The sequence below is a fragment of the Alternaria novae-zelandiae genome, assembly GCF_023758075.1.
Source record: "Alternaria novae-zelandiae strain BMP 2774 chromosome Unknown scaffold_35, whole genome shotgun sequence".
Classification (NCBI taxonomy): Eukaryota; Fungi; Ascomycota; class Dothideomycetes; order Pleosporales; family Pleosporaceae; genus Alternaria; species Alternaria novae-zelandiae.
Window position 1 is genome coordinate 144,180 of NW_026056995.1, and position 54,964 is coordinate 199,143.

The window sequence follows — 54,964 nt, forward strand, 5'->3', positions numbered from 1 at the left end:
TGGCGCGCATGGGACGGCAATACTTTGAGACCGCCTGAGATGCAGGAGGCCCTGTACCGTGACTGTCATACCCACTATTATTGCAACATTACCAGACTACTTGTCGAATGGGCATCGAGAAACATGCCACAATCTCTCACCACATGTCAGAAGCGCACGCCTGGGCTCTCCCTACCGCTATCGAATTCCGGTGTTGCAAAACCGTCCCTTGCCCTCAATCTGCCCGAGTGACGCCATAGATCTACGCAATGCCATCCAACAGAATCCCAAGCCATACCCTTATCGTTCAGGGTCCGGCACATTTACGCAGAAGCGCAGTGTACCGTGCCGCTAGAGTTGCAGTGGACGTTTGAGTAGTGTAGGGGGCGAAGTACACACTACCTTGTCTCTTCGGTATAAAACTCTGGGTATCTGCGCGCAAACCAACCAGCAACCCACCTCCACAAATCCACATACCCACATACCCACAGTTCTCTCCGCTTCCTTTGAGGGGTTTTCTGGAGACATTACCTATCTATCGGGCTCGCAAACTATAAAGGCTGTTGGACATCCAGCGTTTTCAACCTTGCTCAGACCACAACTGTACAACTTCCTGCAACAAACACACGTTGCAAACTTCCTCGAACCCAAACACCACACACTCCATCATCATGTCGGCACCTTCTCTAGCAGCCCCTTCAACGGGCATGCGTCGCCTCTCTGCCAGTGAGGCTACCAGCGAGAACATCAAGATGGGCCCAACGGTCGTCGTCCCCCCACAACATCTCATGGCCCCTTCGTCAAAAGCATCAGAGATCGCCAGTGCCTTCGAGACCGCCAGACATCACCTTGACGCTGCCAACACTCCTGGATCTCCTGGCTACACCCCCCCAGAGACATCAGTTACGGACAAATACGCCTTCGCTTTTGGTATGTTAGTCACCATGGGAAAGCAAGTCTTTTCTAACGCATCCTAGATATCGATGGTGTCCTCATCCGAGGTGGACGACCCATCCCTGAAGCCGTTGAAGCCATGAAGATGCTCAACGGTGAGAACGAGTACGGCATTGTTGTACCATACATCTTCGTTACAAACGGTGGTGGCAAGACTGAAGCCGAGCGATGCGTGCAACTCAGCAAGCAAATGGAGATGGAAGTATCACCTGGACAATTCATCTGCGGCCACACACCCATGAGGGAGATGGCAGAGAAGTACAACACCGTCCTCGTCGTTGGAGGCGAGGGTGAGAAGTGTCGCATTGTCGCTGAGGGCTACGGCTTCAAGGATGTGTAAGTCGGTCCGTCACTTCTGTTCATGACATCGACTGACATTGCTCCAGCGTTACTCCAGGAGACATCATTAAAGACAACCAAGATACTACACCCTTCCGCAAGCTCACTGAGGAAGAATACAAGAACTCGCGAGTCCGCAACTTCGCTGAGGTCGACATTGACGCCATTTTCGTGTTCGCCGATTCTCGCGATTGGGCATCGGATCAGCAGATCATCCTCGACCTGCTGATGTCGAAGAACGGTCGTCTCGGAACCCGATCTGCCAACTTTGACGAAGGCCCACCAGTCTTCTTCTCCCACAACGATGTCGTCTGGAGTGCTTCGCATGACCTTACCCGTATTGGTATGGGCGCTCTCCGTGTTTCACTCGAGGCCATGTTCAAGGCTGTCACTGGCCGCGAGCTCAAGACAACCGCATTTGGCAAGCCTCAGATTGGCACTTTCGAATTTGCTACCCGCCTTCTTGCCGAGTGGCGTCGCGACACCCACGGCATCAACTCGGCTCCTTCAACCGTCTACTTTGTAGGTGACACACCCGAGTCCGATGTGAGGGGTACCAACGAGTATAACGAGCACACCGACTCCGCAAACTGGTACTCTATCTTAGTCGAGACTGGTGTCTACCAGCGCGGCACCACACCTCGCTTTGAGCCCAAGGCTATTGTGAAGAACGTCCTCGACGCCGTCAGGCATGGTATGGAGCGCGAGTACAAGAAGGCTCTGCGGGAGAGCATGATGGAGACTGGTGTGCTTGAGGAGTAGAGGTTTTCGATCCTCCTTTCTCTTTCTCTTCTTTGCTTTCCTTTCTGCATAGCACGGTGTTTGGGTAGTACCTCATTTGATTTCGGCACGAGTCACTGCAGCAGTCGCTATAGATGATAGACATAGCTAGATCGCGCAATAGTAGACACAAACACAATTCATACAAGGCAGGCACAAATTGCCTCGTCACTTCAATCAGCCAATCTCTCTATTGCACATCCTCGCTTTGATCTCTAATCAAGAGCATCGCGTGTTTCAAACCAAATGACCATCTACATGAACCAACTACCGACGTCTGCATTCGCAAGCAAGTCGATCCGGCCTTATTCATCCCATCACCTCGCCTACAAATGCCTCAACGATAGATCCTACCAAAAGGCAGCGAGCGAGTGTCGGCGGCAACTTCCGATTCGATCACTTCCACCCGGAATGACGAGGAGCGCAACGCCGCGTTACCCGGCACTTTCCACACGGCGCTCAACACCGCGAAGCTTGTATTGCGAACCGCCTGAGTCGGGCCGAGGTGGCTCGTAGTCGCCGGTTAGTGCGACCAGCGACCACTTGCATTACGACGGCCTCCATGATATCAGCCCACGTCACCAACGAGAAACGGCCGAGAACAGCCTTGCCGATGGGATCGCGATGGGAGAGAGATGTGGAGTGAGATTGTAGGAAGTTAATTGTGGGTGTTGTGGGCTGGAAGGATTGTGAGAGAGTCGATTGCGTGACTGTTAATGGCGGAACGTGTTCCGCAACTGTAAGAGGAAGTTGCGAAGACACGGTTAGGTCCCTCGTCGCGATTTCGTATCTGGCTCCACTACTACGAGATACTGATACGACGGCATGTGACATGCATAGGTGGACCATGTCCTCGGCACGGATAACACATCTTCCAACGGCCGTGGTGTACCGTATGTAGAGCACAGCACAGCAGCTCGGACATGTTTCGAATCGATCGACGAGGCGACGTTGCAACATGGGCCACATGTGGACCCCCCTCATTGCGAGGGGCATACGGACGAACCATCCTCATCCCACTTTCGCGCAATCTTATCGTTTCGCCAACGGGTGGATGAGGGACGACCGGCGGAAGAGTGTTACAAACAATTCTGAGACAAACATACGGCTATACTCTAAACTCTCGAGATGAGCCCGACACGACACTGACAGTCTGAGTTCGCGCCTTGACTCATGGCCCTGGACCCCGCGACTCGTTTGACAACAGCCGGCCGCTGACGATCTGGGGTGGCCTTGCGGGCAATGCTGGACGTCAAATAACGAGGAATTACCTTGTGCGTTCTTTCAAGGCTGAAGCATGTAGAGGTTCGGGGGGTAGCTGGTCAAACGTGAGACCAGTGATCCTGATTGACAGCCAATCTGACACTGAAGATCCCGTCTGTCTCATTTTCCCCTTCTGGCAAGTGAGCAGATTTTACCGTCTCCCCGCTGGCTGAGGCGTTTTGGTTCTCGTCGGTCCGTAATGAAGCCTTGCGGCAGGCTGTTCGACCTGCGCTGATAGGTATGCTGGACCCTGCAGCTGAGGGTTGCAGATAAGCGGTCGCTAATGCAAATGGCCGATGGTCCGCTCGGCAGTCAACGTGTACGCTCTTGTACAGAGTTCCATGTGATGTGGTACGTTGGGCTGGGAAATTATTGTCGTGCGTGAAGATGGTACTGCGTGAATCACTAGTCAAGGCCAAGATGTTGGTGAAGGTTTGGCTGAATGGTAGGTTTCTTGCGCTACTCGAATCCGATTGGCGAGCCGGCGTGTAGAGGACTCAACGAAAACAGAGACCACATTCCATACACGTGTGCATCGGTGGATTGTTTTGTCACGCGTCAGATGTTTAGTTTCAAACATCACTCCACTGTGGAGATCTCGGTGCCACGGAAGATGAGAGAGATGGATGGTATTGGTATATACGGAGGGAGAAGAATAGACAACGAGAAGGGCTTGGCGATATGTAACCATGTCCCCTCACTCAGAGCGCTCTTCGTAGGCATTGAGACTGTAGAACCAGTCCAGCTTGTCTCGTATAGCCTCTTCAGTGTAGTCCGCGTCGTCAACGTTCTTCGGTCGGAACTTAGGCTCCATGGGGTCAATGAACATGGTCGAGTTGTCGTAGCCCCATTTCTCAAGGTTAGTGACATTGAATGCCACCATCATGCTACGTGTTGTTAGTATGAAACTTCGTGACTACCGTATCCGACAAAACTTACTCGTGGTCTTCATGGACGAGGTTGTGACAATGGAACATGTAAACACCTGCCCACGGTGCGTAGCGAGCCACAACCCTGACAACTTCACCAGGAGCGATCCACACAACGTCCTTCGTACCCGCTGCTTCATATGGCATCACCTCGTTACGATTTCCCGTACGAGACAGCACCTGGAAGTCGACAAGGTGGATGTGAACAGGGTGCGAAGCATTTCCGCCTCCGTGTCTCAACTCCCAGATCTCGTCCTCGCCCAGGACAGGTCTTGTCAAGATGCGGTTCTCGATGTCTTCCCAGCCTACACCGTTGACGAGCCACTCGCCGTCGATTCGCGAGAATTTGAAACTCTTCGTGACGTTGGTTTCCGGAGGCGGAGGGATGTAGCGTAGGTCGGATGGGATGGGATCGTTATTGGTGCAATCGGTCACGGTGTCGCCAACTACAAATCGCATAATGCGATCAGTTGCGGCGAAGTCGAGGTTCCCGACCATTCCGCGCTCGTTGAGCATTGTGATGTTCTTGCCTTGGAAGTCGGCGAAGTCGACGACGATCTCATAGCGTTCACCTTCGGAGATAGCGAAGCTCGATGTATTGACTGGGTGGGAGAACAGTCCTCCATCGGAAGCGATCATGGTGAAGTCCACGGTCTCTTCAGTTGCATCGTCTTGCAAATATAGAACGAAGGCTAAATGCTGTTAGTAAAGTTGCAACCGGAGGTTTTGTAGGGTGACTTACAACGGCTGATAGTACCATCAAGGATGCGGAAGCGATATTTGCGTGGCTCAACATTCATGTACGGCCATGGTTGACCATTTCTGTTTCTGGGTCAGCTCAAAAAACAACTATCCTGAGTAATGTGCGCATACACATGAATCACATCGCCCCACAGTCCAGTATTGTTGTTCGTATCGAAAAGTAGCGAGCCGTCAGGACTGTATGTCTTCGCGCTCAAGGATAATGGGATATCATGGTCACCAGTTGGCAAACCGAGGGCTTTTTCGTCTTCGTCCGTTATGATGTAAAAGCCGGAGAGACCTCTATATACATTTTCGCCGGTCTGGCGCTCGGTATGGTCCTGTCAAGAGTCAATATGCGGGCAACAATATGAAGGGCGATCAAGAACGACTGACATGGTACCAGATCGTTCGAGCGTTCTGTGCGTTCGGATAGTAGTAGTCTTTGTATTGACCAGGGAATGCGTAGTCTGCAGCCCAGCCATCGAACGGAGCACGGTTGTACTGGCCGTGAACATGGACTGATGAGTTTGTTGGACTGGTATTTGTATATCGCACTACTGCCTCTGATAACTGAATCAGCTTTGACTTCATAGACAGAATGAAGCCGAGACCTACCTCGCCCTTTTCGCATCATAAATGTCGGTCCCGGTGACGACCCATCATATGTGTATAGAGTAGTGGCTGGTAGATTGGGGTATATTTGTTGGGTGCCAGCCTTGACTTCTACCTCGTAGTAGTCGATAGCGGCACCTGTAGTCTCATTGGTGTAGGTACTACCCACTGTCAGCGTTGGGCCATTTCCAAAACGATAAGTACTCACAATTTGGGCTCCTTCACAGCAGGTATTGGTAGGGGATATTGGAAGATCCAAGTGTATTCTGGACTGTCCCATCTCTCGGTCTTGTTGTTTGAGGGTATCGTGTCATATGGTGGTACACCGGTCGGGCTAGGAATTGGGATATGTGAAGGCAGAGTTACGTTTGCTAAAGGAGTGGCACGTATGCTGTGTATCAAACAGCCGACGAAAAGAAATGAACGAGTGACAAAGGGAGAATGCATCTTGGGAAGGAAACTCGACCAGCCTGCTGCCGCGGATGACGAGGCATCTCGAAAGCTTTAAGGAGAGAGCGATCAAACATTGTTGTTGACGTATGAGAACAGAACCGATCGTTTGATGAGGCATGGGCCATGTGATAGATCCTGCGTATCTCGCAAAACGAAGGACAGGCGCAGGGACTGTTGTGGCTGACTCCCAAGCATGCGGATCAGTATGTAGTGACTCCTCTAATCGAGCCAGGATCCACCATCTTGGGAAAGGAAGTTAAGGAGAGTTGGGCCATCGAAGATTGCACGTTGAGTTGAGTTGAGAAAAGCTAAGAAAAAGAAAGTCAAGGGGGATCTACGGCGGTACGCCACGAGGTTGTAGTCAGTGTAGTCGGCATCATTAGATCTGGACACGAGAAGAGCGCTATACTGTTCTCCATCACTCAATACTTGAGCCGAGTATGGGATTACAGCGTGGCGCACGAGTTGATGTCGTGAACAAGGAGCTGCGATGATCTGTGGACCCTTCCCGCGTGCAGGTGATGTCTAGGCTTAAAGCGGTAACGCTAATGCTTTCTTTGGCTGCTCTTCCTCCTGACACTGCGGTCTTCTCGCATTGTAACTGCACGCAACACCAACGCTTGCGCAAGACCCTGACACTACCTTAACATGCGTTCTCTTATCTCTGATCGCCAGTCACGAAGCTTATAGTTGCGTGTCAGTCCCTCCCTCGTGCTCCTCTTACCTTTGATCAACACTTCGCCAGATGCTGTAGCTCGGCCAAGCAACGCCTCACGGTCTCCGCATCTCTCAATCTTGACAAAAAGCACCTCGATGTCTATTCTTGCTGTATAGCCGAGCACTAGCACGATAACGAGGCTGAACGCGAGGCCCCGAGTTATTGGCATGTCGCACCTGCCACACTACCACCGTGCTTGTTGCCATGATCGGCACCACGGCTTCGAATACCGCATTTTGTGTGGTGGCACGGCACGGCACGCTCTATACATGTGGTTCGGGAGATTGCCACCGTTGACGCGGTAGGGCCATGAAGCGGCAATCGATAATCGATAATCGAAATGGGGAATGCACGCCCTCCAGAAATCGATATTGCCCGGTTGGAATATGTGCACCGGTATCTCACGGCTGATTGTTGTTTTGACGATGGAACCAAGTCATGCGTTGATGCATTAAGAGACCCGGTTGCATAGCGTGAGAAAGTACTCGAAGTTGCGACTTTGCAAAGACTATCGTTCGGCCGAATGCGCTGCAAATAACAGCAGTCGAAATATTTCCACATCCTCACGAATCCAGTCAGGTTAGCAGCTCACGTACTGAAAGTGCTCTTGGACAGATATCACCGTTGAGTGGTAGCATTCTTGATCGGAAACTATTTCTGCAAAGCAACCCTGCGTGGGGGAGAAACAGCAAGTTGGAGAGATTACTGCTAGACAACAACGTCGTATCAAACTGAAGCAGTCATTCGAATTTCGGCATACAGCACTCATCGCCTTCGGGCGCTAGAGCTTTTTGAGATACCTAGTAAAACCCATAGCCTCCAAAACCTCCGCCATAACCACCGTATCCTCCGCCATATCCTCCACCATATCCCCCTCCGTATCCGTCATCGTACCCACCACCGTAATCACCGTATCCATCATCGTACCCGCCATAACCATCGTATCCATCATATCCGCCATCGTATCCTCCGTATCCACCGTCAAACCCTCCCCCATGTCCACCGTAACTTTCATCATATCCACCGTATCCGCCATACCCATCGAACTCTCCATCATCATCATCAAAATATCCACCAGGAGCATAGTCCTCATACCCATTATCATACCCAAACATTCCTCCAACGGGCATTCCCCGTTGAAACCCCCTCGCATAAGCTTGCCCATCCATTTCCACATCATCGTATGCATCATGAAAACCCTGGAAATGTCCCATGGGGAATCCTTCTCTCATACCACGTTGATCCCAGCCGGACTTCTCAGCCCGCTCACGGCCTGCTTTGTATCCTTTTTTGGGGTGCCGTGGCATGTCGCCCGTTGGTGGATCCTGCCCTGGCAGCCAGTACTGTGCTGTGGATGTACGCCCATTGTCGTCCTCATAATGGTGTGTCCATGGACCTTCTGAAGTAGCATGGGGGCTGGCTGCGAAGGCGCCGTCTAATATGTGTTGCCGGCTTGGTGCCTTCTTCGATTTCTTCGCCATTGTTAATGAAGTTGGATAGTAGTTTGTTGATGTGACGTGAGTGTTGCTACTTTGCGAAGTTGGAATGTGTGTTGAGGAGAAGAGAAAGTACCAAAGAGCAGAATATATATCAGCTAACGACCTGTCGATGACGACGCGGTGACTCGAGACTGCGCTGGCAATATGTTAATGAAGAAAGACAATGTGGTCAAAGTGCGACTTGGCTACGACATCATGATGTGGTGCGCTGTGTGCTCGATCTGTCAAGTGTCCGTGAATTCTGGATTTCCTCCTGTTAGTCCCCATCATAATTCCTGTTTAAGTTGTCTCCATACGAGCCTGCCGCCAGTAAAAGACAGCAGTCACATATTACAGTACTACCATGTTGGGCTTTGAATGATTTAGTCAAGCTTAGATTATATAACACTGATGATCGGAATGCAGTTCTCATATTGCGGTCGTAAGCCTACGGTATATTTGATAGACACATTGGACACTATACTACTCGGGCAGAACCTTAGTAGTAGTCATATCCACCATGACCACCATGACCACCATAGTCCCCATAACCACCATAACCGCCAAACGCTCCATAATCGTCGTACCCATCATACCCTCCACCATAGTCATCATACCCCCCGTAGCCATACCCTTCATACCCCCCATATCCGCCGTGGAAGTCGTCATACCCACCATACCCACCCATGCCACCACCAGTGAAGTCATCATAGCCCCCATAACGATTATACATGTCACCGTGAAAAGCACCTTGCTGATACATGTTGTCGTATCCATAGTCGGCACCCTCTTGATATCCATCGTACATTTCATCATAGTTCCCCTTCCTAAATCCGTATTGTCCACCTTGGACGTAGCCGCGGCCGTACCTAGTAAGATGTATAAGTCAGCATGGCGAGAAGGAATGCGAAAGAAGAATCAAGTCTACGTACCCAGCCGCCCTTCCACCCATGTGGTTCTCATAAGCCGCGTGAGCATAGCCCATTTGACCGGCTTCGTCGTAGGTCGGCTGCCGTTCGCCGTGACGACCACGGCGTGGTGCATCGATGTGGCCTGAAGAGTAGTCATGGGTTCCGTCGTCGTGTGTGGTGTGACTCATTACATAGTCGCGGGGGTCGTTCGGGTCGTAGCCTGCGAAGGGGTCGGGGTGGTCTTCTGTGCGGCGGGATCTGCGAGAGCTTTTTCGGGCCATGGTTGTTGATCTGTGTGATTGATGGTTCTGGAGGTCGCTTGAGAGGTTGTGATGAAGAAAATAGTAGCTGTGGGAATGGAGAGAAGAGAGAGTAGGCTCGACTTTAGAATATAGACGATTTATATGCGCATTGCTACGACGTGTTCGCTGACGGCGATGTTGAGATCCTCTCGAGTGCGAATTATCGCCAATTCAACAACTAGTGACGGCGTTGACATATTGGAGAAGTGACTGACGCAAGGTGTTCCAGCGGGTAAAGACGAACATGCTGGTGATGGCGCGCTTGTTGTACAGTATAGAGCTGTACCTGGCCAGGGTGTTGAGCAGACGAAATCATAGTGCTCGTCGCCAGGTGAGGCCGCTGAAGCACTCGCTGAGTAGAGTTCTGTGAAGCACACACGTTGCTACCATTTGTTCGCAATGGCGGACACACCAAATCGACTTGAATGCAAAACACTCCAACACAGTTTTTGTCACAACCGCCTCACCCGACCAGAATCTCATCGAAGTCCTTCGCCACCGCAACAGTACCCATACGCGGCTCGCTCGTCTGCTCTTGAAGCCTCACAATTGTTTCACTCCTCCACATATGTCGTCTCCATATGTATCCATCAATATGGAGACCTCACCTCACCATTGAGCAGCGATTACCCGGCCAACAAGCGAGCTTGCCGCAAACCAACGCGCGTCGCCATAAACCTGTGTCCTGCCACCATCGAGGACCCCACGCAACCGTTGCAGCAAGCAAAGCGGGCATGCCCGACGGCCTGATCACCCAGAGGAAACTAATCCCGAGTCGCGTAGAAATTTGAGACGCTTGATCCCACGCGTGGTTGCCGCAAAGATATCCATGTCCCGTTCGTGCATGGCGGGTCCTATACGGTCCGATAACAAAGGCCCGACGCGGCTGATCTATGCTGGCGATCGCGATCGTGGAGGAGCGGTACATGTGACTGTAGGAATACTGCGATCGAAGATTGCTGATGGATCTTTGTTGGGCTGTGGTTGGGTTTCTTAACTGTAGTCGTAAGCAAGGCTGTTAGTGCTGGTCAGGTTACTTTGACAACCTCCACCTGGTGGACGAGATACCTTGTCGGTTGCTCCAAATTCTTGGGTCAACATCCCACGCTGACGTTCTCGACGCCTGTCTCTTCATAATCCATGACGGAACAGTCTCCTGCGTGAGTTCATGCTATTGATGGGAGACCTGGCGCAGTTGCATATTGCACGTCTCCCCGCCATGCCATGCCTAGACGAGAAAGGTTTCCGTGCATGTAGTGCTTGACCGCATCTAGGATGGACTCTTGAGCATGCTCCATGTATCTTTTTCCATGCAATCCTTGTACCGTTAATGGGAAGCCAGCGGTGAAGTGGTCCGCGCCCACCTAGGGAAAAAACGGTGTTCAGTGATTGTGCTTGTCCGCCTCTTGATGTCAACAATGACGCATAGGTACAGATGAAGATGACGATGCAATCTGACCTTAACCTTCTGGATCAATCGTTGCATAAGTTGACTACGCACTGCGAGCCGACGGGTTGGTAAGATGAGAAGTCGGTGAGAGGATCTGACCACACCCTCCGCAAAAGCCCACGCGGCATTGCGGGGTCGCAGATGATGCGGCTCTCAAGTGGGGTTGTGGAAGATACTTGTTGATGTGCGCACTGCATTTCCGTGGTCGTTATGATGTGGAGAAAGTTCAGCTGTGAGGCGGCTCAAGGGAGACTCCCGATGCATCGTCAAGATGACTTCGAGATTGTGTGGAGCGCCGCATCATCGAAGTGTATGTCCGGACCATCGCGATGGTAAGATTGTTGATGTTTACATGCTCTTGCATCTTGAGGTATCCTTCATCCAAAGGAGCAGCGGAGAGCGGAGGGGGTCTAACTGCATGAGGACTAGCCTTGTTTGCGCATCCCAGATCCCAGCGCGACCGCCGCTGACGTAGTTTTATTCAATCGTCATTTTGACTTTTCGATCCCCAGTGCCTTCCACATGCGAAATGATTGGCGTTCCTGAAACACATCCCCATCGCTCCCGGACGTTCCTGAATTATGTTCGACTTACAAATCGCGCAGACTGTGGAGTAAGATGTGGACCTGACTCTTTGCGACAATCGAGTCGACATTTTCCCAGACGAGGGTCCGACGACGACCCGATTCTTGGGCCTTCGATTCGTGTGTCGTCATATCATCCTGAAATAACACTAGCTACGGTTCGAACCAAATTTCGCAAGATTATGGCGTGAGAGGCGCAATGGGAGAGCAAGCGGTGAAAGAGCGGCAAACGTACGGCCACGTGCGTCGTACTTGGTATGCTAACAACTGACAGAGTTCAGCGAGTTGACTTGGGCAGCGTACGCTAATGCCTCTCGCGCCTCGTGAAGTGGAGGCAGAGTCGATACGAAATACCTATCGTGTGCCGTCTTGTGGAGTTTGAAAAATACCACCGGTTACTCATCATTACCTGGACGTACTACTGCACCAATCATGCTCTAACTCATTGTATAGTAACCGAACCCAAGGCATTGGACGATAGAGCAGCGACTTGCGACAAATGACGAGTAGCAGGCGCGGCTCTAATCTACCCTGGAGTACGAGCGATTGGCTCGAATGCAACTACTGCAATGTCGACTCAAGACGGACGACCAAGCGAGTAGTATCTTCGAGTTGATTTCCCTGATCTTCATGGACGCACGCACGTGATCTGCAATCATCTCGGCGGTCCACGAGTAAGAGGCTACAATCGCACCACTTCCTCTATCTCGAGGTTTCCCTGGCTCTCCCAGCATATACACGCGTCTCTCGCTGCATCACTTCCTTCATCACGCGTCATCAAGGTGCCACGACCGTTGCACACCACATATTTACTGACAACAGCATCGATGCCCGGGAGCTCGCAAACAACCGATGCCGAATCCCTGCATAACTCTTGACCCACACACATGGCATTTACTCGGCATCTTAGATCCGTGAAGGAAGGCGCACGGGGCACAAGCCTACCACACCACACCAACCAACGGCTTTCGTATCAAAAGACGCAGGGAAGCCGGCCCCAAAACGAAAAAACACGGCGATAAGAAAGACCCTGTTTTTCTGTAGCATTCCTTTGCGATCTTGAGCGGGCTGTGCAAAAATAGCATGTGCTGGCAAACTAAACGCAGTCCAACTTTAATCTCTAGTGCAGCTTGCGTTGGGTAGATGTGGGTTTAGGACAACAAAGAGAAGGAGATTACCAGCACATTTGTTGTACAGCAAGGCCCTAAGCTCAACAACACAAACAATATGCGCAATACATGCATATTCCCGCAAAAACAACCGCCCATGCGCAACATGCAACACATCAATCACGGTTCCCCTCGAAAGCATCACGTCCAAACCCCTTCCGGGCCAAGATCCTCCACCCGGCACACTTCACCCCAAGTAGCAATCCACCATGAAGATCCTTCACAGCACTGCGGGGCACCTTGCGCTTGGCAAATCTCACATCCCCCATCACCCATTCAGAATAGAAGGATGATCTTTAGTTAGACCATCTTCCTTTGTTCGCAAACACATGCAGGTTTACGCGAACGGCGATGGCGGACCACGCCAATGTCGCCGTCGAATGATCAACATGAACAGCGATATCTCAGCTGATATATGGCCATGTGTTGGCGATGATCGAAACATGTGGTCAACGGGCCGTCTAAACCTGCTTTTCGACTATCCCTTTCCCTTGATTTTTCGAAATCACGATTGACCCGAAGATATGGTGGGAAGTGCCGCTGGATGCGAAGCGAGAGTGCAACTGCAACCACAGCGGTAGCGGACCTTGGTCACATAGTAGTAGCCCATGATTAAAACTGCCAATGCAAAGCCGGATTGGATGCAGACAGTAGATTAGGAAATTTCCAAACTGCAAAGAAAGAATCAGGGTCCGCTCGCACGGGTCTAGTCGACGCTACGATGCGTTGGCTTGCAACTCTAGTAACTATGGAGTGATGTGGGGAATATTCTGCATTTCTCATTGCCGTGGTTGATTACATTAGGAAAGTGCAGGGAATCACGTTAGCGGTGGTAACAGCGACTCAGTACACGTCTGTACACACGTCCGCTGGTTTCGGCGGCTAGCAGCTGATCGCGTGTTTCAGAGAGGCGAATGTGGCCGGCGCGCGCTGCATGCTGGGTGAAAGGATACGGGGTGGGCAAAGTGGAGGGGCGTGAATTTTTAATGGGGGCGAAAGAATGGGGAAGGGAGGACATGAGTCGGGTAGGTCGGCATGTTCGGGTTGTACCTCTGGATATGGCGGAGAAGGAGGGAGGAGGTGGCAGTGTCTGTTGGGTGAGTGAGATGTGAGATTGTAGATCAAGGCATTGTTGGCATGCATCACGGAGGCGAAAAAATGATATGATGAATGGAATAGAGTTGAATTGTCATTGCTAGCTACATGAAGAAACAAAAGAAGACCCGTCATCTGCCCAGCTCGACACCAACTGGTGGAGCGCTTACAGTGAAGCTATGGACAGGCGAGATGCATGCATGCGGCACGTTTGTATACTCCGAGGATGAAAAACGCATAGTTGGGTATTTGAGAAAAAAGCGATCGAGTTGCCACGCTCCAGCACTTGGAGTGTGTGGTTGAAGAAGAAGAATGTTGCGAGTCCGTGTTTGCTAGAACGAGCCGTTCCATCCGTTCTCCGTCTATTGTTTGTGTACGATTCGTGTGCTGGTTTTTTATGTTTGTTTGTAATGGTGATGAGGATGATGAACGCCGTTGATGCTCCGTGCCGTAGGTGATATAACTCCGAAATTGCTTGACAAATAGAAAGGCGTAGAGCGGCTAGTTGTTTCGGTGCCGTGTCCGAGTGCCAGTGCTTGAGTGGTGGTGTTGTGTTTGTTTTTGCTGGTGGCGGGATAGTCAATGGCCACCAACAGAGGTTGCACGGCCAGGAGAGTACTCTCCCCTTCGACGAGCCTCCTCGCGGATGTACTTCTCAACGTGCTGGTCGGCTTCGGCACGGCTCACACCAGCGGTAAGGTAACCGCCGGCATCTTCTTCGAGTTCCAAGGGAGTGACTACCCCAGGGCTGGCGAGTGGCTCCAGACGCGGGCTGGTTGGCTTCGGTCCAAAGCCCCTGTGTTGACGGCTGGTGTTGGCGAGGAGTTGTTGTTGGTAGAGGTACATCTGTCTCTGGACCTCGTACTGCCTGTTGGATGATCGAGGCGAAGCGGGCGAGTTGGGGCTGTCAGGACCGGCAGTAGGTGTGTTTGCATGGCTTGAGCCTTGGGAGGAAGCGTAGTTTGCTGGGTGGAAGCGGGGCAGAGAAGGGAGCCTCAGGTGTGCAGCAGGGCCGGTGTTGCTGGATTGCCGTGGGTTCATGGCTGGTCGACGTCGAGCCTGGGAAGGGATGTCGAGAGGCTGTGATCTGGACGAGAGAGGCGAGCTGATGGCAGGCATGCTGCGGTCGGCAGTTCGAGAAGACATGTTCTGGTGAGAGGTATCGGATCTGAAGATGACTCGCGAAAGGGAAGGCGACGTTGGCGGAGATCGCATATGACGTGTGGCGAGTATATCTCGCGTTCACCTGGAGGAAGGAAGGGTGCGGCTCCGGTGAGTTGTTATATCAACTTCTCCTGAATGACAGCGAGGAGAGGGATAATCGAAAGATGGAGTACCGTGCTTGCAGGCAACAAAGCACAGAGCAGCGGCGGTGTCTAATATATCTAGCAGCGGGAGGGTCCAGCAGAGGCTTGGGACTTGGTGGCAGGGCTCGGGGATGGTAGCCGATCTTATTGGAAAGGTACAGTGTTGATCTTCCGCTTGAAGGCGCACCGTCGTGCGGTAATCGTTCCTGAGAGGGTAACGAGCCTGATGCACGGCTCAAGTGGACCCCGTTTCAATGTGGTGGAAGCACAGGCGCCTGCTACTGGCAGCACACCAAGCCGGTGTCTATCAGTTGCAACAGGTGGCTGCGGGCCGGTTATGGCGGAGTACAGATGGCGCGTGTGTTTTCCCGAAACCTGGGTCCACAATCAAAGTAAGATGGAGTGCAGTGCGTCTGCTAGGAGGGTTGAAAGCTAATCTAACAGTGAATAGGATAACTGGTACACAGCGGCCTTTACATAGCTAGTACCGACGGAGGACAAGGCCGCTACAGCGAGGCGCGCCATGATAGCAGGCGCTATAATCTCGTCATTTCACCTCGCAGGCCTTGGTTTCGCGGTTTGGGCGGGGCGCTGAATTCCTGCCTCGCTAGCCATGCGAATCGTCCAACACGCCTAAGCAGCTTGTGCAGCTTGTCCGTTATGACGCAGTGCAGCATGCCCGGCTCATGATTAAGACCGAACACGTGCCCGCCTTAGAATGCCCGGCGCTAAACGCGTGGTGCGAAGAAGCATCGCAAACTGCCCTCCATTGCCCTGCAGCGCCGTGGTGGGTGTGATAGGGTACCGTTGCATCTGCAGCAGAGCCCTGCGCCAGGTTGCAGCAACGTCTTTTTTCTTTCACGTCCGCGCGCGTGCTCTCCAAAGTACGGTCTGATGAGACCAAACGGTAGCGCCTTCAAGACATGACACCACCACACTGTGGCCGCAACGCCAAGCGCATTCCACCTGTGCAGCACAACTGCGACATTCTTCGCAAAAGGGTATGCACATAGTGGCTGGATGTAACGACGTGAACCGATCGTGATCCATCATGCGCCTTTTTCTCTGTCTATCCCGAATTTCACCCTAACATCGCCGAAGAATATACGTGCGATATTATTTGGAGGGAGAGCCGCTCGCACGGTACAAACAACGCTGCACAATCCCATATTACCCAACATGCGGAAATACCGCCTGAAAGGACTGCCGCCGAAGCCGCTCCTACACACAATTCTTCCATCGTCTACTGAGCGCTGACCGATGACGCCAGCGCACGAACTTTAATGTATGTGATGTTCTTCTAGAGAGGGTTCGGCTTTGCTCGCCGCGATGCGATGCCGTCACGTAGTCTGGCTTGGGCACCGGAGGACAGAGCTTAGCGCGGCAATCAGAGCAGTTGCTTGGGCATCCCGTCAATGCGTCAACTTGCGATGGAGAAGTTGTACTGTTGTACAGCTTGGTAGATCTCCCGCGTGCGGCTCAGGTAGATGAAGCCATGCAGCCGCCGGAGGAGCTCGGCCACATTGAGTCGGCGCACGCATTAGCATGGGAACAGGCAAAAGCAATGGAGATTGAGGCTGCTTATGGAACACCGAGGTAAATCGCGGCAAACAAGACCGCTTTCAGAAGGTGTGACAGGTAGTAAATCACCAGCGACATGTCTCGGGTCACTCATACTATTCGCGGTACGCAGGTCGTGTCGTGAAATATTTAGATTTGTTGGTTGATGTATGTCGCTGCATGCTTTCCCTAGTATCATCTCGCGCCCAGCTTCTCCAGTGCCTTTGCGCCCTGTTCCTCCCACTCTGCCTTTGATATCCACATGTTCTCTTTGTCGGCCATGATGTGCGCGAGCACAGCTCCACCGAGGAACACCATGTGCCTTCGCCGTGGCGGGTCTTCGATGCGAACCTTGAATTTCTGTGTCTGTGTTAGCAGAGTTTAGCCGGCATAGTAGGTGTGTACCCACGTTGAGTCGCTCCGGGTTTCCGCCCAAGACCTTGGTGAGCCACAGCTGCTTGAGCTCCTTCTCCAGCCGACTTGGCAGACCCGGGTACATGCTGCTACCGCCACTGAGCACGATGGCCTGGTATAAACTGCTCCTGACATCGACGTCGGCCGCTTGGATAGTGTTGAATAGGAACTCGGCGATACCGGGCTGCTCAACGTCCACAAGATGCGGCTGGAACAGACATTCGGGAGCCTCGAAGCGCTCGCTGCCAACCCGGATGACACGACCATCAGGTAGAGTGTAGGATTCCACCAGCACGGTTGTGTCTTCGCTAAGGCGCTGGTCCAACTCAAGGTCGTATGAGACGTAGCAGAGCTTCTCCTTGATTTGACGGACGGTTTCGAAGTCGGCGGTTCGGTTGAGAGCGTATCCTCTCCGTAGCAGGAGGGCGATGAGGTTGCGGGTCACATCGCGTCCGGCGACATCGAGACGGCGTGTGAGGTGGTTGAGGACAGTACTTTCGTATACGGGAACAATATGCGTGACACCATCTCCCGAGTCGACGACCACACCAGATGACAATCCCTGCGCGTACAGAGCTAAGACAGCCTGGATCGCCACGTATACACCTCCAAATCCGTAGCGCTCGAACATGACTTCGCACATGGTCTCGCGGTTCTTGAGCGGGTTCATCGGCGGTTCAGTGAGGAGGATCTTGCGGCCTGTAGTGTCGAGCTTCATCTTGTCGTGGAAAGTGTAGTCCCAGACGTGTTGCATGTCATCCCAGCGCTTGACGATACCATTCTCCATCTACGGACAAGACAGCGTTAGCTCCAAGGTAGCTTGAGAGATCTCGACGATGAACATACAGGGTACGTGATCTGAAGCATTGAGCGCGCTGCCGCTGCTTCGTCACCGCACATTATGTCTTTGAGCTGGATGTCACCGCCATCTCGCTCTTCGGTTCGGAGGATGGGTCGGCCGACTATCGAGGGAAACTGGTGGTCGGGGAAGTTCTAAAAAGGGACCTGTTAGCTTTTGCCATGACCTGTCTGCCGCGTTGTATAGAACATACCTGTCCGGCGTAACCCGCCTTGAGGAAACCGGTACCGCCATCGAGGACTAATTGGAGGGTAAGTAGAGCTTCACATGTAGCTGAGGCAGCTGCGCATACCAATGGGAGCTTCAGCCATCCTGTGCAAAGCTCGAAAGGGTTGTTGGGGCTGAAGGAGTGGATGTTGGAAGCTGGCCGTAGCTCGGGGCTGCCTGCCTCGAGGTTGACGACGTTGGCGGGGCGCATGGTTGGCCAGGGGTCCGTGAGCACTCAAACGGGCAACACGATGCTCACAACTTGAAATACAGGCACCTGATATCTTCAAGATTATAAAATCACAGTATGCCAGTGATACCAGGAGAACAAAAGCGATGCACACCATGTATGGTGTGCTGCACATCGCATGGCGCTGCAGGTCTGGTGTACCAGAGGTTTCTTCCTCAATAGCCCATACATACGATCATTGACATCACTACACTCGAAGACTATTCATAATCCAAAGATACTAACATCTCTCTGCAGTTATAGTTCAGGACCAACATTATAAGATGCTCAGATGTGGTCACCCACCTCATGCTAGTCGCATGGTCACCCACCTGGGAACTTGGGGAAGTCGCGACTTGCGCATCGCTTAAGACATGGTCCGAGCGCCTCCTGCCCACTTCAATATCGTCGTTCTGCAACACCGAACTTTCTCTTCAGCCAGTTCAACTAACAGCAGGTCAAGATGCCTTTCGTAAGTACGCCCTGAATTGCGCCCGCAATGCACCCCTCCATTCCATTGCCATACGGCAACCCCGCTTCGACGAAAGTCGAGTGGAGTCTTTGCGAGATGCTTCGAATGCGGGTTTGAAGCGCCAATCGCTGACTCTGTCAAAAGTCCAAGCTCCAGAAGAACGATGCCTACTTCTCGCGGTACCAAGTCAAGTACAAGCGCCGCAGGCAGGGAAAGAGTACGTATTGATCTAACTGTTCAAATCGCGACTTCTCTAACAATGTGCAGCCGACTACTACGCCCGTAAGCGGTTGATCACCCAGGCCAAGAACAAGTACAATGCGCCCAAGTACCGCCTCGTCGTCCGTTTCACCAACAAGGACATCATCTGCCAAGTCGTCCACTCCGAGATTGGCGGTGACAAGGTCTTCATGGCTGCTTAGTACGTCCCCGCGACTTCGCTTTGCCAGACACACCACTAACAAAATCCAGTGCCCACGAGCTCAAGGCTTACGGCATCACCCACGGTCTTACCAACTGGTCCGCCGCCTACGCCACCGGTCTTCTCCTTGCCCGCCGTGTCCTCAAGAAGCTCGAGCTCGACGAGGACTTCGTTGGTGTAGAGGAGGCTGACGGTGAGTTCACCCTCACCGAGGCCGCCGAGGTTGACGGCGAGGAGCGCCGCCCATTCAAGGTCTTCTTGGATGTCGGTCTCACCCGCACCTCCACCGGTGCCCGTGTCTTCGGCGCCATGAAGGGCTGCTCCGACGGTGGTGTCTTCGTTCCCCACTCCGAGAACCGCTTCCCCGGATACGACATGGAAGGCAAGGAGCTCGACGCTGAGACCCTCCGCAAGTACATCTTCGGTGGTCACGTCGCTGAGTACATGGAGACTCTCGCCGACGACGACGAGGAGCGCTACAAGTCTCAGTTCAGCGGCTACATCGATGACGACATCGAGGCTGACGGTCTTGAGGAGCTGTACCAGGACGCACACAAGCAGATCCGTGAGGACCCCTGGAAGAAGGAGGAGGGCGAGGCCCCCAAGAAGTCCAAGGACGAGTGGAAGGCCGAGTCGCAGAAGTACAGGAGCAAGAAGCTCACCAAGGCCGAGAAGGAGGAGCGCGTCAAGGCCAAGATCGCCGAGATCACTGCTTAAGCTGTTCCTTTCTCTTGTTCCTACTTTGTTCTATCATGACAAAAGCACGGCTCTGGCGTCTGGGGATGACATGGAAAGGATGCCTGCCTTTGCAGGATACATCTACTGTACTTAGCCTCACGACCTCAATGAGATGACGAGACGGCAAGCCGCCATTGGCTACCACAACAAGATACCCCCCAAACAATGTGCCCCTCCTGTTCAGCGTGTGTGAAGTGTTCTGAAATAGCAACATGTGACACGCGCGTGTGGTCGGTAGTGGCCGACACCACATGGCGTGCTGTCGCGGGTTTGACCATGTGGAAAGACAAGCACGGGTTGCTGTTTTTGTGCGGCCATGACGGTCAGGTGTTTCAGCGGCACTGAGGGGACAGTCGGTAGTCAACGCTTTACTCCTCCGCGGAGGCATCAGCCAGCAGCAGAGTGAGGCATGTGGATATGTTGCGATTAGGTTCGTTTCAAGGAAGAGGGTGGACGGGTATATAGTCCATCCTCGCAGTCGATCATGATGTTCGGCAGGATTGAGTGCGCGATAGAGCTTGGTGTGGAGAGGAGAAGGAGACCCGAAGCGCAATCAGCCGACACCTTTCGTCATCGGCCGGCTCCCACAGCTTGCAGTGCACGTTCGCCATAACATCGCATCGGCCGAACTCGCACAGAGCAGCTCCCAGAAATCACGCAGCCGTCAGCCTTGAGTGCAGCGAGTCGTTGAAGTCGCACGGAACACGTTATCTGGAGAGTTTGCAGCATTTCCAATCGGCGGATTCTCGTGGAAGCAGAAACCCCGCTGACTTCCGTCCGCCTCACCGAGGCCGTCTGCAACCCTGACGCATGGCGAGAGGCCTATATACGCAATGACAGCCGTACAAACGCCCGGCGATACCGCGTCCGCCATGGAAGACATTCACGGTGTTGATGTATCATGGCTGCATCACTCGACTAGAGGTACGTGAGGCCCGCTTACCCTGCTGGGTGGAGACGTCTCGGCTTTGCGGCGCAACCCTGAGCTTGAGAGGCTACTAACATGTTGCGCCTGAGCAGACCATCACCATCGCCAGCAGGCGCCCTCGTCGCCCGGCCTGACCAGAGATGCGCCGCCCAAGACATCGTCGCATGGTGGCCTACCCGCCAGACCCCGCCACGACGAGCAGCAAAATAATGAGCCGACACCGGCGCCCACGAGACCCGCATCGCCGCCGCGACCGCCCCCAGCTGCTGCCGCTGGCCCAACTCCTCCACAAAAGATACCGAAGCGTCCAGCGCTGCTTGGCCGCGGCAGTACCGACAAGAATGGTAGCGGCACGACGCCACCCGACGCGAAGAACAGCTCGCGACGCAACTCGTGGATGAACAGCATCAGCTCCAAGTTCTCGTCGCAAAACTCGCCCGCCGCAACAACACACACCCAAGCCCAGGGCTCCCCCGCTGCTGCTAATGGCACAGCGAACGCGTCACCCTCAGCCAACGGCGCCCTGAATGGCATACAGGCAGCTTCGGGAGGCACTAATGGCGCGCCTGAGCCCTACATACCGCAGCAGCCTAAGAGCTCGTTCGTGGGGAACGTGTTGCGACGCCTGTCATCCGGGACCCAGGTCGGCACTGCTGGCAAGGTCTACCCGAACGGCGGCATGTGCCCGCGCAAGATCATGAACGTCGACCCCAACCGAGAGCGATGTCTAGTTCCGGAGTTGGATCAGAGCAAGTTGCGCAAGGTTGCATTCTGCGTGGACGTTGAGATTGCTGGTGGACCCAAGTACAAGGATGACGTCGAGACAGACGACAAGACCAAGCGCAAGGAAAAGAAGCTCAAAGAGCGCGGCGAGGGCGAGGCACTCAAAAACCCGGATGCCGTGGCGGAGGAAAAGGACAAAGACGGTGTCGTCTCCATCGCCCAAGAAGTCGTCGGCAACGATTCCGAGTCGAACCCAGAGGGAACAGTCGTGCACGAGGACAAGCAGGAGCCGAGCCGGAAGAAGGAGAAGAAGAAGCGATCTGAGGCTGAGCGCAAAGAGCGGAAAGAGAAGAAACGCAAGAAGGCCGAGGAGAATGGCACAATCCCCATGGAGCTTACTAGAGACGACGACAGCGCCAGCGCTGAAGGCGTACCTGCTGCGACTGGAGCGCCGACCCCTCGCGCTCAAGACCGCCCGACGATCGACCCGCTGCGTATCTACCGAAGATGTTGCCAGCTCCGCGAATCCCCCATTCTCAAACGCATCAGCGACCAGCTTGCGGCACCACGCGCGTGCTCCGTTGTTCAGCCTGGAGTTGTCACCTGTCTGGACCTGACAGGGTCTAGGTTGCAGCTGGCCGACGTTTTGACGCTATCGGACTGGCTCGCCATCGTACCTGTGAAGAAATTGTTTTTGGAAGACGCGGATCTGAATGACGAGAAGATACGGGTCATACTCGCCGGTCTCCTGGCTGCCAAGGTTCCTGAGCCGCCGAAGCGACGTGATCTATCCAACGACGGAACACAGGACGGGCTGTGCCAGCAAGGCTCATGCGCAGTCAAGAAGCTGGTTCTCAAGAACAACCCAAAGATCACCGCTGAAGGCTGGAAACACATCGCTCTGTTCCTATACATGTGCAAGTCCATCATGGCGGTCGACGTGTCGATGATACCGTTTCCCAAGTCTCGCCCGCAGGTGGCTTCCTCGCCCACGAACAGCACACAGGCGCCGTCGCCCATCAAGGAAGCCAGATCGGCAGATGTAGCCGAAATATTCTCCAAGGCCATTTCGGAACGACTGGGCGGCTCCGAACTTCAAGAGCTAGCCATGGCTGAATGCAACCTCACTTCGTCAAGCATCCGGAAAATCATCGACGGCTGCGTCATCAGCGGTATTACACGTCTTAGTCTGGCGACGAACGACATCGACGCCGAAGGGCTGGAACACGTCCTACACTACTTGCGCTCTGGTGTTTGTCAGGGTATTGACATTGGGGGGAACGACCTGAGATCATTGATGGACAAGATTTGCGAAAGTATCAAGGCCTGCCCGAACAGCCCACTCTGGGCGCTGTGCCTACAGGATACTAATCTCACTCCGGACGCTCTCAAGACCCTTATTCCGACTCTCATCAATCTACCTTCCTTCAGATTCCTGGATCTCTCGCACAACAGAGGCCTCTTCCTGGGCCAGACATCCCTGTCTCTCCTGAGGAAGTACATGCCTCAATTCAAGGAGCTGAAACGCATACATCTCATGAATGTCGACATGAAGCCAGAAGATGCGATCGCTATTGCGGAGATTCTGCCGGACTGTCCACATATCGCACACATCAACATTCTCGAGAACCCTGAGATAACACGCGTCGCTAGTTCTACCGACGAGGAGACACAAGAAGAAGCTGCTGCGCTATATGCATCACTCACTCTAGCGGCCAAGCTGTCCAAATCGCTCATTTGTGTCGATGTCGATATCCCAGCTCCAGAACAAGGCGAAGTCATCAAAGCTCTCGCCAAACAAGTCGTCGCATACTGCTTGCGCAACATTGAATCCATCAATGAAGTACCCGAGCTTCGAGCAGCACCTAAGGAAGTTGAGGTTCCAGACATCCTGCTGCATTTTGTCGGTACGGAAGACAATTACAAGGGTACTGACGACGTGTCAAATGCTGCAGATAATGACTACATTGTGGGAGGCACAGGAATCGCGAAGGCGCTTAGCTACTGTCTTTCACACAAAGAAAACGATCTCCGAAGGGTGTCTGTCCCAGCAAGTGGTACCTCTACTCCTAGAAGCAGGAACAGGGTACCAGTGCTTGAAGAGCCGAGCAAGGCCAGAGCCATGTCCAAAGATCTTCTCGAGACTGCGCGAAACACACGGTCAAGAATTCAGCCTGCACTTATCAGAGAGGCGAAGAGTGACAATGACCTGAACTACCGTAAGCTTCACCACCTTTCCATCACGTTGATATGCTAACATCCCGATAGGCCGTTTACTTTTCCTAGATACCACACTCCAAGGCATGATCCAACGCTTTGAAGACGAATACCCAGAGACGCGTCTCCAACCATCCGACGCTGCTTCCACTACGAGCTCCAAACTCAGCAGCTCACCACCTACCTCCTTCGTACCGACACTCGAAAACAGTGTCTCGACAGACTTCACAGCCGATCAATCCGACGAAGACGAACCCTCCACCCTACGCTCGCGACATAACTCCGACGTCTCCCTCGCATCCCGGCACATGTCCCTCGAAGAAGGACGTCTTCATCGCTTCGGCCACCGCGTCCGCACCGGTCTCTTCAACCCGTCCCGCCCCACCACCCCCGACGTCTCCGAAAACCACGTCTCCTTCATCTCCGGTACGGCAGATGACCAAGGTCTTCCCGAACACCTTCGCACCCTACGCGCATACTTCCAGAACTATAGCGGCGACGAGATGAGGCATATGATTGAGGGCAAAGGCTGGGAACAGGCTTTCAACAGCGTCGTGGAGAACGCCGAAGAGCTGAGGAATTTGGAGAAGGAGGACCCGGAGCAGTTTAAATTGTTCAAGGAGAGTCAGATTGCGGCGCTGAAGAATCGTAATCCTGATATTTTTGCGCCGGGCGAGAAGGGAAGGGAGAGTGCGGAGGCGGAGGCGGATGGTGGGGATGACTTTGCTATTGAGGATTGAGGATCGGAATCCTGGGAGAGGCGTTGGGGAAGTGCTAGGTTAGTCGGGAGTATTGGGCGTGGAACCAGTGTAATATCCCATCTGCCGACTTGAGCTGTGTATAGTGGTTGAGGAGCTGCAACGCGCTCACCAGCAGCTCAAGTGTTCATTCTTTGTATATTTGTAACATAGAGCCGTGATGGCTAGCACTATCGCCTTGTACGGCGTTTTCATTCAAATTCTCATAATATATTATCATTGCTTTGATCTTGTTCCAGACGTATATGATTGGGTAGTTCTGGTTACAGCTTCTCGCGCATTATGTATTGATGGATGGATGCAGCTTCCCGCACTTCACGTGACGGTGTCGTGATCGCAGTGCTGGGTATAAAAACGTCCTTCTGGCTTCTACATGCTTTCTTTCTTCATCACACACTTCCTGCAATATTATCAAAAAGACGCAGGACACCTCATGATGGGTCTGCCGGCTGTCCTGCTCTTCGACCCCTCTTTCAAAATCAGTCTCGACTGCAATATGTGGTTTCTTCCTCGCCTTCTCCCCTTTTTACGGCAACGAAAAGAAAAACTACCACGAGATCTTTGTGGCAACCTCAAAAAAAATGTGCCTTGGTTTCCATGTGGACTTTGCTTGTGCTGGAAGAGCCATTTGAAGCATGCATGGGAAGACTGCGCGGCTTTGCGGGTTTTCGAAAAGGGTGCTATCAGAAAAAAAAACGATGAAAGCTGGATGAGAGATTCTCGAGTCCAAAACCGGCCCTAAACACCACCATGTGCGGCTGCTCTTCTCGGCTCAAAACTATACAAGTCTGGCTTATGGAACGAGCTTCTGCCTCGATCAATTTACGGCCGGACTAGCTTGATGGGTATAAAAGCTGTGCTTACGCTGCTCCCTCCTCTCTTTCTTCATCGCTCTCTAGTCTATTGTGGACACCAAAAATGGTCAGGCGCGACTTCATGTCCAGAGCGAGTCTGCGTTCTTTCTACATTTTCCAAACGCGATGACGTCCAACAATATGGACTCGGCTCTTGTGCGCGGATACGAAGGACAGGCGTGCTGTTCTCATTTTGAAACCCAAAAATAAAAAAACCGAAGAGACACTTCGTATGATTGACCCTCGGCTGCTGTTCCTAAAAACAAGTTTTGTCAGAGACATGTCATGAGGGGCGGTACTTCGTGACATCAAACCAGCTTCTAAAGTCTACATGGTCTGCACCAATGCTTGTCAAGCAGTGTCTTATGCCGTCCGAAAAGTCTGCAATACCCATTCATGGTTTGCCCGTCTTTCCCTGGTCTTCTTGTTGGGTATATAAACCCTCGATTTGGGTCTTTTCTTCTTCCTCATCACCTTACAGAAGAGGGAACCTTTACCAAAGTATAGACACAATCTAAAATGTCTGCTCGAGACTCTTTCCTCCCGACATAAGTTTTAAAACCGACGACAGGTATACGCATAACCTGTCCGTGCTGTTCGAGTCGACAAAATGCGACTGCCATTATGTATATAGTTAGAGAGGCCGGAAGAGCCGAATTAGAGGCTATGGAGAGATACCGCCGCGGATAATCAAAAGACCCATCTTCACGGCGCATGGAGTGTGGAGTGCTTTAGTAGTTCGACTTGATTATTCACCTATAAATGTAACCACACTTTCTCATAGAGAAGACTGTCAACGCTTCTATTACATACTTAATTCTAAAAGACTAGAAAGAAACTTCCATGTTCTGTAAGCCGCCTCCAAAACCCACACAGAATGTATCGATGCGGTCGAGCGTGTTTTCTGCATTCTAAAACTTCCACCGGTTATATTCATGTCAGTCCGCCTCAGACTCTGCCCACTCGCCATAATGTTGTTAGTGCGGGCTGCATATAAAAGAGTCTTGCTGCCGCAAGTGTACTAATCTAATCCTTTACACCATCTTCGGCGAAAAGCTGGGGAACTACCAAAATTGTCGCTCTTCCACCTCATGTTGTTCGGTGCTCCGATTCTCTTCCCTGATCGGCACCCAAAATCAAGGATGCAGAAGCACATGTTTCGCCTTTGCCAGTCGGCACATTCTTCAATATGTCAGAAAAGAAAAACTTGATACCGAATTATTCATGTTGAGGCCCAAGTGATTGGTCTTAAAGCGGTGATTGAATCGTTCATGATTTGAAGGGGACTGCGATTAAACCATGGAGAAGTCTTTGGGCATCCTGCAAAATTACACCACTTGAATAGACTTTGAGAAGCCGCTGGCTTCATAAACATCGAGTATGTCGTTGTGGACTGGGTCCACCAAAACACCGCCGACTGATTTCCATGTTGCGACTTCGAAATCAGCAACGACCCATATATGAATCCTTTTGAAGTACTGCGCAGGTGGTTCATACACCTGAGTCGATGGTTTCAGGCTCTTTTCCATAGCTCTGAACGGTATTTCTACTTGAAGCATAGTCTAGCAAAGTCAGTGGGACTCACTATATAAGTCCTATTCTTTGCGCAGTCCTCTCCAACTTCAAACTCATCTTCTTTCTTTCAAAACACTAAAAAGCCTTCGCGACGCACCTATGGAGCTTTCTCCGTGCTGGCGCTGTTCAGATACCGAAGAGGTGTTTTCTCCGCGCCGAAAGATCTCAGGAGACGTATGAAGTAGAAAGAAGGCACTGCCATTTTTGTTATGGGTGATGTTCTGTAGCACCCGGATTAGGCTTAGAGGCATGTAGGGACCTCCTTCCGCTTTGACTGCTCTCCTTCTCAACACAACGAGCAACGTCCATGACATCGTATGCCTATTGCCCACCCTTCGTGCGTCTTTGGCACTGATCGGGACATGAATTCAGTCCGGGCTGGTTGTTAAGATGAAATCTTGGTTCGCCGTATGATTGCGATCGTTTTGGTAGGATTTCGCCGTGGCTGGTTGAACTAGGGATATTGAAGCGCCGATGGGGTGTTGACAAATTCGCTGGACCGACTTGGTTGAACGTAGACAAGAGCCACTGACGAGATTACCAGACAGATGAGAAAGTCAAACAGATGGTTCGTGAACGGGTCTACGACTAGGTATAGTAGCACCAGGTGCAGTCGTATTTCGTATTTCGCAAGACTCTTAGCATGTAGTAGTTTGGTGGCTGCCGCCCAACTGCATTCTGGTAGCTTTCAGGGTCTGACGAAGACACGAAATACGAAACACGAAGAACGCATCTGGCGATGGTAGTGAACGCGACTACACCTACCTTTACTAGCCTTCGGCGATTTATGCCGCGCCCAGTACGTCGTTCTAGCGTCCTGGTAGACGGCCGCTAACGGGTTCTCAAATATTCAGCGACGGAAGCCGGAGTCTGGGTCCTTCAACGACTTCCTGTCGATTACGCCACCGATCGTTTTCCCTTCGTCCCAGCACGAATCAGCCACAGGCGGACATTTCTCCAAAATCTACCCGCATGCTCCAGCGCCACACTACGTTAGTGGGCTGCCTTTGGCGAGTATCTACCACGTGAAACTTCAGGCACATGCTGATTTGGACAGGGTTGACGTGCGTCTTGAAAGACCTCGGGAGGACCCCGGATCGTGTCAGGCCGAGATGTGAGCCACCGTAGCGCGCCTCGGGGGTCCGATGGTGCACCTGATAATTGCTTTTTGGTAGGATTTGAGCCTCAAAAAACTTTCAGGGGCCATTAACTAGCAAAATTCATGATGGTATCCTTGGGCTGCTGGGGAAAATAGCATGTTGCCGGGCTTTCCTATTAATGCCGAGGGACAGTTGAATGACGAGCGTTCAGGGTAGGAGCGGTCTAACGGAGGCAGCAACAGCAGCAATACTACCAGTATCAAGGGATTTCTGACACGCCCCATCACCCAAAATGTCTGTTGTTTCCATTGCGCACCTTGAGGATAGGTTGGAGGGTAGGAATGTAGACATTCACTCGACGGTGACGCTAGGCATTTGCCGACTGCCCAAGCCAACGTCTCCAGCCACATTAACTTGTCGTTATCTGTTGCCCCGTTGAAAAAGTTAAGAGACAACACCGACAATGTTCCATCTCTAGCCTAATACAAGAGTCGCACCGTAGGGACCTTCGCATTCGTCAAAAGTTTAAAGTTGTCCAGAGTACGCTCTAGACGTTCTCCAGCACGTGGCAGCGGATGTAGTTCCGATCGACGCTATGTTGGCGAGTTGCCGATTCCCGTCCACAGGCACCATCATGATGGTGCATGTTTAAACTTCCCGCCCACAAATACCATCAAGATCGTGCATGGCTAAACTTTGTCGGTGCCATGAACTCGGGAGAATCTCCGCAGATGGTGTTTGAGATCCTTTAACTATGCCTCGCGAGCCAGCATCTGTATTTCGAGTAGCACCCAGTCCAGTCTCGTGGTCGCATACAACACTCATTCGCTAAGCGCCTCCAGTCCACGCGATGTTGAACGATCCTTACCGACCTGGTGTCGTGAGCGAGCCTTGGGGACCACTCATCTCACCCGATTACACAGAAGACAAGTTCACCAACCTCGATGTCCTTGTCGCTTCCATTCCATGGGCCCTCACGTTGGCAAACGTCCTACTCGCTTTGTGGCAGATCTACCACCAAACCAAATTGGCAAAAACTCCGATTCGAAGTCCTTATTTATGGATGGCCTGGTTGGAGCTGGGGGCTTGTTTTGCGTTGGGTCTTGTTGGCTACCTGCATGTGCTGAAACACATTCCAGCGAGTGAGTATCATCCGTGCTCTCGAAGACACTATGCTGATAGTTTGCAGGTTTTGCTTTCTACTTTGCAATCTGTAAGTCGCATTCATCAAACTGATCCTACCACAACTGTACTGACTCTGCATAGTGACTTTCTGGAGCTTTCAGGTCATGCTTCTTTTCCAGATTATCGTCAATCGCATCAGAGTTATTGATGTTAATCGCATGCACGGCGACCGCATTTTCATTGCAGTAACTGTCTATATCACGATAGTCATTATCAGCGGCTTCATTATCTGGATCCCAGCCCGGATGCAAATAAGCCACTATTGGGAGTTCATCAGCGCGGCTTGGGATCGCACTGAGAAGTGTCTATTCCTCATTATCGATTTGGCGTTGAACTGGTACTTCTTGAGAATGGTGAAGAACAATTTGATCCGCAACGGTCTCACAAAGTGTAAGCCAGTTCATGCGAATGCTATACTACAAGGTTAGCGCTGACAGTTATACTTACATGCAGACAACAAAATCGTTCAATTCAACCAGCGCATCATCGTTCTGTCGATTCTAATGGATGTTATGCTTATCGCCGCTACCGCTATACCCAAAGCCTTTGTGTAAGTCACTCTTCATCATTGCGTCTAGTCCTATCTTAACGATTTGCCATCTCAGCTACGTTCAATTCCATTCGCTGTGCTACCTCGTCAAACTCAACATCGAAATGGCCATGGCCAACCTGATCAGACGCATCGCCATCTCGAACTTCAACCGCACTGGTGCAGTACACGAGTTCAAGGACCCATCCACCCATGCATCGGAACCTTATAGCAATACTTTCGCCTCCACCCGGGGCAGCGTCCAGCTCGGCAACATCGGCAAGAGCGCCAATGCCTATGACTGCAACATCAAGGCCACGACACAATACACTGTGACTTCAGAGCCCAGTTTATCCCCAAAGGATAGTCGCCGGCCTTCACATGTCGAGGTGGAGATCTCGAAGGGGCACACGGACAACTATGGCGCGATGAACCGACCAGTGATTGTCATTGAAGAACCGGAGACGAAGAGCTTGGACGGCGCGACAGAGGTCGCAGAGAGTTACCATACTGACGATGAGGCTGTGCTCGTGAACAAGAGAGGCCATTGGTGATTCGGATTCTGTTGATCTCTTCGCAACACTTGCTCCAATGGGGATTGCAATACAACTCAACCTTGGAAACATTCGCATCGCGGCGAACGGCCATACAGAAATACCTTCAATCGACTGGCTCTCCATGACACCGTCACTCGTACCAGTTGTGGCAGCTTTGAGCCTACTTTAGGGTTGCAGTATGAAGTATTTGTCCCTAACTTCAATGAAACCAGTGGGTTGTGCCACCCCGAGGATGCTGGGATATGGTGTGCAGCGGACATAGGAGGAGCAATTTTGGTCATTTGGTGAGGATGGCAGTGGTAAGACCATCGTGTTCTATAGTCTGACTAGAATATCGTCTTATCTAATTGTAATGATAACGAGCGGTATCGCCAACGCGTGATCATGCCCAAGTCTCATACTTTGACGAACAATATCCTACAGGTCCATGGCTCCATCGAGGACTGACATCATCGTTGTCAAACCGGACGATCGGAGATAATATTGAGTGCCTCTTGCCATACGCTGTATCGTTGAAAGTGACCATGTATCCATCACGGCGCAGAAGGTCCGAATGGCTTGACCAAGCCTCCGCAAGGATGTAGAGAAGATCTTCCACGTGCAGGTCTGGTGTCATGGGTTTGAAACCATACTTGTCCTGGATTCTCTTCACTGTATCCGGCGAATACAATCCAAATGCCTCTCCCAGTTGTATTACATCCACCGACGTTAGGACTGAGGTGGCGTGATATGATCCGCCCTTAGTTGCGCGATCACGTAGAGCAAGGAGAACGTTGACGACACCGACCGCGCCAGCTAGCATGTCGGCAACGGGAAGAGCAGGGAGGACACTGACACCGTCCTCGAATCCATAAGCTTTGCCACAGACATAAGAGCACCCAGAAGCGGCATCGGCAATCTGCTGGAATCCCGGGCGTTCTGCGTAGTAGCCGTCCGGTCCATAGGTATTGAGATCAATGTAGACGATTCCTTTGTTACGTTGCCTCGACATCTCAACCAAGTCATGTAGCCCGAAGCCCTTCCGCTCGAGAGAGCGTAGCCTGAACGCTTGGATTATGACATCCGCATCCGCCATAAGGTCAGTCAAGGCTTGCCTGTCGTCCTCCTTCTGAAGGTCCAACGCATATGTACGTTTACCGGCGGTAAGCGTGATACTCAAAGGCTAGTGAATGTCAGATCGATGTAATTATAGAGCGTAGAGCGCCTCGTACCTGCAGATCGGGGAGGTCGGGGCTTTGAACTTTGATGACGTCCGCACCCAGGGCTGCAAGAGCCGCTCCCATTGCTGGACCAGCGATCACGCGGGCTAGTTCAACAACCTTGATGCCGGCCAACGGGCGAGCATCACCAGTCTGTGGAAAGGGTACGGGTGGCAATGCCGAAGTGCCCTTGACCTGCGCGTAGTCGATCAAAGGATGCGTAGCCAGTCGCTTGCCCATCGACGTTTCTGCCCAGTGTTGTGGTGTGAAGCAAGTCTGCCCGCAAAATCCGTTCTCCATGTTTTTAATGTCAAGTTCGGCGGCTGAATACTTGGAGATGGTGGATTTGATCAGCTCATACGCCTCTTCTCTGGTGCCAACAGGGGCTTCTCCGTCGATATCGTAGGCCTTGAAAAATGCTGGGGCGTTGAGGTTACTCATTACCTGATACCAGACGCGAGGATCCCGAGTTGGGTAGATGGCCCACGAGCGAATATACATGTGATTCTTGCTGACGCAGCCCTTATCAACATCCAGACTGGCTTTTGTAAGGGTGCCATCGGTCTTGACATCACCGAGTCCTTTACCGTCGATGTCGACGAGGGCTACGGTGGCAGGATACAGACCACACTTGTCAGTGTCGATGTGAATTTTACCCGTTTGGATGCCTTTAAGTGCGCTGATCTCTTTGGCAACAATGCCGATCATGGCATGTAGAACGGCGGACTACGCAAAGAGAGTGAGCACATGGTGATTTTTGAAATTTAGGGAGGAATGAGTACGCACAAAGACCTGCGATTTCAAGGGTCCTGGGATGATGGGTAGTTCCCCCCCAGAGAATTCGACATCATTCAGGGCAGCCTCCTCGGTCGTGAAGCCAGGTGTGATACCAGCCAGGTGTTTCAGTAGCCTACTCGCATCGGCAGGCACACCAATGAAGTCGCGATCAACGAATGTTCCAGGGCCAAAGGTGTCCTTTGTCGTTTGATGCACAGCCATGACGAGGGTACAATCGTGCTTGGAGAACGTTGATACTAGCTAAGTGGTGAAGGAAACGAAGAGAATGCTTCTCTGAAAAGTAGAAGGATGTGCAGGAAGGAACTCTGTAGACACTGATGACATTTATAATGTATGGATGAACTCCTTTTTGGAAACAACCATTGTGTAACGATACCTGGGAGTCCGCAGCCAATCCCGAGGTCGTATTGGGAAGGGTAACATTCCATTGGCGGCTGTGGCTTACGCCCGTAGACGGTAGTAGCATCTTCGAACGCCGAAGTCTTGATGCCAGGTGCAGCGTCTAGGCTGCGCCTGCAGAACAGAATGTCGGCACGTTGGGTGAGGCCCGGGGGAGCCGATCGAACCACGTGAAGAGCTTTGGCCTCGGTTGGGCCTCTTTCCCGGCTCAACGTCCCATTGGCTGACGGCCAATCTTGCCTCGGCTCCGCCAATTGGCTCTCATCCATGGATTGGTTGGGACGGTGTTCAATCTGTTCTACTATCAAGTGATGATGATGTTTGGAGACCAAACCTTGCATGATGCAACGTGCAATGTCGTAGACTCTCTAACAGAACTCGGCCGACCTTTCGGGCGAGCCATGGGAAGATCCGATGCGACACTGGTTGCAGCTCATTCGCAGGCAATACTCCTCAGTAGGTCTTTTGAGCGGATATACTATGTTGACGCTGTTGAACTTCGTGCGAAAAAGAAAGGCCTGTACTAATGCTGGTCGCAGCTTCCCGGCCCTGACCGTGTAGGCACACCATCTGAATGTACACCATGTAACAGCCCGGCCGATACGTACCAGAATCGATTCAGTCCCTGCGATCGCATTAAAGGGACGACGGCCCCCGTCAAGCAACCATCCAATCTTTCCTCACAGACCTTTTCAACCATCCTTCGCAGTCTTGGAACTCTTGTATCTTTCGAATATGTCCATTCGTACTGTGGGTATTGTTGGCACTGGCGTGATAGGAGCATCGTGGACCGGTCTCTTTCTCGCTCATGGCCTGCGTGTGATTGTTGCAGACCCGGCACCTGGCGCAGAGGAGAAACTGGCTTCCTATCTGGAGAGTATCTGGCCTGCGCTAGAGACCATGGGTCTTGATGAAAAGTAATTGCAACACTACACTTATCCAGTGCGCCACAAGCTGATTCGAATTCTCCATCCAGCGCCTCTCTTTCGAACTACGAGTTTGTAGGCGCGACTCTAGGCAGACACTACAAAGACGTGGATTTTTTGCAAGAGGTGAGTGTATAGAATCAGCTGCTCTACAAGTTCACCAGCTGATAGGATGGCACAGAATGCGCCCGAAAGGCCAGATCTTAAAACCAAACTTCTTGCCGAGATCGACGCGGCTGTTCGATCAGATGTTGTCATCGCCTCTTCATCTTCAGGCATACCAAGCTCGAAATTCATCAGCCAATGTCAGCACCCCGAAAGAGTACTCATTGGCCACCCGTTCAACCCACCTCATCTCATGCCACTTGTGGAAGTCGTCCCACATTCAAACACAAGTGCGTCAGCTATCTCAAATGCGATGGCCTTTTACGAGTCCGTGGGACGACGTCCTGTTCACATCAAAGAGGAAGTACCCGGTTTTGTCGCCAACCGTCTTCAAGCTGCCCTTTGTAATGAAGCATACAGCCTAGTGGCTCGTGGTATAGTCACCGCCCAGGACCTTGGTGAGTTTCTCGTTTTCCCCACGTCTTCCTTGGTTTGCTGACCACAGGTGGCCAGACGCTTGCGTTACTACTAGTCTGGGGCCTCGGTGGGCCATGGTTGGGCCATTCCTGGCGAATGCAATGGGAGGAGGCGGTGGCAGTGAAGGGTTCAAGCACCTTCTTGAGCATCTAGGACCTGCAAGCCGAGTCTGGGTTGAGGATATGCAGGAACACAAGTTCGACTGGTCACAGGATAGCATTGATGCCTTAGGTTCAAGTGTTTCGGATGAGCTTCAAGGTAAAGACGTCCAAGAGCTCGAGCAAAAGCGGGATGACGACCTCGTCAAGTTCTTCAAGATCAAGGGCGTGAGGCGTACAAGCTTCCATGGTATTGCGCTTTAATTACATCGATCCCGTAGCATGAGTACCATTTCTGTCCACATCACAATTGCGCAGGCAGCAGCGACCGTGCCGCATACCTCGCCCGTCCGGTGCTAACCCAGAGGCGAAATTGCAGGGATGCCCCCCATACTGGCGTCCTAATGTGCCGGACAAACTGCTTTCTTTTACTACTTGGCACGGCCTTTCCAAAAGCCAATACCTCTACCAACGTTTACTCATACTCATACGTACAAATCCACCCGAGCCACTCCTCACCTCTGCTCCCCCGACCGCTATGGAAAACATTTCAGATTTTCTCGACCACCTTTGCGAGGCGGAAGAGCATCGAGTACAGCTTCTGGTACGTTGGGGCTATACGATTTACAGAACATACTATGGCCCTGGATCTGATGAGCAGTGGACAAAGCTGCTCAAAAATATCACCGACGGTGTGGGAAAAGGTCTCGCTGAACTGGAGGAGGCGGACAAGAAGCCTGACGCTGTCAAGAAAGCAAGGGATTGGTTTCGACTCGATGCACGTTCCCTTCCCACCACCTTGAACGGATTGACACTGGAAGACCTCCGGCAAGTGTATCGGGAAGGAAGTGGGGGCCAACCGATGAGGGGGTTACAGCGCAACAACTGGGGTACTACCATCTTTCTGTTAGCGGATGCTCAAGTGCTACAAGATCCTGACCTCAATCTGCTGAAAGTTGCGGACGCGAAGTACGACCCTGTTGCTGCTGTACCTAAGAATTCCCGGGTTGGTCCGCAGCGATACTTTGGATGGTTCACTATCCCACCGACAGCCGTTTTGGACTTTTACAATGAGATGGACATATTCACATTTGAGCAAATCTCCAACCATGCATTGCCAGGAACACACTGGGATGTGGGGTGCAAATAATTGGAAGTAATAGGCTACATATGTGTGCCGGAGACGGGTAGAAAAGGGAAAATGAAGTTATGGTTACTGCGAGAGGGCAGTTGCAACGCTCACCAAGCGCAAACATCCCCAGGACCAAAGTTTATTTGAGTGAAGTGTATCAATGCAAGTTTACCAACCAATCCCACCATGACCACCACCTTTCCCGACTTCCATGTCTTGGTAGCCTCATTCAACGTCCATATTACGACCTACTTCCATCTCTTCACTCATAGCGATCCAAATAATTATCCCGAAACCAGTTAAAGATACCCTGTCCAAGTAACGCACCAATAAAGTAGCATATCAACCTATCAAACCGAGAACCGTCCCAAGAAGCTCCCTCTGGTAGCCTCTGTTTTCTCTGCTCTTTCTCCTGCCGTCTCTTCTCCTGCCATCCCTTCTCCCGCTGTCCCCGCCGCTGCGTCCGCACGCGGACGCTTTCAACATCACACACCAGACTCCGTACAACCCGTTTCGCCTCGCGCTCAGATACCTCATGTTTTGCAGCAAGTTGCTTGATGAGGAGTTTCTTTATCAAATCCGCCCTTTCGCGGCGGGCGGCTTCGAGGTTCTTGGTGCGGACATTGTAGTTTTTCTCGCTGTCGGCGCCGGAGTAGTCTGTTGGCGGAGTGGCTGCGCGTGTGAGATAGTATTTTTCTATCGCTTTGACTAATTTGTCGTCTGGCAGGAATGGTCCTCCGGTAAGAGGCGCTTTGAGGTAGACACGTTCGTGTGCTGTAAAGGGGCAGGTGGCGCAGTGAAGTGCGGGATTGTGGGTGATGCGTTTTGCAACGGGTTTCGAGACGGGCGTTGAAGAAGAGGACGCCAGTCGTAATTGTCGCGGAAGTAGGCTTAGAACAGGCAATGCAGAAGATGCCAGTAGTTCTCGCGAAAGTGGGCGTGAAGCGTTCAAGATGCGTGTGCGCATCATGGGTAGAAGAAACGACATTATGGTGAGACTGGGTAGTTTTGATAGTTAAGACGACCTCGGGAGATGATTATGGGTATGTGAGCTGGTTGTAGAGTTTTTCTGTATGCTATGTAGGCAGCAGGATAATATTTATCCGGTCGTGACAGTCATCTGGTTCTCTGCGGTTTTCCGTTACAGTACCACGGTTTCAGAGAGTACACTCCACCACCATACTTAACACGTCGGAAGGAACCGGCTTGGATGTTACTAATCTATCCCTCCACACAGGCTGTGATGGTAATCGCGTATGTAAAGAGATGTTCGCGGAGATTGACTGTGTATACCATCTACACACACTGGCTGGGGCGCCGGGTTGGCGGACGCGCTTGTAGATGATGCGCTCAGAGACGATCTTGATAATCAGGTAGATGTTCAAAAGATATAGTGTGACACGCAGTAAAGAAACAAGAACATATCATAGCCAACGGAAGGCAGGCAAACTCGCCAAACCAACCACTTCTCCATTCGGCACACCCACCACTATCTAGTATCTACTACTTCCACCAGACTCTACATGCTTTCTAAGGATATCATAGCTCTCGCAATATACGCTCACCAACAAACCAACGCAAGCGAATGACGTGAAAAAATGCTGTAGAAAGATGCATGCTTATGTGACTGACGTCTACTAAAACGACCATCATATACACAACCCAAAAAGGAAACCACCGGGACCCGCCCAAGCAGCAATGACGATGCGTGAGTGGATGACCAGCGGGAAGAGAATAGACAACGTCCCCCTGTCCGTCATATACACATCCACCTCTTTCGCAGGCAGGCAAGGGGATGACAAAGCCTACAAGAAAGGCAGAACCACACCCTTCCTCATCGGACTGCCCCTGCCATCCACCGTGCTGCCCTCAGCACTGTATCCAGAATCGCGATCAACGTCGTCATTATCAAAGTCGATGTCGAAATCCGGTTCTTTTTCCTCCTCAGCTTCCTCGCCGTCCTCGTCCCCGTCCCACGCTTTCTGTGTCGCGCCGCGCGAGTTCCAGCGGAGCGTGCGGCTGATGCTATCGAACCACTCTGTGGGCTGGGAGAGGACGGTGGGGAAAGGGTACTGGGAAGCGGCGATGGTGACGTGGTCGCCCTGGCGGAGCTCGACGCGGCCCTTGCCGTCGAAGGCGCAGTAGGCGGTTGCGCGCGACTTGAGGGGCACGGCGATGCGGAGGAGCATGCTGTCGTTGAGGAGCATGGGGCGGAAGGAGAGGGTGTGCGGGCAGATGGGGGTGAGGAGGATGGCGGGGATGTCTGGGTGCACGAGCGAGCCGCCGGCGGAGAGGGAGTAGGCGGTTGAGCCCGTGGGCGTCGAGAAGATGACGCCGTCGGCTTGGACTACGGTCAGCAGGTTGTTGTCGCCGTAGAGCTCGAGGTTCGAGACGTAGGGCGATGGGCCGCGGTCGATGACGAGCTCGTTGAGGACCTCGAATTGCTCGGCTTCAATGTGCGAGGGTGAGCCTTGGGCCGCGGCGTTCTTCTGGTACCGGTATACCGTGCATGTGAAGCGCATGCGCAGGTTCACGCGCATACCCGTTTCGCACATGATCTTGTCGAGCGCGGGCCTGTACTGTGCGAACTCGAAGTTGGTGAGGAATCCGAGGCTGCCGAGTGAGAAGGAGAGGATCGGTGGCACGATGCGCTGGAAGAGCCATGAAGTGAAGAGGACGGTGCCGTCTCCACCGAGAGTGAGGACGAGGTCGAAGATCTCAGGGGTTTCCCAGCATAGATCTGGCGTCCACCAGCGGAGCATGTTCTCGTAGCGCTTGTCCTTGGCCAACAGCGAGGCTGCGTCGAAGCGCTTCGACTTGCGCAGCTTGTGGTCTACGTAGACATTCACACCCACGTCTGAGCCGTAGCGCGAGGTCGTCATGAGCCATTCTGCCAGCTCGCGCGTGAGGTATACGAGGTTGTTATCGCGCGCCTTGGTGACAATCATGACATTGCGCACCGTCATCTTGATGGGTCGGCGCTGCAACTGCTTCGAGACCTCGCGGACGCTGTTCGCAGTCTGCATGAGCCTCGAATGCGATATCGTGTCGTCTTCGGCATCGCCCATCTCTTCCATGACCTTTCCAAGGTTCACGGCCTTGTCAAACTTCTTGTGGAAGAAGCATGGTGATGCGAGCGCAGCCATCTTGCTGGCGGAAAGGTCGGCTGAGTGCAGTTCCAGCTCGTTGAGCGCCTTTGCGAGTTGCGAGTGCGTGATGCTCTTTGAGCGCGCACTCTTCCCTGCGCTCTCCATTATGGCGGTGTCCATAGACTGTGACGTCGACGATGGTGGTGGCCGAGACTGCAACGCCTTAAGAATGGTCTGGCGGGGGATCGCAGAGTCGATGGAGCAGGCGTTCTTGCGGTGCTTCCGGATGCGATGTTCGCCAAAAGACGGCACGCGCGGGAGGACGGAGAGGTTCTCGATGGACGAGGACTTGGTGATAACGGTGGGGTCGTCGTTGCGGGAGGATTCGTCCGAGGTCAGACTGGCTGGATCTTGTGTTGCAGCGGGCGTACCGCCAATTTCTTGCGTTACTACCGATGCATTATACGGCGCGTCCTGGGGGCAGTGGACGCTGGTCTGCGGAGGCTGTGGAGACTCTGGGCGGGTGGGATTATTAAATGAGGCATCGGCATCGACGGGGTTAAGGTCGGAGAAACTTGAGTTGGGCGCCTGTGGGGACAGGAGCGGATGAACCTTGGCCGGACTAAACGGCTCCCCATTCTGGTATGTTGCCGATAACATCGTCGCTTGATTCTGTCTTAGTGATCGAGCTTCGTTAAGCGCGCTTGGTGTGCAGGTTGGCGAGTGCGATATTAATCGGCGTCGTTATTCGGGTGCGGCGGCAAGTATGTTCGCAAAGTATGTACAGCGAAAGATGAACGTATCCAGACAGTTCGGTCAAAGGTAATAAATGCTCCAGGCAAAATGAAAAGGAGAGGAAGGAAGCGAGGGATTGTACTACTGCATGGGCGCGAGTCGTAACGATGTGTGATGGCTGCTAACGGTGATCGTGTAACCCGTCGTGGAAGTAAAGATTATATTGAAGGAAGAGCCCGGCTCGACCTTGTACAAAAAAGAAGAAAAGGGAGACGTGAAGTGTGCACGACGATGTCGTGGCCGAAAGAGCGAAGGCGCAGGTGGGGAAAGAAGGTGGTGCAGCTTGAGGCAGGTATTAGGCACGATGCGAGACCTACTATATTCACTCTCCGTCTCAATGACATCTCTGCCACCGCCATTATGGAGCAGTGCCACATCACGATCCCATGCGCCAGCCTCAAACCAAAGATTCCGCCATCTGTAGCGGCTAGCCCGCCGGCAACGTTGTGACACTTCGCGTGTCACAAACTCGTGGGTCCACGCCGGAGCATCTGCCAAACATAGAACGACGCTTCACCCCAAACCGCGATCTTGACACAGATCACAACGGCCCAGAAGTTCCTGTCATCCTGTCTTCGCAGGCACGCTCCACAGCATGGCCACACCGCTGGATTGACAGAATCCTTCGATGACCCTGAGGTTCATGGTCGAGAAGCGCTCGCTCACCGACGGGTCTCAGCTATCGGATCATACCGACACCCTCCGTGTTTGATCCACACTTCGTTTACAAAGCCACAGCGGGTACTACAGTCAAGGGGAATTGTAATCGTGATTCAGTACGAATCGCATCACCGCAAAAGTTATGCCATCTGTCGGCTGTACTAGCGAAATCATTTGGAGGACGAAACGACCCAACGTGGCCTAGTCCGCAGCCAACAGTAATCGGTTGCTTCGAATCTTCATCTGGTACAGGAGAGTTTTAGACGAGACAGCTCACTCCTCGCTAAATGTAGACCTCTTTGACACGTCTACCGGGCGATTGCGGACTGCATGACATTGCTGCCGTTAGTACCGATGGCCCACAGACCTCATACGCCACGCATGGCTAAGACATGGAATGAAAATGTGGCAAGCGTGTACGGCACATGTCGCGTGGAACATTGAGTGAAGTGGGCTCATAACCGCTACCGACATGGTTGCAGGGCCCGTCTCCGTGTCGTTCCCGTCCACTCACAGGCCAGCGACTGTGTGTTTGCCTCAGAACTCAAGCTGGTTGCTGAAACTCGCGCATGATAACAGCCTGCCCAGGCACCATTTCTCACTAAGCGTCCGAGAGCCTCAACTGCCGATGTCCTGGAAGCTGGACACATTGTTGTGCGCTGGCAAGTGGGGTGCGGTCCGAAGCGCAAGAAGTAACCAGGCGCTTGTGGCTGTCATGTCGCCGGCTTGGTGTAGAACGTTAGTAGTTAGCAGAACAATCATGCCTGAGCGTATGTAGTCGAAAGTATCGATGTTTCGTTGGGTATGACTTTACAGTCTTTTGATATTCATCACATATCGTGGTATCTAGTGAGGTCGTAACGAAAAGAAATTCGACAAGCCAGACGCTTATTGGAGAGCCTTGCGAGCAAAGGTGGGCAGAACGAAAGCCGCCTCGTGGATCTCCTTGCTGTAGTACCTGCAAAGCTGCTCCTCCTCTTCGGTAGACCAGCTGCGAAGGGGCTTCTTGAGGTCGCGGTTGGCGTCCTTGCTGCAGACCATGAAACCGATCTGGCCGGAGGGGTAGGTGGGGATGGTGGTGTAACCGTACTCGACGTTGGGGAAGACCTCCTTGCAAGCCTTCTTGAGGTTGACAATGAGGGGCATGTGAAGCCATTGGTTCTCGGCTATACAATAATGTTAGCCATTGACCAAAGCAGCACCTTTCCGGCGCATGGCGGTCGAAAAGTGGACGTGAACTGAGCGGACTAGGAGAGGGCTTACAACCTTGGGTGGTAATGACACCGCCTTCGCGGAGCGCACCGTTGAGCAACTCGAAGTAGGACTTCTGGAAGAGAGCCTCGGCGGGACCCTCTGGGTCGCTGGAGTCGGTGATGATGACGTCGAACTCGCCCTTCTTGTCCTCGAGGAACTTGAAGCCGTCGCCGACGATGGTGGTGGTCTTGGGGTGCTCGAAGCCGACAGACATGCCGGGGAGGTATTGCTTGGAGAGGCGGATGACAGCCTCGTCGATGTCGCAGAGGGTGGCCTCCTTGACACAGTCGTGCTTGACGACCTCACGGAGGACACCACCGTCACCACCGCCGATGACCAAGACCTTCTCGGGGTTGGGGTGGGCGTTCATGGCCAAGTGGGTGATCATCTCCTGGTATCTGCTCTACTATTAGCCATTGTCCGCGTTTTCCCATCCGGTTGTGACGTACGAGAACTCATCGCGCTCGGTGCATTGGATGACGTTGTCGAGGACGAGAACGGTGCCGTAGTTGGTCGACTCGAAGATGAGGACGTCCTGGTACTTGCTCTTCTCGTGGTGAAGAACCTCCTTGACCTGGAGGGTCATGGCCTGGCCGGGCCACATGCCGGAGATCTCGCGGAACCAGCCATCTATACCGAATGTCAGCAATTGAAAGGGCGTGGTTGTATGACTGCTGTGAAAGTCGAGTTTACTTACCCTTGATGGTAGGGTGTTCAATGGCAGGCATCTTGAAGGGTTTGTGTGTAGAAAAAGGTGTATAGAGTAAAGGTGATCTACGGAAGTAAACAGAAGATTGACAGAGCTGTCGCCGGATATATATGGGGACCTTCAGGTTGGCGGAGTTTTTGCTGGTGTTTGCGTTGGGCACAATTTTCTAGGCCTATGCACGTCACTGGTCGCGCGCGCCGTACCTGCCCCGCCATCCCCCACCATCATCCTGGGAAGGTCCAGCCGCAAGGCATCTATATTGGGTAGCATTATCTCCATCTCAATTCTGCACTTCATGCCTGCCATCCCACGTCCCTCCTTTGCGTGATTTTCGCGGGCAGACGGCGCGGATGCGACACCGAGTTGATGTAGAGGGTGGCTGAAGCAGTGCTGACAACGAGGGCGGCCGTCAGCCTGCAAGGTTCATACTAACACGCAAATGGGTGTAGACTGCAGGTAGGAGGAGCATAAAGAGCCGGGACGCAACGCTCACAATGAGATCAACACGTAGTTTCATTGCCACTGGGTATCACTCAGAAGCGGCCCAAACATGACCGAAGTCGTCCCAGTGCAAGACCCAGCCCAGGAGGAGCGCAGCAGAGTAGAGCAAGTTGTCGCGACCAAGGCATATGTGAAGGATCCTGAGCTACTACCATGGTACACGAAGGAACTCGAAGAGCCTAGTCCGGAAACGCGAGATTTGTTTGAGAAGTACAGCAAAGTACCACCAGCGGATATCATTACGCATATCAAGCGCGTGAGAGATGAGGCATTCTCGGTCGTGAGTCCAGTCTGCCATACATAACAAGAGCGAGCTGTACTGACGATCTTGTAGTTCCCGTATCCTTGCTTGGGAAATTGGGGTTTCTTGAACTTTTCCATCGAGAAGAACCCGGCCTATCAGGAAGTCCTCAGTCGCATCAAGGACGGGGAGCAGTTCCTTGACCTTGGATGTTGTATGGGCCAGGACATCCGCAAGCTGGTCCACAACGGCGCGCCCTCCGAGAACACGTACGCGTCCGATGTCAAAACAGACTTCTGGGGCTTTGGCTATGATCTGTTTCTGGACAAGTCAACTCTCCAGACACATTTCATGGAAGCCGACATCTTCGACGCCAACTCCGAGCTGAAGCAGGCAGACGGCAAGATGGACATGATCAATGCCGCCTCATTCTTCCATCTGTTCGATTGGGACGGTCAGGTCAATGCAGCTAAGCGCGTGGTCCAACTGTTGAGGCCAGTGGCTGGAAGTCTCATCGTCGGACGCCAAGGTGGCAAGCCTGAAGCCGGCAGCTTCTCACACCTCATGAGAGAGCAGACTGCATTTTGGCACAATCCAGAGTCCTGGGCGAGGATGTGGGAGCAGGTTGGGGAGGAAACTGGAACGGAATGGAAGGCTGAAGCTGTGCTTGGTGAAGAAGATCTATCGAAGAGGATGAAGACGACGCTTGTGCCGGCCGGTACAAGGTTCATGACCTTTACTGTACGTCGGGTGTAGCGGCTTGTCTTTAGGGGTAGTATTTGGTGTTGATAGATACAGTCATTGTCTCACGTACATTTGTATGCATCTCCCTCTATCTGATGACATGATGGTGGCTGCCACATGGAGATTGCGGAGCAGCAGCCAATGAGCGTCATGCAGGGTCCGAGCAGACAGGCGAAACTCAATCTGGCTTCAACACGATTGCATCTCCAATCCATAGCCCATTGATACCAAATCTTCCCGTCGCTCACTCAATAAAGTCACCTCACACATACTTCAACCATGGACCCCTACTCGCCCGAAGGAGGTTCGTCAAAGCGCCGGCCACGCCAGCTCAAGCCCCGCTAATGACCGTCCAGAGCTCATAAACATTCACTCGGCCTTCCATGCCGGCGCCTACCAGCAAGTCCTCGATTTCGACACGTCGTCCTTTTCCGCGTCAAATGCGCTGCCCGTTCGCGTCCTCAAACTCCGCAGCCAAATCGCGCTGGGCCAAGCACAAGCTGTTTCCAGCGAGCTCGCATCCGAGAAGACACCAGATCTGGTCGCAGTAAAGCTACTGGCAGACTGTGAGCAGGGCAAAGACGTATTGGACCAGGCGAAGAAACTGGCAGAGCAACATGGCCAGGAGAACCTGACAGTGCAGCTTTGCGCCGGCATCGTCTTGGAGAGGGCGGGCGAGACGGAGGCTGCGCTTGATGTGCTGAGCAAGCACCAGGGCAGTTTGGATGCGTACGTTGGACATTCACTCTGCGTGTACTATTCTGGAAATCATGGCTAACATGCGAACAGCGTAGCACTCATTGTACAAATCCACCTCCAACAAAACCGCACAGATCTGGCCGCAAAAGAGGCCCAACGCGCACGGAAATGGGCACAAGACAGTCTGCTAGTCAACATTGCTGAGAGCTGGGTTGGCATGCGCGAGGTAGGTCCCCTAATACATCATTGTCACATGGTATGGCACTAACACCACACTCAGGGCGGCGAGAAGTATCAGTCCGCATTCTACGTCTTCGAAGAACTAGCCACGACCGCTCAATCCACTTCCCCACACTCGCTCGTCGCACAGGCCGTATCGGAAATCCACCTCGGCCGCCTCCCAGAAGCCGAAGCCGCTCTCCAACAAGCCATTTCCATCGACGGCACCTCAGCCGACACAATCGCAAACCTCATCGTCCTCAACACATTGCTTGGAAAGAAGGAAGAGACTGAGCAGCTGAAATCACAGCTGCAAACATCGGCCCCACAGCACAGGGCAGTCGCAGATTGGGCGACCAAGAAGGCCGAGTTTGCCAGTGCCGCCGCAAAGTACACACCAAAGTTTGAGGTTGCTTCATAGGAGGAGGACGCCTTTGCGCACTTGGTGTCTACGGGAGTGGTGTATCAAGACCTGGATGCTATGGAACGTGAGCCCAATATCAGGCCTGGAGCGACAACATTCGACGGCGCTACTTAGGATGAGCGGAATGCCACGACTGTGGAACGAAATATCACGAATATGTTTACGCATCCGACGGTGCAAGATTTGAAGGCTGCCGGTACGTGGGCATCCGATAGCGATGATGAAAATGAGGAATATCGTAAGAGAAAATAGACGACATTGCAAACATGTTATATTCATACCTTCATGGGTTGAAGCGGTATAATGAACACAGAGAAGCACTCGTCGTGTCTTCAACGCGCTGACATTCCAGAAAAAGTAAGGTCGAGGAGGTACAACTCGATGAATATCTACACCTAGAAAAGATCGAGATCTTCAACTGGCACAGAAGACGCACCCTCATATAGCCCCTTCGTCATCTCACCATACATGATGCCATCCACATAAGTCTCGCCAATAAGCTGATAACCCTTCCCAAGCGGTCTCAACACCACCGGCACCTTACAGCCCAGCAGCACAGCCACCTTATCCCCAGGCTCTACAGTAGAAGACCCAACCCCAAGATAACCCCCCTCAGTCGTATAAACAAACCTCTCGTAGCAGACCTGCCCAGCACTATGCTCAAGCGCAGTCCACAACGGATGAAACGGCGCCGAGACCGAGAAATCAAATCCCTCTTTTTCTCCCGAGCCTTCTCGGGAACTCGACGCCTGCGCTTTATTCTGTGCATCTACCAAACCAGCCTCGACATGCCCATGTAGTTCCACGCCATCCAGCTTCAGATTTCGCATACTGCGCCACGCACGCTCGAAACCTGACGCTCGCATGTAGAAGGGAAGAGGCCGATCGAGAGTGTTGTCAGCTTCATACGGTGCCGTCGTGTCCCTCAGCTCATGCCACCGTTTCGCGAAGACGGTCTTGAATTCAGGAGGAGGTGCGCCCCAGGCACCCATGCGATTCGTATTCGCAGTCACTGTCCTGACCAACGCTTCAAAGGCAGCGATTTGTGTTCCGTACGCGTTTTTCTTGCATCGAGATTGGCAGAGAGACGTTGGTTTTTCTGTCCACCATGGATCGCCTGCGACGCCATCCACGGTATCGATGACGACTCCCTTACACCTCAGAAAGATACCCGGTTCGATCCTGTCGCTCGAAATAGTCGCCACAGCCGCCGCGCCACCCGCCGCATCGAAGAACGGCCACTGCTTCCCCGTGTACAGCGAAGTAAGCATATACTGCGGTTTCGAAGGCCCCCAATCCGGGAGCCAAGAAGGGAGCGCATGATACGCTCTCGGTTGCATACCCGCGAGACAAACGACATAGAGATCTTGCTTTTGCTTGATAAACTCTTTCAGGAACGTGAACCAGATGTCCTCGGCCTTGGCATCGTAATCCGGCGGACACAGCTCAATCAACTCGCGTCCACTGAGTCCAATCTTGGCAAATAGGTGATCCCGCGGGTCCGTCGCGTTGGTCAGTCGGGTCATCTGCAGTGTGGCCAAGGCGGAGAGCTGTTCGCCTTCTTGCAGACGCCGGCGTAGGTTCATTAGGTTCCGGGCTGGGTCGAGCACGCGCGGGTTGATGTCTACGGCTCGTGTGAGAGCGGTGACGCGCTCGTTCTTTGAGGGCGTGAATTCCATGAAGATGAGGTGGTCGGCTGCTTCTAGGGCGTCGGCGGAGAGACGTCGCGTGCCGCAGATGAAGACTACGTCTTTGGCTAGGGCGAACTCTTGTACTATCCTGTGAGGTGGGTGTATGAAGTCAGTCAATGGCTCATATGCTGTTCGTACAAAGAAAGTACTGACCATGCTCTTTTCCACCAGTTTCGCGCCATTAGGGCCCGTAGGCCTTCCCATGTGGGGTATGTATCTGGGTGCATGCCTTCGTTTCCAAGCCATGGTCCGATACCTTCTTCGTTAGAACGACTAGCTAGGTTGGCGAGAAAGTCCATTGCCAGGTTACTCCCTTTGGCAGGCGGACCCAGCCACGCCCACACATTAGTCGCGTTGGAGAAGATTTGCCGCATGAGCGTGACTTGGATGTTGCGCTCAGGTATGTTGTTCTGGTCTATACACAAGGCATCGGCCCAGATACACTGCGGGACTTCGAGACGGATCGACCGCAGTGCTTTGGCTAGATTTTGGTGGAGGAACGTCTCGTGGCCGTCCACATCCACGGATTCAAGCAAATCATCGTTGTCGTCGTTGCCTTCTAGCCTCGACGCCCACGTGTACGAAAGCGCTGCGTAGGATGCTTCTGGGTGTTCTACGTTGTCGTGGAAGACGTGCACTCGCAGTGGGGCTGTTATTGATACGGCAGGGATGAGGATTAGCAGCCGAAACTCTTTCTCCGCTAGAGGTCGGTACTCTAGTAGCGAAGACATGATGGCCGCCGCGGAGCTTGCGGTATGCTAGGGGTTGGTCATTGCTTCTAAACCCGGGTTTCTGGGAGGCCGGTCTTTAAACTAGGTCAAAGTCGTGGCATCGGCTAGCTGTTTGCGTAGGAATGCTCAAGTGCTGACGGGCGCAAGTGGTGTGATGTCACAAACAGGTGCGATACCAAGGACTGCCTACGTTCAGCCTCATCAGCGTGGAAGGATTGTTGAATGAGAGAACATTTAAAGCCACAGCTGTTATGGCTAGGTATGCCTAGTATTTTTCCGATGGTTGACATGAAGTTGATGGATTATGCTATCGTGATGTTTACCCCACAGTGACTGTGAAGGACCCTGGTGCACGAGCCACCTAGGTACGGATTAGATATCGCGCAAGGCTGAAGGATGTCTTCGCCCCCACACTCTTCTTGTATTTGTATTCAGTTTAGTAGGACAGCTCCAAGCTGACTATGGAAGTGATTCGTCTCTTCAATTGGACGACTCGGGTTGATAGAGTTTTCTGTAGAGTTGATGGCTGTGGGAGATGATACAAACACGGTCGAACAGCTTGCGCTCCATAGCTGTACGCGCGAACTGTTCCTCATCCAGCACGAAGAGTGCACACTTCGATGGCTACCATTGCAGTCGGCTCTGAGGACTAGACAGACTTGACAAACTCAGACGATCAGTTTTTCTGTGAGCTGGGAGGCTCTCGTGAGGCTTTGGAAGTAGTACCTGGGTACCTAAGTTGAAAGCAAGATCTTAGCCTGAACGATACATATTACACCAACAATGTCTGGCGTACATGCTCATAAACATGACTATGCCGATTCATTTCAGTATAATGAGTGTACAAGGCCTTGGGATCATTTAGAGAGATAGGTATCAGTAAGGCCACCTACCAGCCTATTTCCAAATTCCGCGCCCTCGCCAAAGATGGCCTCAGGCACGCCGCCAGAATACCAAGCTCTCCACAACATCGCGCGAACAAACACCGCATCGGCCCCGCGTCTGCGAAAAAAGGCGGATCCAGATAGAAACGCAAGATCCACGTGAAGCGATTAGATAGGTAATCTTACCTAGGTAGAACATCCGCATGCCCGCGCCGCCACGCCCGAGCGGTCAACGGCATGCGCAATTTCCCCCAAAACCCTTGCATACAACAGGATGATATGTACGTGCCGTGCATACGGGAAAGTCATCTTCCTGACAGACGGCATGCGTGCGCAGCTGCACGCAAGGCAAGCCATCCAGGACCTGATCGACGCGCCACGCGCATTTAGCGGTAGATCAACCACGGCACCGGATCTGATGGAATTTCACCACCTTCGCCTGTCACCGCAGTCCGAGAAGACCATTTCTCCGGGCGCTTGAAAGACGCATAAAGAGCGCGTAGGAAGGGATAATCCCACTTTCTAATAACACATCATACAATCGCGTTATCTGACACGTATAACTTGCTGAGACAAGGGGGGTTGCATACCTGCAACTCCAACTGTTAGTGGCGCCCGGGAGCTGATACATCCGGAGCTCGACAGCTCCATCTTGGAACGAAGCTTAGCCTGGCTTGCCAGCCAATGCGGGACAGGCTGTGTCTCCATCCGTCTGCAATTTGCAGCTACCTATGCCCGTTAGGGTAATGTGGGTGGCTGATTCTGGGACGGATTCGGTATCCTGGAGTGCAGTTGTGTGGGTTGGGATGATGGGTCCTGCTGCACGGCGCATTTTTGCTGTGTGTTGCGGCCAGAGAGGGCGCGTTCGGCGGCCGAACGTAGGGAATGGGTCGTAGAGATCCCGCGCCGCAAATTTGCCTTGCGGGTGGATGTGTGGAGAGGGAGATTGTGTGTTTGTTTGCCGTTATAGATCTGTATCTTTTGTCCTCACGTTGAAGTCGCGCATACGTTCGTTCGTCGTTGTCTTTCGCTGTACATTCCCCGAATACCACGCTACCTAGGTACCCAAAGGTTCCGCTCCGTCCGCTTTCGGAACCGCCACGCTAGAAGCACATCGTCATGTCTGAGGTCAGGATAGATACCGACTGCGCATTCGACGTGCAAACACCATTGCTCGAGAAGAAAAAGATGGTTGTAGGAGTACCGCCGGTGTTTGAGAGCCTCACGAAGCAGCTCGACAAGATTGTAGAGCAGCCACTACTCGGCCCGAAGACCAAGTTCCCCGCAGGTAGGAAGCCTACTGAGTTCTGGTGGCGAATGTAAATTGACCAGCTGGATAGCTACGTTTGCGTTTGCGCGTAAAGATGTGTCAGGCAGGCGGCTACCGCAGGCTATTGCCCATCGAGGGTACATGGCTAAACACCCCGAGAACACTATGGCCTCGTTAAGAGGAGCAGTCGAGGCAGGCGCAGATGCTCTTGAGACAGACATACATCTGACGAAAGATGGTGTAGTCGTATTGTCGCATGTGAGTTTATCAGATTTTACCCCGATCGTATACTGACTATTCTGTAGGACAGAAACCTGAGAAGATGCTTTGGCAGGCCCGAAAAAGTTATAGATTGCGACTATGAGTTTATAAGCAAGCTGAGAACGCTGCAAGCACCTCATGAGCCGATGCCTCGTCTTATTGATTTGCTCGAATATCTTGCGCAACCTGGATTGGAAGACATTTGGGTTTTGCTCGATATCAAGGTATGTTGTGCTAGCCGAGTTGTACAGGCACTTGCTGACGCGATACAGCTCGATAACGATGCCGACGATGTGATGCGCTTGATTGGTGAAACAATCAACAGCGTGCCTGCTTCTCCATCCAGACCGTGGAGTAAGCGCATTGTCCTTGGGTGCTGGGCAGCCAAATTCCTTCCGCTATGTTCGCGATATCTGCCCGGCTTCTCGATTTCGCATATTGGCTTCTCAACACTCATTGCGTCACATTTCTTCAGTGTGCCGAACGTCTCGTCCAATATGGCCCAGGCCATTCTCATGACGCCATGGGGCAGGATGTTCATACGGCGAGCTCAGAGCGACGGTCGGCCCGTGTACGGATGGACGGTGAACTCGGAGAGCCGGATGCGTTGGGACATACGGCAGGGCCTTGACGGCGTCGTGACGGACGACCCGAAGCTATTTCTGGAGATTCGGAGGTCATGGCACGAGGGAACCAAGGACGGCGTGACGATGTTGATGTGGCTGGATGTGCTGCGGTACAACTTCTTCTGCATGATCTATACCTTCTTGTTCCAGTGTTACTTTGGGTTCCAGGGCAAGTCGTTAGTCAGGATAAGGGAAGAAGAGGAGGAGCAATAGACAGCAGTATGCGAAAATTGACAACAACCTTTACTATTGTGGGTAGTGGTAATGTGGTGATTATTCACGATCGTGGTGGCACGCCAACCTAGGGAAAAATTGAACAGCCTAGAGCCTACGTTAACGTTAGGTCACCTACTTTGCAAGGTTTTGGGTCAACGTAGTCTGCAGACCTGTTCAGTTTTTTTCTTGTATGAGGTGGTGGTGTCAAGGCAATGGTGTTGTGGAGAGAGCTATGACGGCAGGGTCCAAACATTTGGCGACCCGACGCGTGCACCCCGCCCAGAGCGCGTTCGCAGCCCACCACGTCCGTCGCTGACCACCACCACCATGCCCAGGTACGCGCGCGTATATCTCAGACTGCGGTCACATGGTGTAGCTAATCTGTATCAGAGAAATAATAACACTGCAGGCGGGCCAGTGCGGCAACAGCGTCGGGCAGCAGTTCTGGCAGCAGCTGTGCCAGGAACACGGCATCAACCGCGACGGCAACCTCGAGGACTTCGCGACCGAGGGCGGCGACCGCAAAGACGTATTCTTCTACCAGTCCGACGACACCCGCTACATCCCCCGCGCCATTCTTTTAGATCTCGAGCCCAGAGTGCTGCACTCGATCCAGTCGAGCGCCTACAAGAACATCTACAACCCCGAAAACTTCTACATACACAAGGATGGCACCGGCGCCGGCAACAACTGGGGCATGGGCTACAGCATGGGCGAGCAGGTGCACGAGGACATCCTGGACATGATTGATCGCGAGGCAGACGGCTCCGACTCGCTCGAGGGCTTCATGATGCTGCACTCCATCGCTGGCGGCACGGGATCCGGTCTCGGCTCCTACATGCTCGAACGCCTCAACGACAGGTTCCCCAAGAAGCTCATCCAGACCTACAGTGTCTTCCCCAACACGCAGGACGGCGACATAGTGGTCCAGCCATACAACAGTCTGCTGAGCATGAGAAGGCTGACGCAGAATGCAGACTCCGTGGTAAGCTGCCCAGTGTACTTGCATATATTCATACTGACCTCCCAGGTTGTCCTCGACAACGGAGCCTTGACTAGAATCGCTGCAGACCGACTGCACGTTATGAACCCGTCGTTCGAGCAGACCAACCAGCTGGTGTCTACCGTCATGTCCGCCAGTACCACGACCCTTCGCTACCCCGGATACATGCACAACGATCTTGTTGGCATCGTCGCATCGCTCATTCCCACGCCGCGCTGTCACTTCCTCATGACTTCATACACCCCCTTCTCTGGCGAGAACGTAGAGCAGGCCAAGACGGTTCGCAAGACAACCGTCTTGGACGTCATGAGACGACTGTTGCAGCCTAAGAACCGCATGGTCTCCACCAACCCCACCAAGAAGAGCTGCTACATGTCTATCCTGAACATCATCCAGGGAGAAGCGGATCCCTCAGATGTATGTTCCTTCCTATTGACCGCTTGAATCTAGCTCACTGACTATTCAGGTACACAAATCGCTTATGCGCATTCGCGAACGACGTCTCGCTACCTTTATACCCTGGGGCCCCGCCTCCATTCAAGTCGCGCTGACCAAGAAGTCGCCCTACGTGACCTCTTCGCACCGCGTCTCCGGACTCATGCTCGCAAATCACACGGGTATCGCCACGCTCTTCAAGCGCATAGTCGCACAATACTCCACCCTCCGTAAACGAAACGCCTTCCTTGAAAGCTACAAGCGTGAAGTGCCCTTCAAGGATGGTCTCGGCGAGTTCGACGAAGCTAAGGAAGTCGTTCAAGGTCTGATTGCAGAATACGAAGAGGCCGAGGATGCCGATTACTTGACCAAAGAGACGGCGCCGCCTGCGGATGAGGAAGCTGACAAGAGAGTCGGCTAGAAGTCACCTGAGCAACTATTGGATTTGGCATCGGCGTCATTGGATGGTGCAGTGGAGTCAAGGGTACCCGACTTTCAAGTCTATTTCGCGGCGTTGGCGGACATGCAACGTAGGCTACAGACCTACCGTGATTCTGAAATTTATCATCTTCCACATTCTTCGAATCGTCGTACCGATTGTGGTCATCATGGTGGAAGATATCACGGCTCTTGCTAGTTCTGTAAGGGCGGACTGATTTGAAGAGAACGCCAGGAGTTTGTATGGTAGCGAGCGCAAGATAATCGATCCATCGAGGTCTACCACGGATCGCTAATTCAAGAAACCAATCCACTGACTGTGTGGTTGTAGGCGTGTAGCAAATGGACCGTGGTACCGTGACTGGAAAGCTGTGGTGATTGGCATTCTTTTGCATCTCTATTGCTGACCCAAATCACTTCAATGGACAACCACAGATCAGTGCATTGAACCCCACGAGTGAACAGGAATGCTTCACTCCTACACGTATAAAGCGTACGCAGTTTTCTCCCTGCAAAAAAAACTTTTGTAGCAAGTCAACTGTGCCTACTCGCCTACGACTACACTCACCACCAAATCAACCAACCACAGAAACACACAACATCTCGTGGGAACAGCCCAAGACACCAAAGCTTTCACCCAAGATGTTCGCGTTAAGCATCCGCTCCATCACTAACTCTAGAGTCGTTGGCCCCCTAGCCATCTTCGCCCTCTCCACACAAACCCGCACCCTTTACTTCTGCGGCCCCAAGCAAGGCGATCACGATGCAAACCTACCCATCTCCGAACACTACCACGCGCGTCTACGAGCATCATCGAATCTAAAACCAAGATCCACCGCAGACCCGGCACCACCAACCACTACGCCTACCCGTCCTACTCCTCCTCCTCCCACTCAGCCTACCACTACAACAGACACAATCCCCACCCTTCGTATCTCCGTCACGCACGCGCCACCACCAAACCTATCAGCCCGGCATACAATGCCGTCTGCCAACAAGCACGAGATCGAGAATTTTAGGAAGGCGTTTGGGCAGATGGAGGCAGCAACTCACGATGTGAACACAGACTACAACAACACGCTTGCCATCATCCAGGAGGTTGCAAGGCTCCAGTTTGAGCTGGGGAGGGGCCAGGTTGAGGGGAAGCCTTTTGAGGAGCTGGAGAAGGTTAGGGGGGAGATTGAGGATTTGAGGTGTGTGTTTGAGAGGATTGGGAGGAGGTGGGGTATCTAGGCTTCACGATAACCAAAAAAAAAACTTGAACAGGCCTGCAGCCTACATTAACATTGCAAGATACAAAGTATGTAACTTGACGTTAACGTAGAGCCTACATTAATATTTAAAGAAATACAAATTATTTAACCTAACGTTAACGTGGGGTATATGTTAATACAGAAAGATGCAAAGTGTATAACTGAACGTTGACGTAGACTCCAGGGTGTTCAGGTTTTTCATAGGTTGGCGTGGGGCGGTGTTGGAGATTGTGGATATGTGTGGTTCTACAAAGATTGGTCGTGCAGTAGCTTCGCGGGAGTCTTGAGATCACCATGAAAGTCATATCTGAACAGGAACAAACGTTCTTCGAAACTAAACCAGAATGCAAAACGATGAGTGGTATACAGCATATTTCCCACCTCCTCCCAACGCAAAAACGACGCCTCTCCAAGCCTCACTGCCTCGCATATTTATGCAGCAACCATACATCCCCCTCACGCCCCATCCTTATAACCCAACCCCCCAGCCTTAACATCAAACTCAATCAGCTCATCCAACCCACAAACCTGAAACAACTCCCGCGGACCATACCTCTTCCCATCCCCCTCCACACTCTCCACATGCCCCGCCTTCATCTGTTGCACCGCCTTCCTAACCGCAGGATACACAACCTCGCAGGCCAACAGCGGGAAAATAGCAAGTTTATACCCCATGGCCTTGCATTCTTCGACCGAGAAATCAGGGGATACGCCGCCGGGCACGCTGTTAAAGAGACAAGGTGTGGGAGCTAGATCGGAGCATATGCGCTGCGCGTCTGAGGCGGTTGTCACGCCTTCCAGGAACGCCATGTCTGCGCCTTGAGCGACTGCCGCACGGAGACGTCGGAGGGCTTCTTCGTACCCGAATCCTTGCAACGCGTCCGTTCGAGCGATGATGACAATGTCGCCGCCACTTGCCTCGCGCGCTAATCTCGCAGCCCGGATCCGTGCTTCAAACTCCTCGATGTCGACGAGTTGCTTGCCATTGAGGTGCCCGCACCGCTTGCTCACGATTTGGTCTTCGAGGTGCAGGCCGGCGACGCCCGCGCGGATGTACGAGGTTACTGTGCGGCCGACCATGACGGGCCCGCCGTAGCCCGTGTCTGCGTCGGCGATTAGGGGCGTCGAGGGCGAGAGCGAGGCGAGCATGCTGGCGTTGGTGAGCATGTCTGTGAAGGTGGCTATGCCCATGTCGGCGGCGCCGAGGCGGGACATTGTTGTTCCTGCGCCTGTCTGGACATGTGTTAGTTGGTTTGGTTTGGTGTTGTTTGATATCTGGGGGGGGGGGGATTTT

At 52.8% G+C, this 54,964-nt stretch overlaps 17 protein-coding genes across 17 annotated transcripts; 10 read left to right on the plus strand and 7 right to left on the minus strand.

The window, feature by feature from the left end:
- Positions 1-650: 650 nt before the first annotated feature.
- Positions 651-2,034, plus strand: J4E88_010561 (uncharacterized protein; the record flags this gene model as incomplete). The annotated part of the gene is made up of 3 exons (XM_049404152.1): positions 651-909; positions 957-1,269; positions 1,320-2,034. The coding sequence occupies 3 exons, from the start codon at positions 651-653 to the stop codon at positions 2,032-2,034; spliced, it is 1,287 nt and encodes a 428-aa protein (XP_049250117.1).
- A 1,978-nt stretch (positions 2,035-4,012) lies between these two features.
- J4E88_010562 (uncharacterized protein) lies at positions 4,013-6,047 on the minus strand (the record flags this gene model as incomplete). Its single annotated transcript, XM_049404153.1, has 7 exons — positions 4,013-4,202; positions 4,255-4,936; positions 4,987-5,066; positions 5,118-5,326; positions 5,382-5,551; positions 5,604-5,761; positions 5,809-6,047. The coding sequence occupies 7 exons, from the start codon at positions 6,045-6,047 to the stop codon at positions 4,013-4,015; spliced, it is 1,728 nt and encodes a 575-aa protein (XP_049250118.1).
- A 10,775-nt stretch (positions 6,048-16,822) lies between these two features.
- ARP2_2 (Arp2/3 complex subunit, actin nucleation center) lies at positions 16,823-18,318 on the minus strand (the record flags this gene model as incomplete). The annotated part of the gene is made up of 4 exons (XM_049404154.1): positions 16,823-16,987; positions 17,037-17,828; positions 17,888-18,034; positions 18,094-18,318. 4 exons carry the CDS (start codon positions 18,316-18,318, stop codon positions 16,823-16,825), a joined length of 1,329 nt encoding a protein of 442 aa, XP_049250119.1.
- Positions 18,319-18,799: 481 nt separating this feature from the next.
- RPL5 (60S ribosomal protein L5) lies at positions 18,800-19,946 on the plus strand (the record flags this gene model as incomplete). Its single annotated transcript, XM_049404155.1, has 4 exons — positions 18,800-18,808; positions 18,953-19,025; positions 19,076-19,229; positions 19,280-19,946. 4 exons carry the CDS (start codon positions 18,800-18,802, stop codon positions 19,944-19,946), a joined length of 903 nt encoding a protein of 300 aa, XP_049250120.1.
- Positions 19,947-20,839: 893 nt separating this feature from the next.
- On the plus strand, positions 20,840-24,575 carry J4E88_010565 (uncharacterized protein; the record flags this gene model as incomplete). The annotated part of the gene is made up of 3 exons (XM_049404156.1): positions 20,840-20,891; positions 20,988-23,837; positions 23,887-24,575. The coding sequence occupies 3 exons, from the start codon at positions 20,840-20,842 to the stop codon at positions 24,573-24,575; spliced, it is 3,591 nt and encodes a 1,196-aa protein (XP_049250121.1).
- Positions 24,576-28,972: 4,397 nt separating this feature from the next.
- Positions 28,973-30,390, plus strand: J4E88_010566 (uncharacterized protein; the record flags this gene model as incomplete). Its single annotated transcript, XM_049404157.1, has 5 exons — positions 28,973-29,264; positions 29,312-29,335; positions 29,389-29,697; positions 29,761-29,857; positions 29,913-30,390. 5 exons carry the CDS (start codon positions 28,973-28,975, stop codon positions 30,388-30,390), a joined length of 1,200 nt encoding a protein of 399 aa, XP_049250122.1.
- Positions 30,391-30,775: 385 nt separating this feature from the next.
- Positions 30,776-32,591, minus strand: J4E88_010567 (uncharacterized protein; the record flags this gene model as incomplete). Its single annotated transcript, XM_049404158.1, has 3 exons — positions 30,776-31,555; positions 31,605-32,318; positions 32,379-32,591. 3 exons carry the CDS (start codon positions 32,589-32,591, stop codon positions 30,776-30,778), a joined length of 1,707 nt encoding a protein of 568 aa, XP_049250123.1.
- Positions 32,592-33,887: 1,296 nt separating this feature from the next.
- On the plus strand, positions 33,888-35,545 carry J4E88_010568 (uncharacterized protein; the record flags this gene model as incomplete). The annotated part of the gene is made up of 4 exons (XM_049404159.1): positions 33,888-34,278; positions 34,334-34,645; positions 34,950-34,999; positions 35,057-35,545. 4 exons carry the CDS (start codon positions 33,888-33,890, stop codon positions 35,543-35,545), a joined length of 1,242 nt encoding a protein of 413 aa, XP_049250124.1.
- Positions 35,546-37,332: 1,787 nt separating this feature from the next.
- On the minus strand, positions 37,333-39,276 carry J4E88_010569 (uncharacterized protein; the record flags this gene model as incomplete). Its single annotated transcript, XM_049404160.1, has 1 exon — positions 37,333-39,276. One exon carries the CDS (start codon positions 39,274-39,276, stop codon positions 37,333-37,335), a length of 1,944 nt encoding a protein of 647 aa, XP_049250125.1.
- A 1,683-nt stretch (positions 39,277-40,959) lies between these two features.
- Positions 40,960-42,053, minus strand: SPE3 (putrescine aminopropyltransferase; the record flags this gene model as incomplete). Its single annotated transcript, XM_049404161.1, has 4 exons — positions 40,960-41,237; positions 41,335-41,723; positions 41,775-41,955; positions 42,023-42,053. The coding sequence occupies 4 exons, from the start codon at positions 42,051-42,053 to the stop codon at positions 40,960-40,962; spliced, it is 879 nt and encodes a 292-aa protein (XP_049250126.1).
- A 531-nt stretch (positions 42,054-42,584) lies between these two features.
- Positions 42,585-43,532, plus strand: J4E88_010571 (uncharacterized protein; the record flags this gene model as incomplete). The annotated part of the gene is made up of 2 exons (XM_049404162.1): positions 42,585-42,815; positions 42,870-43,532. 2 exons carry the CDS (start codon positions 42,585-42,587, stop codon positions 43,530-43,532), a joined length of 894 nt encoding a protein of 297 aa, XP_049250127.1.
- A 267-nt stretch (positions 43,533-43,799) lies between these two features.
- Positions 43,800-44,859, plus strand: J4E88_010572 (uncharacterized protein; the record flags this gene model as incomplete). The annotated part of the gene is made up of 4 exons (XM_049404163.1): positions 43,800-43,824; positions 43,877-44,249; positions 44,310-44,445; positions 44,500-44,859. The coding sequence occupies 4 exons, from the start codon at positions 43,800-43,802 to the stop codon at positions 44,857-44,859; spliced, it is 894 nt and encodes a 297-aa protein (XP_049250128.1).
- A 759-nt stretch (positions 44,860-45,618) lies between these two features.
- On the minus strand, positions 45,619-47,284 carry J4E88_010573 (uncharacterized protein; the record flags this gene model as incomplete). The annotated part of the gene is made up of 3 exons (XM_049404164.1): positions 45,619-45,623; positions 45,707-46,641; positions 46,707-47,284. The coding sequence occupies 3 exons, from the start codon at positions 47,282-47,284 to the stop codon at positions 45,619-45,621; spliced, it is 1,518 nt and encodes a 505-aa protein (XP_049250129.1).
- A 2,003-nt stretch (positions 47,285-49,287) lies between these two features.
- On the plus strand, positions 49,288-50,538 carry J4E88_010574 (uncharacterized protein; the record flags this gene model as incomplete). The annotated part of the gene is made up of 4 exons (XM_049404165.1): positions 49,288-49,456; positions 49,509-49,696; positions 49,744-49,923; positions 49,972-50,538. The coding sequence occupies 4 exons, from the start codon at positions 49,288-49,290 to the stop codon at positions 50,536-50,538; spliced, it is 1,104 nt and encodes a 367-aa protein (XP_049250130.1).
- A 330-nt stretch (positions 50,539-50,868) lies between these two features.
- Positions 50,869-52,400, plus strand: TUB4 (gamma-tubulin; the record flags this gene model as incomplete). Its single annotated transcript, XM_049404166.1, has 4 exons — positions 50,869-50,876; positions 50,932-51,526; positions 51,572-51,961; positions 52,011-52,400. The coding sequence occupies 4 exons, from the start codon at positions 50,869-50,871 to the stop codon at positions 52,398-52,400; spliced, it is 1,383 nt and encodes a 460-aa protein (XP_049250131.1).
- Positions 52,401-53,059: 659 nt separating this feature from the next.
- J4E88_010576 (uncharacterized protein) lies at positions 53,060-53,650 on the plus strand (the record flags this gene model as incomplete). The annotated part of the gene is made up of 2 exons (XM_049404167.1): positions 53,060-53,067; positions 53,098-53,650. The coding sequence occupies 2 exons, from the start codon at positions 53,060-53,062 to the stop codon at positions 53,648-53,650; spliced, it is 561 nt and encodes a 186-aa protein (XP_049250132.1).
- A 476-nt stretch (positions 53,651-54,126) lies between these two features.
- On the minus strand, positions 54,127-54,885 carry J4E88_010577 (uncharacterized protein; the record flags this gene model as incomplete). The annotated part of the gene is made up of 1 exon (XM_049404168.1): positions 54,127-54,885. One exon carries the CDS (start codon positions 54,883-54,885, stop codon positions 54,127-54,129), a length of 759 nt encoding a protein of 252 aa, XP_049250133.1.
- Positions 54,886-54,964: the final 79 nt, after the last annotated feature.